General features: G+C 48.1%; 1 protein-coding gene across 1 annotated transcript; it reads right to left on the reverse strand.

The window, feature by feature from the left end:
* Positions 1 to 10554: 10554 nt before the first annotated feature.
* On the reverse strand, positions 10555 to 59416 carry Dclk3 (doublecortin like kinase 3). Its single transcript, XM_075964376.1, has 5 exons — positions 59185 to 59416; positions 33952 to 35795; positions 18522 to 18654; positions 16962 to 17129; positions 10555 to 12824 (listed from the first exon to the last, which is right to left on the reverse strand). Exons 1-5 carry the CDS (start codon positions 59270 to 59272, stop codon positions 12634 to 12636), a joined length of 2424 nt encoding a protein of 807 aa, XP_075820491.1. The 5' UTR covers positions 59273 to 59416; the 3' UTR covers positions 10555 to 12633.
* Between the last annotated feature and the right edge of the window lie 1532 nt (positions 59417 to 60948).

The following is a 60948-nucleotide window of genomic DNA, read 5'->3' on the forward strand; positions in this document are numbered from 1 at the left end:
AAGGGTTGGGATTAAGTTTAGAATTATGATTGGCATTCAAGCTTCCTTAGCTATATAGCAAGTTCAGGCTCAAATAGACAGACAGAGGTAAAGAGAGAAAAAAGTGCAATCACCTAGATTTCTAAGGCTACCTCATCCTTCTCCAGCTGGCCCACAGAGGAGGTAAAGGGAGAGGTACCATCTGTCCCGATCCTCCTGCCACAGGCTGGGCATTCAACCCTCTGGACCCCTAGAAGAAAGCTTTTTTATCTGAGTGTACACATGACCTCAGCAGATTATGGGATGCTCTGTCGTTGTATCTAGTCTCTAGACCACTGAGGAAGAACCACACAGGTGCACACTGGCACCCATTCAGCAGAAGATGAAGAGGTTATGGGACCCACAGTGAACTCTCGTGGCTCCTTCACCTGAGAGCTGCCCTTGGCATTTATTCTTCTGATCCTTTGGGCTGTTTACACGAGCCCTAGTAATCGTATACAGATTTAAAGGACTCTGGGGACAGCAGAGCAGCCACTCTGAGGAAAGGCAGGAGACTGTCCATCGTGGACATGATCACGGAAGACAGGTTCAAAGACGTGGTGCTTCGCAAACCTCGTTTATCTGGGTACCAGAACAGTCATCATTTCAAAGGTAGAGAAATAGAGTCAATGAGGCCAGGAGTATTGGCTTTCAGTCACCCTGAGATTTCTCAGTGTTTAAAAAGAATACTGGAAGTTTAATTTCAGAAACACATTTTTTTCTTTCTTTTTTTAGATGTGTTTCCATGGTTTTGGAAACAGGAAGGAACGTGGGTTTATTACATATTATTTTAGTGTAACCGTATGCACATGTGGTGTGCTGGAGGGGGTAGGTGCATGCTACGGCAAATGCACAGAGGTCAGAGGGCGACTTACAGAAATCGGTTCCCTCCGTCTATCACTGGAGTCCCGGGGATTGAACTCAAGTCACCAGGCTTGGCAGCAATCGCCTCTGCCCACTAAGCCATCTCGCTGGTTGTCAAAGGAGTGTGGTTTGCACTACCTCCTCACCTTGTCTCACAGCAGAAAGGGGTCTGTGAAGGTCCGTAGCTGCAGACCATTTTAAAGACTGCAGAAACACATGGAGAGGGGCTGTTCAAACTAGTGTTTGGTAGTGAACCATTTTTTCTCCCCAGAGGAAATCTTATGGGAAACATGGAGGAGAGACAGAAGTCTCGAACTCCACCATTTGAAAGCTCAGATGGGGCCTCAGTCCTCTCAGACGCTGAACACTCTACAGAACACAGCAGCAAGTCCCTAGTTAAAGAAAGGCCATCAGCTGCCAAGATGCCTGCCCCAGACTGACATCTGTCAGGTTGTCAGACTGAGTGAGCCCTGTCACCTCTCAGAGACCCAGGGGCTCATCTCGACCTGTGGTTCCTATGGCTCTGGAGTTACAGTTTCTCTCACGCACGGGGCAGGTGTTCTCTTTGCCAACTCGCAGCTGCGGACAAAGGCGGCTGATATGCAATCTCGCCTATTGTGGTTCACTCCCCGAGTGCGAGTCCCACCACCTGGGCCCTCACCATGTGTCAAGGGGGCACCACACTCCTGTTGGTGATCTGTTGGCACACTTCATCATGTGCCTCCTCGTCTGTCACAGTAGCTATTAGCTGAACAAGGGGATGAGGCTCAACAAACCTCGTGTCTCTTGTTTGCAATTTCCCTGAACAAACAAAAGAAAAACATGACCAAAAAGACACGATTAGATGCTCAATCTACTGAGCAGAGACCAGAGAATGTCAGCAGCCCCAGAGGTCCAGGGATGCTGGGGAGTATCGGGCAGGAGAACATTTATCAGCTGTCTGAGTCATCAAGAGTGAAACAACCTGACACCTGTGGTGTTTTAAAATTGCTCAGCAGCTGGGGAGATGGTTCAGCAATTAAAGTGCTTACCATACAAGCACTGGGGATCAGAGTTCAGCCTCCCCACCCCCAGAACCTATGTATATATCTAATTCCAGCCTCAGAAGGCAGAGAGTGGGATGGCCGAAAGACAACTAGCAAGACTAGCCGTATCAGTGAGATCTGGGTTTGATTGAAAGGTCTTTCCTTGATGACTAAGGTAGAAGAGGAAGGGAGGATGATTCCAGACACCAACAGGAAGCCTCACATGCTTCACATGTGTGCACACTTGCATACGTGTCTGCATTTACATATGCTCACACGCATGCAAAAACATATATGTTTACACATAGGCACACCAAATGCCACACACACACACAAATAGAAAAGAGAATAAAATAATAAAAATTAAAATCACCCAACAAAACAAAATGTAAGAGGAACAATAAGACAAGAAATGGGAAATGATGCCCACTATCAATCAGCTCTAGGTGGGCACAGGGACGTTTGCTGCTCTATTTGGAGTGTATCTGAAGGCTGTTTGTTGTCAGTTCACATATGTGATGCCCACCTTAGACACTGGGCATATTCTCCCATGTGCACTTTGTATTAAAGCAAAAGACCACAGCAACTGTGTCACTTGCCAAAGGGTGATAGAGAAGTTCTTGTCCGTGACTCTGAGAAAGGCCTGTGGAGAGGAGGGGAGAGAACAGGGTTTCGACTTCTTCTAGGCACCTGGAAGCTCTCCAGGAGTGGGAAGACCAGGTGAAAACAACCCGAGAGAACACCAGGGCAGGACAGATGCTCCGAGGGAGCAGGCTCATGACTCAGACACACACTTTATTATCCAGTTAATACTAACCAATTATCCTGCCTCTTAATCAGCTCTGGGTAAAGCAATAAGGGGCGGATCAATGGGGCTCAGGATCAGGTATTAACCGGAGTGATGAGGTGCATGAGTATCAGGGCTGTGATTCGGGACTTGGTGTCCTCTAGTGACTTGCTCCTCAGAGAGGTCCAAACGTGAGCAGGAGAAGGACAAGGACAGGGCAGGCTGGGCTGGTGACAAACGAGGCAGGAGCTCTGGCTTCCCAGCTCTAGAAGAGCCAGGGTCCTTTCCTTCTCTTGCTCTTAGGTGCTGGGCACAAAGATCGTTGGCTGAACATTTACTGGTGAGCCAGCTGCTGGGCCAGAGGCTGGGGTTCTGAGTTGCCCTAGACTCATAAACACCTCTCAGAGCTCTGAGGAAAATCAGTCACCACAAGAGACGATCAATAATGTGAGTTCAGAAGAAGTCTGCACCAAGCTGGGACATCTTGGAGGAAGCAGAACCTGTATTCAGCTGTGAAGCAAGGGGAAGGCTCAGGCATACTAGGGAGGGCTACCCGGAGAAAGGTGGGCACACATAAGATTTGTCTGTATTGGAGATGGGGTAGCAGGTTTTTTTGGAAGAGAGCATCAAAGAAGGTTCTAGAAGATGGTAAAAGACATTGGCTTCAGATGTGTCAGGCTGACAGTAACACAGAGAGTGACTTTCTGATCAGTGCACAGGGTCTCTGTGCACACTACTGCATGTGGGGAACCAATTTCCTGCACCTCCCCAGTCCATACCCTGCCCCCAGTCTTTGAAGTCTGCCCCCCAGGTGGGCAACAGTAGAGTCTAGTCCTTGCTCTGTAGCTTTGAGGCCAGTAATAAACTTGCTTTGCCCATTGAGAGCTGGGCCTATAGACAAGGCTGGAAATACAGGTTTGCATTGGGGCTTACATGTGTGTAACCCATCACTGCCATGACAGAGGTGGACCTGCACAGGCTGTTGGTCCATGAAAGATGCAGACCCTGCCCAAGAGACCCTCAGTCTTAATGAGAATTTTCGCCAGTCACTGCGGCCAAGGCTGGACAGCACAGCCATGCCCAGCTTTGGCCAGCTCATCTCTAGCCACAACACATTCAATCCGTACATCTAAATGTCCTGCCAATGCATGAGCTCAATAAATCCGCGTGTATGCACATGTTTGTGCACACGGAGGGCATATGTGCGTGTGCACACATACCTGAGGAGGCCGGAGACCAATGTCAGGTGTTAATCAGGTCACATGCTTTAAGGACAAAGTTGACTCAGCTTCTACACGTGCTGTGGCACACATCTGTCTACACAGCCACACGCCCTTCCACATCACACATACACAACAAATACAATTGATAACTTCAAAAAGATTTTTGGAATCCCAGCACTGGGGAGGCAGAGGCAGGCAGATCTCTGTGAGTTCAAGGCCAGCCTGGTCTGCAGAGTGAGTTCCAGGACAGCCAGGACTGTTACACAGAGAAATCCTGCTTCAAAATCAATTTTTTAAAAAAAGTAAGTATTCTAAGTTGCCAAACTGTGACACCTGAGACCACACATAAACACAACCGCCAAATCTAAATGTTTGTATTTTTACATTTTTATTTCTTATTTATTTATTATTTTATATGTATGGGTGCTGACTGCATGTCTCTCTGTGCATCATGTGTGTGCACGGCCTAAGGATGCCAGAAGAGGGTGTCAGATCCCCTAGGATGGAAGATATAGGCAGAGCTGTGAACCACCATGCCTGTGCTAAGAATTGAACCTGGGCCCCCTGGAGGGGACAGTGGCACAGGTCTCATGACTGTCCACAGCTGTGATGGGGACAGGGGTAAAATATGAACATTTCAGTTCCAAGACCTTATCTCTCCTTCACAGCGGCCAGTTCTAGGTTGATTTAATCTGAACTTCCCTGACCAAAGAGTTGGGACTGAGGGTGAGGGAGAGAAAGAGCAGTGGGGAGGAAAAGGGAAGACAGGAAGAGGCAGAAGAGGAAAGGAAAAAGTAAAGAGCAGAGAAAGAGACAGATTCTCCAGGGCTAGTGTTCAAGCCCAACCCTTCTCTTATCTATCTATCTATCATCTATCTATCTATCTATCTATCTATCTATCTATCTATCTATCTATCTCTAGTTCTATCTCACTTTCTGCCTCCCCCCTTTCTCGGGGAGCAAGCACAAATGAACCCTCGGTGTGGCCACAGCTTACAGCTGGCTCCATGACACCTGTTTACCACCCTGACAAAGAATCTCTGCCAAAGATGCAACCCCAACTTTTTCCCTAGTGAAGCAAAAAAAAGTCTTAAGAAGCAATTTGACAAATTCTTCTAACTTTGAGAACACGTCTGTCTTTTTCTGTGTCTATAGCAAAGCAGACATCATCAAAATGCAAATCATATTCTTGTACTTTTCTGTGAAAGTATGTTCCTAAGCCCCTTCCGCAGCCCCACACCGATCATCAGCATCCTTCCAACTGTGAACCTTTTCTCATCACAGCCCCCATCTCTAGAATCCTTCTCTCTGTCCCTGACTCCAGCACAGCCCACGCTGGGCCTTGGTCCACCCCAGCCTCTCTCTCACCCTGCCCTAGGAGAGAATCAGACTACACCAGGGCTGACCAAGGTAAAGGCTTTTTATCGCCACAAGCAAGAACATCTTGTTCTGATGACAGAGTCCTGATCTGTCAGACAGAAATATCCCGGTTTGAGACGTTAAACCTAGCAAGGCAGAAAATGAGAAAGATGCTAAGCCAGATTGCCAGAAAAGCATTTGTCAGAAACCAATATAGCTACAATCCTTGGGGTACAAGGTCAGGAGCATGAACAGCTAGGCATTGTTGTGCACAAGCAAAACTCAGGCCCTCCCTGATCCAAGCAAAGCTACTGCCACAGGCCAGACACGTCACAGCTACTGACCCGGGAAAGGTGGACCGCGAGGCTGCATGTAGCGCCACCTGGTGGTTATTTGGTGATCTGCCGGGTCACCCAGCTTGAAGTCTACAGCAGTCTGAAGCCGTGTATTCCTTCCCGCACCTGCTCTCCCTTGCTCATTTGTCAAGATGTCACTGAGCCTAGATGTGAGAAAAAAAACCTAATTTAATTTCAAATAAAGCAGTGTACTCACTTTCTTTGCCATGTGGAGGTCACAAGACCTCAAGTGAAAATAGGGCAAAAAAGCTAGGGACCTAATAACCCAAAAATGTCAGGGCTTCCGGCTTCTCCAGACCTTGAGGTGCCCTAGGGATAGACAGTGGGTGGGTCTCAGTAGTGACCTGTCCCTCGAGATAGAGAGGCCCACGGGTGAATATAAAATAGAGACCGAAGCCAGAGCCTCGGAAGTAAGGAATTGAAACCAGGCATCCAAGCTTCACTTTGTCCGTCCTTTAGCTGGGTCAGGAGTGACCAGGTGTCTGAATGCTACTGGGGAAACTGAGGTCCCCTTTGGGGGTTCTAAGTCTCATTAATAAAAGAATGTAGAAACAGAATGTGGACTACCCTGTAGTTGGGGTCCTGGATTGAATTAAACGGAGTATGCGGTCTGAGCACCTTGTTCGTCTCTGCTTCCCGACTAAGAACGCAATGGAACCGGCTGCTTCACGATCCTGCCGCTGCTAAGCCAGGAGCCGAAAGAAACCTGTCTTCCTTTAAGCTGATGTCGCCAAGTATTTTATCACAGCGAAGGCGAGGGGCTATTTATTTGCCCCTGCCTCCTGGAATACGTGCATTTTCCTTTTCTGGGACTAGACGATTAGCCGTAACCGGGTATAGTGATCCCTTCACTTCCAATTTTACAATTCCGTTTAATCTCCCCCCCACCCCCGCAAAAAAAAAAAACTGCAGGGTTCTCACCCCAAACCTTGCAGGGCGCTTGTCCTAAACCATGCAGGGCACTTGCCTTAAACCTTGCAGGGCGCTCGTCCTAAACCATGCAAGCAGTCTGTCCTGTAAGTGCATCTCTCTAAGATGCTGCTGCCCTGAGTCCTAAAGCAAAACGCAGTCAAGGTCACACACCCACCACATCTGACCACAGACCTCCTCACCCTCACTCTGGCCCTAGAGCTGCCACCAGCCTCCAACGACAGGGGTAGAATGGCACAAAGCCCTGTCTGCTTGTATTCAGGAGCATTTAAGAATCTCCACCCCCACCCCCCACCCCCGCTAAACCATCAACCAGCGTGCTGGACCTAGAACTACGTTACATTCTAAAAAGAAAAAATACAGGACATAGTCGAGCACCCCAGATCCCTGCCTGAAAAAGTGTGGCTGACCCCGTGACCCCGTAAACAGATTGTGCACACCTATTAGCCCAAGACCGGAGTGGTTGCGGCTGGAGAATCACAAATCTGACACCGACCTGGCTATAGAACAAGACGTTGTCTCAAACAAAACATGAAGTTAACAAATGCATTGCCTCCTGCCCACCGCAATGCGCCACCAGCAAACTGATCCTAGGATCCACCAGAGGACTCTGCGGCGCCGCCGGTGTGATTCCAAATGCTCGGAGCGCCACCTGCTGCTCAGAATGTGGAAAGTCTGGTTTGTCCTTTCTCTTCAGAATAACAAAATCAGGGTCTCTGCAATTTCTAAGTGGTTTGAGCGTGTTTGCTATCACGATAATCCAAACATAAGTTAACACAAATGCATGCCAAGTTATAAGATCAATAATGGGATAGAACTAGGTCCCATTATCAGGTTTATTTTGCATCTCAGGAGAAGCTGGGAGATTCTGCCAGAGGTGAGCTAGCATCTTAAAGGAAGCCCGAGGATTATAGAAAGGGTTGTAAGAACGGAACCAAAGTGTATCATCTATGTCGCACACTTATCTAGTTCAGAAGGACCTGGGACAGAATAGTCAGGGTCATGTTCACCACGCAAAAGACGTTGTAAGAGCACAAACCACCACCCAGTTCATAGAGCTGGCATGGAACATAGATGTGACTTTGTGTGAAGCTAATTTGTGATTTTCTCTTGTCCATGTGATGGCCCATGGGTGACAGGGCTAAGAAATGTGCACCTGATGCCTGGCAGTGGTAGCACACATGCCTTTAATCCAGCACTTGGGAAGCAGAGGCAGATGGATCTCTATGAGTTCAAGGTCAACCTGGTCTACAAAGCGAGTTCCACGACAGCCAGGGTTACTCTGTGAAACCTGGTCTCAAAACACCAAACAACAACAACAAAAAATGCAAGAAAGAAAAGAAATGTGTCTCTGGTATTGCTGCAATATTTAACATTGCAGTTTAATGTTTAACATACATTTACAATGTTCAAGATGGTTTCATTCTTTCTGGTTTGTTTCCCTGTCCCTCTGGCTCTATGCATCTCTCTCTCTCTCTCTCCCCTCCCCCTCACTGTTGTGCAGCCATTTCCTCTGAATTGAAACGATCCGCCTAGGGGCCAGAAATCCTACAACATTCTGTCTCTATGTCTCTGTCTCTCTCCCTCTATTTCTGTGTGTCACTCTCTGTTTCTCTCCCTCTCTCTGTCTCTGTGCATGTCTCTCTCTGTCTCTGTCTTTCTTTGTCTCTCTCTCACACACACACACACTGCTATTTGGTGGGTGCTTGGATGGATGGATGGGTAGATGAATAGATGAGGTCCATATAGAGGAAGTCTTGGTTCTTGTTGCTGTGATTTTAGAAAACAAAATTCCCTGATAAGAGCAATGCAAGGGGAACCCGGGTTATTTTAGCTCCCAGGTTAAGGCACAGGCCATCATGGTGGGAAAGTCAAAGCAGCAGCATCTTAAAGCAGGCGCTCATCCCACACCCACAGTCAGGACAGAGAGGGTCGGGTGCCGCCACTCGGGTCTTCTCCCATTTCACATCCCAGGATCCCAACCAGGGAACTAGTGCTGCCCACAGTGGGTGGATCTCCTCACCTCAACTGATGATCACAATAACCCACCCACAAGAATGCCCAGAGGCCATCTCCAGATGAAACTAGGGTCTGTTAATTGGCAATCAACATTAATCATCCTCAATGGTTTACTAGACTTTCTTTCTCCAAAGGGAGTGCTTACATGACTCACCATTAGTCTTCTGGGGTTGATTATGCTGTGTCTCATGACGAAAAATCCAAATTTCCACGGCTCATAATCACAACCCTCTGTTGCTCTCTTCAGTCATTCGGAAGGTCAGATGAAGCCACTCCATTCCTGTGTCAGGGGTCTGCCTTCTTTAACTGGGAATTCCCAGGGCATTCTCTTTTTGTGGCAGGCAGAAGCAGGACTGGGACCAAGCTGGACAGGCAAATAAACCTGACTTAGGTGCTCGAATCCCATTGGTAAATCAAAGCATATGATTACCTACTTGTGGCAGGAAGAGGTGCTCTCCCCGAAGCTAAAGGAATCTGGAGCAAGGATGTGGCAAGACAGGTAGGATGCAGATAAACCATCGACTCTACCACAGATTAAATTTGGGTGGTAGGGTTGGTTGGGGTTTTTTTGTTTTTTTTATTTTATTTATTTACTATGCATACAATATTCTGTCTGTATGCCTGCAGGCCAGAAGAGGACACCAGACCTCATTACAGATGGTTGTGAGCCACCATGTGGTTGCTGGGAATTGAACTCAGGACCTTTGGAAGAGCAGGCAATGCTCTTAACCTCTGAGCCATCTCTCCAGCCCCTTGGTTGGTTGGTTGGTTGGTTGGTTGGTTGGTTGGTTGGTTGGTTGGTTGAGACTGAGTCACATGGATGTCCCTACGCTGGCAGCTCCAAGCTCCCTGATGCGAAAGAGGCTGACTGGCGTTGGCAGCAGGTCAAGGGGCAGGGACACTTTCCATTGGGGAGTGATATTGGAGGTGTGGTGGGTAGAGAAGATTGGTGTTCCTATTTTCACCCCGTAAGTGTCACCCTGACTTCTGTTCCTCATCTGGGTCACACCCTACCAGCTGCTATTTCAAAGTGACACTCAGGTGAGGGTGTCCTGGATGTGGGCTGTCCTGCAGTGTGTAAGGGGAGGGAGGAATGAGAGTGCCCTCCGAGGCAGGTGACCGCTGGGCTTAGACAGTGGTGATTCCCAGGGAGAAGACCTGGGCATGTGGTCAGACAAGCACTTGAGAAGTGAGCCATGGAGATGTGTGTCCAAGAGGACAGCTGCTGGTCCTGCTCTGTAACCCCAGCACGGGGAGACTGAAATAGCAGGGTCATCACGAGTGGAGGCCAGTCTGGGCTACACAGTGGGTTCCAAGTCAGCCTGGGCTACAGAGTAGACACTTTGTCTCTAAAGGAAAGGAAAAGAGATAGAAACACTGAAAGAAAAGAGGCAAAAGACAAGGAAGGAGACAAGAAAGGGGAGGGAGGAAGAGATGTTAGGAAAAAAAGCAGAAGAGAAAAATAAAGGAAAGAAGGAAGGAGAGGTGGGAAGTAAAGAGGAAAAGGAAAAAGTAAGAAGCCAGAAAGTGTGGTTCACCTTACAGGAGATAAATTGGCCCCTTGCTTGTCAAAGGGACGGTCAAACTGAGAAAAGCCTGGTGTTCAACCCTTGAGCAGCGCTTATGGGGCTGAGAGAGTCGGGCCATGCAGTTCAAAGTGTCCACCTGGCAGGCGCAGAGCCAAAGCCATTTGATCCCAGGCAAATCCACTCTGCTGGCTTTGCTCAGCCTTCTATCATCTCCTAAAGATGAGTTCCCCTTTAGGGGAGCTTTGAAGCCAGGGGCACAGCGAAAGGAATCACTCTCTTGAGGCTGCAGGCTGTAGGAGAATGTTCTTGTACACTGTAAAGATTTGTCACTTGTATTGGTTTTAATAAACCACTGATTGGTCAGTAGCCAGGGCAACCAGACTAGGAGAATTCTGGGAAGAAGAAAGAGGCACAGTTGCCAGCCAGATGCGGAGGAAACAAGACAAGAATGCTTTATTACTGGGAAAAGGTACCAAGCCACATGGGTAAGCACGGAGAAGAATTATGGGTGAATTTAAGTCGTAAGAGCTAATTAATAATAAACCTGAGCTAATAGAACAAAAAGTTTATGATTAATATAAGCCTTTGTGTGTTTATTTGGAACTGAACAGCTGCAGAACCGGGTGGGACAGAAACTTGCGTCTACAGCTGAAGGTTTGACTTCTGGTGTTTGCTGATAGAAACAGATTCACGGGCTCCAAAGCTACAGAGAAACCCTGTCTCAAAAAAAAAAAAGTTTTTGCTTCTTTTCTGAAAGAGTACAAAAGTAAGGACCAGCCAGGGACCACAGCTGGGAAGAGCTGAGCCCCACAGGGGTGCAGAGACCACATGTCTGTGCTGTGTGCCAAAGTCTCTTCTGTTGTGATTTTTCAAGTCTTTTGACCACGCCTCTGTCACCATAGGGTTCAGTGTAATCCAGCAGGTGACCTGAGATGATGACTCAGTCTGTAAGGCCCTTACCTTGCAAGCCTGAGATCCTAACCTCAATGCCTGTGTGAAAGCTGGGAGATGGAGTGTTGTGATCCCACTGCCTGGGGCTCACTGACTAGCCGGCCTACCCTCTTTGGTGATTTCTGGGCCAGTGTCTCGAAACACAGGATGGATGAGAAACAGCACCTAAGGGTGCCCTCGGCCCCCACATACTTGTGCGCCAGCACACACGGGAATACACACCACCTGCTGTGTGACTGAGGTGAGGCCCATTACCTCTACCTGCAATTACCCACGTCACAGACCACAGCCTGGTCATCTTCATGATGCAGGAAACATGTGTTCTAGAACTTCAGGGCCTTCAGGGCCAGCCTGTGCCTCTCAGGTAATGGGGTAGTAATTCCTGGTTTCTCCTCGCCCAGTTCCTCCTCCTCTCCGTCCCTAGAGGGGAATCAATGCTTCAGCTCCTCAGTGAAAGGAATGCAACAAGAGCAGAAGGGAGGGACAAGAGCAGGGTGGGAATCGTCAACAAGAAAAACATACAGCTCTTGCTCCAAAAAGAATAAGAAATTATTTATTCTGAGCCAAACATGATTGATCACGGCCTGGCAACACACATTCATGTTGCCCTAAATGATAAACCATCCTGGAAATTGTTACATGATTTTTTTATTATTATCACCAAATAAAACAAAGTCACAAATCAATGAATTTACCAAATATACTGGTGATAGAATTAGGTAGGTGGCTGATGGCAAGGCAGGGATGTCTTTTTGGTGGGCTCTGGATGCTGTTCCATCTTAGTTTGGGGGTTAGAAGCTCGCAGTCGGCTGAGTTAGTACGTTCTAACAGCTTTATCTGTTAGGTCAGATATACAATTTGGTGACACATAACTATTAAGGGGAATAAAGATAACCCAAGATAATTTTTGGCTCTCAGTCTGTACATTCCAATTCTCCATAATCATGAAATTCTAACCAATCAGCCTGCAGATGCTTCCCCAAAAAGTGCTGGTTTGTTTGTTTGTTTGTTTTTCATGGAATTTCAGCTCATAGAACCACACTTACTGACTGGTCTCTTCTGTTCCGAGACGAAAACAAGATTTTCCCACAACTGTCAAAGGTTAAAACACAGCTGTGTTGAACTCTATTCCCCAGCTCTCTCCCCACCACCACCACCACTACTGAACAGGGCAGTTCTTTCTCTATTCCTCAGAGTACGCTTTATTGAAGTAGAAAAGCCAGGATTTGCCTTATTCGTCATATGGGGGAAGCTCTCACAATGGAAAGCACACTCATGTAGCCTGCTATGAACTTGACTACAAGGAGAAAACAGGACTCATTGTTATTATCAAAATTCTTCATTCATGGCAATTCTTACCCAAAAAGTATTAAAGATTTTAGATATACAAATCTAAAAATATCATAGAGCAATTAACAGTAGGACTTGCTTTTAAACCACTCTTTAAAATATGCCAGGTGTCTCTTCTCTTTCTCTAGTCCTTGGAGAGGGAGCTTGCATGGTCTTCTTGTAGATGCCCAACCTCTTCTGTGTCATCAAGGAGAGAAGGTTGGCTAGGTGCCCCAGACAGGACTATGACACCTGCCCTGCAACCTTCCTGTGTTGGCTCTGGAAGCGACCCTCGCTGCTGGGGGACTCGTCCTTCTGTGGGTTCACTGTGCTGTGTCCAGCCATCTCAATCCAGGGATGCTGAAGGACCTGGTGGGCTGTGTACCGCTTCTTGGGGTCCACCACCAGCAAATGCCTCACCAGATCTTTGGCAGCTGTGTAAAGCAGAGAAATTGGGGAAAGAGTGATAGATACAGGTGGCTTTATGGTATTCTTTCCTTCCAAGCCATGAAGTGGAAGACCACACATCCACATCAGCACCATGGGAATGCTAGCAAGCTTTCCTTGTTTGGAATAGAAGTACAGGAGTTGGAAACATCCCAGACATGTTCCAACCACTCATAACCCCGAGCACTAGAGATGAAGTTAAAGCTAAAGTAGGATGGAGCACTTGAGTCTGAGCTAGCCCTGGCGAGCTAAGTAGTGAGTGCCCAGATAGTCTGGGCTGCAGAGTGAGGTCCTGTCTGATAAAACATAATTTAAATAAAAGAAAAAGGAAAGAAATGAAGTAAAGAACAGGAAAAAGAGAAAGGGGAAGGAAATAAGAGCCAGGGGAGGAAAGAGGAGGAAAAGAAGGAGAAAAGGGAAGGGGGGAGGGGAGGGGAAGAGAGGGGAGGGGAGATAAAAAGCTGCAGACAAAAGGAAAAGTAGGGGAGGAAAGAAAGAGGAAAGGGAAAGGAAGAGGAAATGGGAAAGAAAGAACAGGGGAAGAGAGATCCGGCCAGTGGTGTTGAATAAATGAAACCTTACTTTATTGACCCTGGAATAATTCATTTAGAATTAGCCAAGAGTGAGCAGGGCTAGATAGCACAGCTGTAGCAGACAGCTGCTTGCTTTTTTTAGGCCCACTCCTGACACCCATACACCCAGGTCAAGGAAACAGAGCGGGCACCACATCTACACACTTTAAATTTTTATATCAAACTAACCAAGTTTTAAATAAAACATGTTCCGTTTTCCTAAGCTGATAAATATTTCTGCTTACTGACAAAACTGAAAACCATGCAAAGAAACCTAAGCAGCTGTTAACACTAACTCAACTGAATTTCACTTTCCACTCAAGTCCATGCTGAGCCTAGAGAGATGGGGACTCTGTTGGAAGTCAGACCCCACCTCCTACCCCACCCCTACTCCCTTATCCCCCACCTCCCACCCCACACCCACACCCATACCCATACCCCCACCTCCCACCCCACACCCATGCCCATACCCTTCCACCTCCCACCCAACTCCCATCCCACCTCTTTATCCCCAACACCCCTTACCCCCCCCCCAGGGGCTACAAGGGAAAAGCCTCACAGATCTGGTCCTGCCCCACTGCAATCTCCTGTGGATGATTGACAGTCCACATCCAGCTGCTATAAAGAGACTCCCTGCAGCTGCAACCCTCTGTCCTCACTAAGAGAACCTAGCCCCTACTCCCCTGCCTGGGAATCAGAGGCAACAGGAATGTAGGCACATAGCATAGCTTACATATTAACTAAGCCTGCTTCCATAGGGTCCAGAGCCACTACTATCCCCCACCCCCTCAGAAACCTTTAAATAAAGAGACCTCCTTTGTCTGGTAGAACTTGAAGACTTGCTTCAGCCCTCCACCGGGCCATGCTCATCCGTCTGCGGCTCCCTTGAGGGACACTCAATTTAGCTTCACTCTCAAACCTACCCACTTCTCTCTCCCCTCCAAACCTAACTGGTAGGTGATGTGGGGTGCTGTGAATACCACTGGTTAATAAAGAAACTGGACTGGCCTGATAGTGTAGAACAGAGCTAGGCGGGGAATGAATGCTGGGAGAAAGGAGGTGGAGTCAGGGGAAGCCATGGAGCTAGGTCTGTAATGGTGGCAGCTACTGATATCTCCTAGCAGGGAAAGGAGCCACAGTTGATAGTCCAGCCATTATTCCCTTCTTCTTTCCCTTGACTATAAGTGATCTTGGGAGGTGCTGGAGTATATGAAAAATGGATGCTGACAGCAGAGGTGGCTCCATAATCCACAGGCCATCATCCATGATGGGGTGGAACTATGCAGTGATGCAGCTGTGTTTGGGCCACACTTGTTCCGGGACATCACTCTTCATGCCTACTATGAAAGTAAATGCAACAAACTCACTGGTTCCCCAAGTGGCACTTTTGGGAATTGCAGCTTTGGTCAACGCTTGTTCATGCTTACTGTATAGGCTGCACTATACGCCACATTGTTGAAGACAATGGCTTTCCAGACTTTCCTTGTCTTGAGAGGCTCCATTCTATAAGTAGATTTTGACTCCATGGGAGCAGGGCTGGACACCTGGGTTAACACATGACTGGGACAGTCCATCCATCCTGTGGAGGGGGTGGACGCGTGACTGGGACAGTCCATCCATCCTGAAGAGGGGGGGTGGACACGTGACTGGGACAGTCCATCCATCCTGAAGATGGGGGTGGACACGTGACTGGGACAGTCCATCCATCCTGAAGAGGGGGGTGGACACGTGACTGGGACAGTCCATCCATCCTGAAGATGGGGGTGGACACGTGACTGGGACAGTCCATCCATCCTGAGGATAGGGGTGGACACGTGACTTGGTCAGTCTATCCATCCTGAAGATGGGGGTGGACACGTGACTGGGACAGTCCATCCATCCTGAGGATGGGGGCGGACAAGTGACTTGGTCAATCCATCCATCCTGAAGATGAGGGTGGACACGTGACTGGGACAGTCCATCCATCCTGAAGAGGGGGGTGGACACGTGACTGGGACAGTCCATCCATCCTGAGGATGGGGGTGGACACGTGACTGGGACAGTCCATCCATCCTGAGGATAGAGGGGGCTGAGTACCTGGAGATGACTAGGACTGTCCACCCAGTAGCACTTACAAGGCTCAGCCTATACTGTATTCCCCGAGAGTAGAAAAGTTACCACTTACAAATGTATTGGAGTGGATTAAGGCTGTACGGAAACATGGGCCCCAGGCCCAAGAACTTAAACACACCAGACTAAGAAAAGGGTGCAATACCCTGACTTAAACCGAGAAAGAGGACACCCAGCACTGCACTGGCAAGAATCCCCATCAACCTGTGATACCTGGTATATGAATCAAGGACCAACAGGTGTCCCTGGGGCTTCAGTTCAGCTCCATCTCCACTGCTGATCCAGCCTACCCAACTGTTACAAACCTGTGGTGGCATTTCAATTGTATTTTAATAAAGACTGTCGGAAGATCTGAGAGTAAAACAGACTTACAGACCAGGTTATGGCAACACACACCTTTAATCCCAGTAGCCACACTAATTGCCAAAGAAATCGGGTGGTGCATGCCTTTAATCCCAGTCCTAGAGAGAAATATTAAACAGGAGGAAACAGCTCTCAACACGCAGCCTCCTTCTGAGATTCCAGGAGGCAGGATCGCCGTTTCAGACTGAGGTCGAGGTAAGAGCCAGTGGCTGGCTGTTTTGCTTTTCAGGCCTTCAGGTTGAACCCCAGTTTCTCTCTCTGAGTTTTCATTAACCATGCTTCACAAACCCATCCTCCTGATTTCCTGTCTGGCCCTGACACCCACCTGCTTGCCAGCTCTGGCAACAGACCTAAGCCTGTCCTTTAAACTCTCAGCCAAACTCAACCCTGCCGCTTCACTCTCAAACCCCGTGAGTGACGGCAGCCTGGCTGACAGTGGCAGTGGGTGGCATGGCCTGGCACTGGCAACCTTGCAACTGCCTCTAATGTGGGGTCCTTATCTTATCAGTGTAGAGTCTACTTAATTTCTTTCTGTCCGCCTCTGAAACCTCTTGAAATTCTGCTGCAACCCTTTTCGGCCTTTTGTATCTATTCAATAGTATGTGTGTGCCCGTGTGTGTGTGCACGTGTGTGTGCATGCATGTTTATCCTGTGACATATGATGTAAGAGCTAATAGTAGTAATTAAGACTGGAATAAAAGAACCTATATTAACATTGGTCCAATTATCAATCTGGCAAATTGCTACCATTAACATTATTTATGAATTTATTGTTACTCAATAAGTTCTGCCTTCGTGGAGAGAGACACAGGTGTATGCATTTATCTATGCTGCTGACATAGCCTTCTCGGGACAACATCTTTCCCGGGAAAAGCTAATACAACACACCCAGGAGAATCCACAGACTGGAGGGCCCCATCTCAACTGAGAGCCCTCCCAGTCGCTCATCTATGCGTGAGGACAGTTGATACATGACACGAAGCTTCACCCACACCCTCCAAACTCCTCTCCAGGCCACTCTCTGAAAGAGTAAGAGGCCCACGGCCCTCGGTCCCATCACAGGGAGCCCCCAAGTCTCACCATCAGAGATGCTGTCCCAGTAAGGAGCGAGGAACTCGAACTGGCCCAGTTGGATGATGTGGAAGAGCTCATCCTGGTCCCTCTCGGGACTTCGGAAAGGCGGGAAGCCACACAAGAGGATGTAGAGGATCACACCGGCAGCCCACATGTCTACCTCCAGGCCATAACCTGCAGGAACACAGCGGCAGGAAACCCCAGACAGGAGGGTCAAGGTGACAAACTCTGTCTCTCAGCCTGTGCAGCAACAGCAACAAAAGCAAAAACTCCTGCTCCCTTAAGCTGCCTTTGCCGGATATTTTGTCACAATGAAAAGAAGTAGCAAATATGACCACTGATTGTAATACGACTTATTGGAGATGAGATGATGTGCAAAGTAGCTGTCCTCGTTAGAGTTAACTGTCAACTTTTACATAGCCTAAGTTCCCTGAGAAGTTGAACATAGCCTGTGATCAGTATCTATAGAGAATCATCTTGATTAGTAATTGATGCGGATAAAAGGGCCAAGCCCACTATGGGCAGTACCATCCCTAGGCTTGAGCTGAATAAGAAAGCTAGTAACCCTTGAACCTATGAGCAGGCCATCAAGCATCATTCTGCCTTGGCTTCTATTGCTTTCCTGGTTGCAAGGTCCCTGGATGGAATAGCAAGCAGTCTGCCTTCAGGTTCCTGCCTTGCAAACCCACCCTGATGTCCCTAAGTGATTGAGAGTGACCTGGAAGTGCAAGATGAAAGAATTCTTTTCCTCCCCTAAGTGGCCCCAGGAGCAAAACGGAGCTAGAACAGTGATGCCCGGTCAAGGCTTTTATGTACCTCACTTATCCGCCCACAAACGGGTGTGGACACATTTTCAAGTACTTTCTGTCTATAGGAAATGAACACAACTGGTAGCTTTAAATGGACATTAGAAGTTCATTTCCTAAGTTCAGAGCAAGATTATCAAGATACAAACCAATAAGAGACTAAAGAGAATACAAGTCCTGACGGTCCTTTGGGGGGCAGCTCAATGATGATTGTTAACTCTCGGGGACAGAGTCTTCTGCCTGCCCTTCTCTTACAGCTTTCCCTTGGCTTCTACAACTTATTCTTTCCTAATCCAGTTCCATCTTCCATGTAGCCCAGCCCCTACTGACTGCCTTCTCTCCTACAGGCAGGACTCATGGCTTGTCTGAGTTTAACTGTCCTTGTCCTGGCATCATTGCAGAGCCACCAGCCCACCAGTTCAGCCATCAGACTGAAGAGCCAATACAACACATTTATCCATTTATCCAGAACTTCCCATCCTTGCCAACAGGACAACAGTGTGGGTCTATACTGATATCTTTCTATATACCAATGTCTCTAAAGTAATGTAATCTATACTGATATCTCTATACTTGTTCTCTTTTATCTCATTGTCCTGCCTACACACACACACACACGCATGCAGCACACACAAATAAATTTTTTAGCAAGCATGAGTTTCAACTGAGAATTTTTTAACTGCTCTTTGTTGGAAAACACTAAGAAAAGCATTTGTTGGTTGTCGAGCTTGTGTATCAAAGAGCAGAGAGAAATACTTACCTTTCTCAGAAAGAATTTCAGGAGCTACATATGTGGGCGTCCCACACACAGTAAATATAGGCCTCACCACGTGTTTAGCCAGGCCAAAATCAGCCAGCTTCAAGGTGGTAGTCTTGTCTTCATTTCGCTGAACCTACAAGGAATCAAAACGTCCAAACCATCAAACTGCAGTTGAGACAAAGAGGGATTTTGACACAGGGTGCGTGTGCAACCAGGTCAGAGCAGCAATAACTCATGGAAGCTTATGGGGTATCCCAGGACAGCCACATCTAGCTGAACCTCAATGCAACCGCTCACATTTTCAACCAAAGAACCAGATTTGGGTTCACTGTGCCATGGAGGACAGCATCATCGCGTTATCAGATGAGATGCTCAGATTCATGGATCAAAACCCAGTTTCTCAGCTGCACTGGGCACATGTGTATGTCCAACAGCCTCCTGCAATTGGACACCATGCTGGGCAGTGTAGATGGACACTGTTTCTGTGGGGCAGCACTGCATTTCAAGGATCAGTGATGCTTCGAGATAAATTATAGAAGAACACGAAATGGTCTGGAGGGGCATTGAGATGGCTCAGTGAGTAAAGGTGCTTGCCATCAAAGCTAATGACCTGAGTTCAATTCCCAAGCCCCACATGGTAGAAAGTGAGAGAAATTGACTCCAGCCTACACATATGATGTGGCGCACACTCCCATCCCACTTCAAATAAAGAAGCGCATGTTACACTCCACATGGCACAAACCATGAGTGTGCAAACCTAGTACTACCTTCCCACAGCTTCAAGATGCATGGTAGAAGCTGGTTCCATCTGGACTAAAAATAAGATAACCAGACACAAATTCAAACTCTGGCCTTCTTCAATATTAGTAAGCACATACAAAGATCAACTGTTGTAGAATATTACTTTAATTAGGCAAAGTTGTGTTACATTTGCATTTGCACAATATTGCTTTAACTGTGTTTCTTTGGGACCTGAACACAGATCTCCTGTGCTCCTATTAGCACCTATGGGTGGAGCCCAAGGGAGAATGGTGGGTCTCCCTGTGTCTGAGTCATGGTGGCATCCAGCAGTGTAGGATGGAGCAGTCCTCCCGTCTCTCCTTGCTAGGTAGACAGATAGTTGAGGTTTTGAAGAATGCAACCCTACTCTGTAAAATCTGTTAAACGTGAAACTGAAATGGCAGAATCATGCCTATGGTTCAGAAGAATGGGACTGAGTGGACTCTGGCCCCACAGGTAGAGGCATGACTTTCTGAACCACCCAGAAGATGGTAAAATCATGATATCTAGTCATAAGCTTCCTGACAAAGAATAAGAAAATACTAATGTGGCCTCCCAGAATTCATCCATGGGCCTGCCAATCACCTGGGCAGGAAAACCCTTCACGGAAAGCTGTCTATTCTAGAGAATTTAGAAATAGGGAAAAAGCTGCCTAAGATGTAGGCAATAAAGGTCTGCACAGTGGTCTGTTTGACCATTGTCTACTCTCCCCACTTGGGAGTGTGTCTAACACTGAGTGGCCCTTTGGAGCTCTGGTCTCCTGAAAACATTCCACTTTACTCTAATAAGCACTACCATCTCCACACTGCACTCTGCACAGCCTCAAAATTCTTTCTCTGGAGATTCCAAAGGAGAAGAGAGATCCTGATGACATCCTGATGATGTCATATTTTCCCACATGTGGTTCCGCCAGTGAACTGACATCTCTGCAAGTCATGAGCATCATGTCTTAGTTGCTGAGTCTGGGTCAAGACTGACAGATGAGAGGAAGCAAGGACAGAGGGAAAGGCTGGAAACCCTTGCCAACAAGGCTGCCATCTGGGAAGAAGCATGCCCAGGAAGAGAGCTCTCCATAGGTCCCGAACTGCCCATCACTGAAGCCATGGAGCTTCTGACTCTTATCCAACTCGGGCTCATTTTCATTCTCTACAGATTTTCTTCCTTGGTCAGTGCTGTTTCTGTCCCTGTCATGTGTCCTGGGTCTGGATCCTTGTTCTGAGAACCTGGAAATCCCAGTGGGTGCCCTGCAGACCCCCACCTAGGCTGCTACACCTCATTGTCTCCTAAACTAACCTGGCCAAGAAGAAACCATAGCTGCAAATCCTAGGACAGTTCTGCCACCCTACACAGAGACAGATGCAGCCTGAAAGAAACAAGAAAATAATTTAGGCTAAAAAATTCTAGTTGGGAAGGAAAGGAAAACAAAATATTGTTGGTGCCTGGAATCACCAGATGGACTGTGTACATTCATCATATTTCCTAGGTAATTGTTGAGAAAAATGTTCCCCTCAAAAATATTTGCAAATATTTCCAGTCAAATGATCGGCATTAAAAGTATCTGGCCAATTAAATAACCAAATAAAATGGGTATCAACAAAATAAAATGGATATCAAAACTTAACTGGAAACTCCCAATTCCAAAGCATAGCCCACTGGACCAGAAGAGACCACATGAAATGTTCTGGGAACTTAGACTTTTATTTGAAGTTGCCTGTTCAGTGTCCTGGCCATGTTCTCAGAACATCACATCAGTTTTCAGATGACTGTATGGGTCTGTCTAAAACATAGCACACGGCTGAGCTTTTCCTGCCTGGAACACAAACCAGCGCTGAGAAGGACCAGTGTGGTTAAGACTCCAGCTTCCTCAATAATCCCAGAGCTGTCTATTATTATTTTATTATGTATCTATTTGTGAGGGGTAGTACATGGGCACGTATTGTGTAAATACAAGTATACATGCACACATGAGGACATTGGCTGTCCTCTCTCTCTCTCTCTCTCTCTCTCTCTCTCTCACTCGCTTGCTCTCGCTCTCGCTCTTGCTCTCTCTCCCCCCCACCTTATTTAATGAAACAGGATCTCTGACTGAACCTGAAGCTTCAGCTAGGCTGGTTGTCCAGCAAGTTCCTGGTTCCTACCTGTCTCCATTTTCCTTCACGGTGATTACACAGTCATACTCAGATTTCATGTGGGTGCCAGGGATTTGAACTCAGGTCTTCTTGCTTTCATGGTAAGCACCGTTACCCACTGACCTGTCTCCTCAGACCACTTCAAAGCCGCCATTCACTTCACGATATGAATGGCTTTGTTCCACTCAAGGGTATGCAGCGTGTGAGTGCTTTTGGTTTGGTTTTGTAACAGGTACTTTAATTCTTTGCTTCAGAACACTTCCTGTCTCACCATCTGCTCAGACCTCTACCCAAACAGGAAATCAATCTAATACATTTCCCTGCCAGATACCTGTTCATCTTAGATCCATCTGTGCTGACCCAGAAGTCCATCCCAACCTGCTTTCTCAACGTCCTTCTCTGGAGTGACAGTAAATGAGGACACCTTCCTTCCAAAGATGGGAAGCAAGGAGAAAGACACACACACACGCCGGCTTGCTTTCTGACTTCTCTAAGCTTGACCCCAGGACTCCTCACAAGTCCTTATGGGACTTGGCTTCTGGTGTAGGAGGTGACACAAGGGGTTCTCATTTGACCAAGCAGCCAAAGACCCCATTAAACGTCCACTTCAATACCTCTGCCTCAAGGCCTTTCTGACTTTCCTGGGTGTGGAAGCCAGCCTGCCCTGAATCACTTGTCCATGTCTCAACTAACCCCTAACCCACATCTCCAGGTTTATCTAAACTCAGTCTTCTGGGCCATGTTCTTGCTGAGCTGGTCCAGGCCCTCTGCCTGCTAGGATGCTAAGAGGCGGCTGCACACAGCATGAATGACTGACCGGGTTGTCTGTGTCTATGTCCTCCTTTCCAACCACACCAGAGTGTCCTTCTTTGAACCCAGGTATCTGCACTAGTAATGCAAGCATCAGATGACCACCCTTGTGCCCCCAAAGCCTCACGATCGAAACCTCAAGAGACAAAACATTTAGACAGGGTATCACGTAGACCAAGCTCTGTAGCTCGGGATGACTTTGAACTTCTGGTTTTCCCACTTCCAGACCCCAAGTGCTAGGATTATAGGCATGTACTCCATGACTAATTAATGCAGGGCTGGGGATTGAACCCAGGGCCTCGTGCGGTCAGCACTCTATCAACTGAGCTACATTCCTCTCCTTCGAGAGATATCTTTATTTTTATAATCAATTCGCCTCCACTCTGCATTCCATAAGCACATCAATTTAAACATGGTTATACAATCTGACATAGGCACACACATGTCCTCAATCCCAGCACTCAGGAGGATATGGCGTTCCAGCCAGCTTCCACTATACAGCAAAGAATACCCTAGCAAAAAAAAAAAAAAAAAAAAAAAAAAAAAAAAAAAAAACTTTAATAAATAAAATTAAAACTGCACTTTTAGTCTCTAAACAGAAGAGGGCAGCAGAGTACAGAAAGACACCCTTCTTCACTGCTAGGCTTCTAATAGGTTTGTGTATCTCTGCTAAATTCCTGCTTGAATCTTCATGGTTCTTTGGATCAATTCCCTCCTAGTACATTTTCAACTAATATAGACTGGGACAATCTTAAAAACCACATCATATCAAAATGCCAATGTCACAGTCTAATTTATGCTGGAACATAAAGGTACCACAATCCTTGAACCATCATCTTTACAGCACACTGTTGACAGTAGCCAGGACATGGAACCAGCCTAGACGCCCATCAGCAGAAGGATGAGTAAGGAGATGTGGCACGTGAACATGATGGAACTCCATGCAGTATGGAGAAGAATGGTGTCCTGGCAGGTGCAGACAAGAAAAGACTAGAACTGGACATTATTGCGTTAAGCAAAGCTACCTGGACTCAAAAACAAAGGCCACATGTCTTCTCAAACACAGATCCTGAACTATATTTTTTATATGTGTGTATATAGAGAGACTGAGTATGGGTCATTCTAGAAAAGAGACCCTTGAGAGGAGGAGAAGGGGCTTCACGGGATGGGGAGCAAGGATGGGGGAGATAAACAAAGAGTAATAAAATACCCAAGGGGAAGGGATCAGCAAGAGGTAGGCAGAGTTTCGAGGCCAGGGGAAGGATGATGAGCAAAAACAAAGGGTGTGTGAAAATGTCCTAATGAAACTCACCACTTTGTACCCCAATTTGATTTTTTTTATCATCTTCTAGCCAGAGGAACAAACTCAGCTTTAATCTGAATGTGTTAGGGAGCACAACAGCCTGGAGCACTGCAGCCCAGAGCTCTGCAGCCTGGAGGACAGCAACCCAGAGCTCTGCAGCCCAGAGCTCTGCAGCCTGGACCACTGCAGCCTGGAGCACTGCAGCCTGGAGCACTGCAGCCTGGAGCACTGCAGCCCAGAGCTCTGCAGCCTACAGCATAACAACCCAGAGCTCTGCAGCCTGGAGCACAACAGCCTGGAGCACAACAGCCTGGAGCACTGAAGCCCAGAGCTCTGCAGCCTGGACCACTGCAGCCCAGAGCTCTGCAGCCTGGAGCACTGCAACCCAGAGCTCTGCAGCCTGGAGCACTGCAGCCCAGAGCTCTGCAGCCTGGAGCACTGCAGCCCACAGCATAACAACCAGAGCACTGCAGCCCACAGCATAACAACCCAGAGCACTGCAGCCCAGAGCTCTGCAGCCCACAGCATGCCCAGCATCTGGTTCAGAGGGGCGGCCTATTGAGGGAGGACAGTTAGACATGAGTGTTTCCTGGGCTGGATCTGATAGTTTCGATATTCACTGCACCATATTCATGTCACCACTGTGTTGTTTGAGAGGATGAGAATCAACCCCAGATACGGAACAATAGCTTCTCCCTCACCCTGTTCCTCTCTCAGAGATTAGTTCCCCAGCCAATAGAATGGTTCCATTATCACATATGTCAAATCTCCCAACTTCGAAAACACAGCCCATATCTGCACATTCCTTTAGCTCCTGTTTCTGTTCAACATTGTGATCTCCTTCACACACACACACACACACACACACACACACAGAGAGAGAGAGAGAGAGAGAGAGAGAGAGAGAGAGAGAGAGAGGGAGAGGGAGAGAGAGGGAGGGAGGGAGGGAGGGAGAGAGAGAGAGAGAGAGAGAGAGAGAGAGAGAGAGAGAGAGAGCACATACAGCTTTTTCACCGCCCATGATACCCTGAACTCAGTCACGCTCACATTCCTGTAAGTGCCATGGAGTCTCCTTGAAAAGAAGACCCTCACACTAACTCGCTGCAGATCGGAAACCCCAGAGTCCTCTCTCCTCACCCACCATCCCAACCCACTCACAGGTCAGGGCACCACCCTCAAGGTGACCACCTGTCCTTATTCACTTCTACTGAGCCACCCAAAACCAACCTCAGTGTCCCCTGCTCAAGCCCAACAAGGAGCTAACCACGGCCCTGGCCACAGACTCCTCCCAGGCTTACATAACCACCAACAGACAGGACTTTGAGAAGAAGATGAAACCCATCCTCCTACAAGAGACAGAGCCTAGGGAGAGCTAGATCTTGGAAACTCGTGGAAGAGATTTGCTGAGCTGCTTTCTTCAACTAAAAGAATTTTGAAAAATACAATCTTAGACCCTCAAAGGCCTCACCAGAACACATTCTGCTAGGAAGGTGAGAACAAGATATTGCCAGTATCTGCCCTAAGAAAATGACCTGAACTAAAGGCCTGTTTCATTTCAGTTCCTTCTATTTCCATATTATTAATAATATATAACATTATTATAATATCAGAAATATATAATATTTCATATTATTGTTGAAATCCATGTTTCTTGGATTTAATAAAATTTAGCCTAATGAGATATTCTGCATAGTTATTACCAATTTTTAAAACTGCTAATATTTGGACATTAATAAGAAAACAGGGGTATATGTCTAGCTTCTCGCCAAGGAGAAAAGAGTCAGTGCTGGCAGAAGAAATGCCTTGTGGATCAGGGAGAATTACTACCACAGAGTCCTTGTCTATCACAGCAGAAGTGAGAGGAAAAAAGAATGCAGGGACTTAAGGTCAACAAAATTACAGAAGAGCTCTGCTCTAGAGGAAGAGTAGGCAAGGAACGCCTTAGATCCTTATTATTCTAGACATTCCTTATCACCTCAGGGGCACATTTCAGCGCACAATCCACACCCAGCCATTAGACAGCTAGACAAATCTTCGCCATCCCAAGACCAAGGAGACATCAGAAGAGAACCCGTCTTTGTCTTCACCCAAGCTGTGACCTGACTCCCACCACATAGCCACCATTTTTCCAGCTCTGAGTGCTCAGAGCTGTAGTCCCTGGGCTGGGAAACAGTGATGAGATCCAGAAAAACAACACTCCATACACCAACTGGAGGAACAATTGGTCACAACCATCTCATTCCTCCCAACGCCATTCCAGAGCAACACTGACTCTCCATCCCCTCCCACTGCAACAGATGCTTCCAGAATGACTCTGCTCCAGCCTGGAGTCTCTCCCATCGCTCCCATGCTCGCCCAGCTGTCTTGGCCGACTATATCCACCCTGAGTGAGTTGGTCTAACCACCATCTCTTGTCAGGCTCCTGTGTCTTTCTCCGTCTCTCTCCAGGACTCAGTCAACACTATCCCAACCCCTCCAGGAATCCCATACCGGCAGAAGAAGCCATCAACATGGCTATTTCTGCAAGCTGGAAACTCTCATAATTAAAACTTCGCTTGCAAGATCCCAGGAGTCTAACGCACCCTAAGGGGAGAAGAAGTGTAATATCAGGAAATGAGATCAGTGGGATCCGATGAACCTGGCACTATGGGCCCGAAACGCTACTCCGGGGCCTAATTAGCAGATGTAAATATTTCTGTTGATTAAAACATCATGATAAGCAGCTATGTTCATTAAGAGCTCTTAGTATGCTCAGAAAGTGTCTGCAAAAGCAGCTGCAGTTACAATCCACTGCTCAGTCAGAAGCTGATGCTAAAATAGTCATTTCCCCAGGCTTAGCAAAGACAGGTCTAACAGAGACCCAGCAGCCATCCCTTAAAGAAAGGAAGCATTCACATGACAACATGTTTAGGTAAGCAAAGAACACTAACTGATGGACGGTGATCACCATGGCAACAACGATGAATATTGAATCTTGGAAAACCAAACCAATTTGCAACATAATTATCCTAACAACACGCTTGGAAATGAGACCCAGAAAACCAGCAGTCATCAAATCCGGCATTAGCTTCATCTTTGTCTGAAGAAGAAGAAAAACAGCCTGGCACTGAATAACGTTCAGACTCCTGACATGATATGTCAAACTTTACTTATCTAGAAAAAGGACAAACATGTTTCAGGAATGTGATAGACTTACCTGTTCAATGAGGGCCTACTGACAAACCACCCAGGAAGAGCAGGGCATTATCTCATCCAAAAAGATGGCTCACACATAGCTTTCTGATGTTTTTGAATCCGTACACGTATACATGTGCACATGCACACACACACACACACACAGAGAGAGAGAGAGAGAGAGAGAGAGAGAGAGAGAGAGAGAGAGAGAGAGAGAGAGAGAGATTTATATTTGGATAAAATAAAATAGGCTTTTTAAAAATCATTAGAAGTGCTGAATGTCAACTCAATTGGTAATAATGAACAAATCGTGTCTTTGAGCTGTAAAATTATAGCTATTTACTTGTGCAAGCTTTGTACACACACACACACACACGCACACCAAAGACATGAATATGGCAGGGAGAGAGACTGGGAGACTGGTTGGGAAAAAATGAGTGAGCAGCATCAGGAGAGGTTGGACACTTATGGGAGATGAATCTGCTCATAATATATTCTGCACATGTATGCAAATGTGAACATTTTTAAAAAGAAAACTTACAGCTAAACTGCAGTTTGTCGTCACACACACACACATACACACACACACACACTGCTGACTCGAAGCACTGAACATGTCAGCTCTATTTAATTCCACAAGGAACGGTGCCTGCCTGGACTTACATAGATATGTATCCATGCTGAGCAGATCACCTTTACTGTATCTACTGCCCAGAGCAACTTCACATGCCCAACCAGCCGCAGAGCTCACTCTCCAGTGAGACACTGACAGCAAATCCACCCCCCTTCACACTGTGAGAACAACCTGAGCCCCAGACCGATTCCAGTACACTGTTAGAAAATACAAGGTAAGTCAATTGTCCCCAAGTGGAAACAGTCCTGGGGGACACCTGATCTCACGTATGTAAACTATGGCTGTGTAGAACTGATAGAATGCATCAGTAGACATGTGTAGGAAATGCCCAGCCCACAGGACCTGCCCAGGGCTCTCATAGGAATCTCTCCTGCTTAAAGGAGTCAGTGAAAACAGAAAGAGCAGGGCTCTGGACATCATGCGTAGAAAATGCCTCAGCTCAGACCCGAAAAACAGACAAAAAAAAAATGGGTGAGCGGCAGGGCCTGTAACTCAGTTTGTAGAAGCTTGCCTAGCACACACGAACTCCTGGATTTGTAGGTGGTTGCCTAGCAAACAAACTCCAGCGTTAGATCCCCAGAAGCACTTGGGAGATATAGGCAGGAAGATCAGATGTTCAAGGTCATCTTCAGGCTACACAGCAAACTGAAGGCAAGTCTGGCATCCACAAGTAAACACATTAGCCAAAAAAAACTGATAATAATAATAAAGATCTTTTAAAGCATTAGAGAAGGGACAAGGACAACCGATATAAAAATTCAATTTCTCTGGTGAAGACTAATTCGAACCATGCAGGCAACCAGCCAGATTGTTCTTGCAATTCTCTTAAAGTTGGCAAAAACAAGAGTGCCTGGGTTAATGGTCAACATAAGCCTCATTTCACTGGAAAACGAGCTTGTCTCGTTCTGCCTGCAGCCTGCGCATGGGGGCAGTTCACAGACACAGCTCTGCGGCCCTACACATTAAAGGAAACAGGCTAAATTCCTGACCCTTTTCCCCCGTCCAAAAAACAAGTGGCTTATTGGCATAACTGTCTTCGTGCACTATTGCCTTGTCTCTGAGTGCGCCTTCATGATAAGTGTCTGGGGACCACAGGCTTTAGATGCTGACCTCAATGGGATCCGCAGCCAAAGGGGTGCTTGTTCTTTCCCAGGTAGCATGCAATAACGGCATCCAACTAACGTCTGTTAACTGTCTCTGCCAGATGGCAAAATCGTTCTCAGGTTCATGGTGGAGTCTGAACAAAATTGCGCCTGTCTTTCCAGCAGAGAAGGAAGAAACGAAAGGAGATGTCGAGCCGTGGAGACAACTCTGTTGACTAAACACTTGTGCAAGCCTCATGATGTGAGTTCAATCTCTGGAAACCATGTAAAAAGCCAGATTCAGGGGCGTGTATGTGCAATCCCAGCACTCCTACAAGAAGGTGGGGACAGAGACGGGAGAAGTTCCCAGAAGCTCTGGGGCCAGTAACCTTGGAGGACACAGAAACAGTAACAAGAAAGACTGTGTACTCTTAGCCACTGAGCCATATCTCTAGCCCCCTAATAATTTTCTTAAAATGAGAGCTATGGAAAATATCAGGTGTGATCAGAATCTGTCAGGTGTGATCAGAACCTGTCAAGTGTGGTCAGAACCCATCTGGTGTGATCAGAACCCATCGGGTGTGATCAGAACCTGTCGGGTGTGATCACAGCTGTCAGGAACAGGGAGCTGTGCAGCCCAATCTCAGATCGGGATATGACTACCATCCAAAGGGCAAAGTATCTGTGGAAACAGACTCTCAGTTGGGCAAGTCCCGGTAGTCCACATGACAGCATAGGAATTTTCAAGATTCGTGCAGTGTGCAGGTTCTTTTCTCATATTGGTGATTCTTTGGGTGGATTTTAGTTTCAGTCACATGTGCAATGGCTCTAATTTTCCCTGGAAATTCTGTTCTTTCTTGAATATTTTCCCCTAAGATTCAACAGGGGGTGAACACTTCTCAAGTCTCTTATCTGAACACTAACTATAAATCCCACGCCTGGGAACTTTTCTGACTCAAGAGAGACAGATACATATGAGAAAACAACACTTGGAGCATTAACCGTGCCTCACAGTTCTGGAATGGTGAATAGGGCATGCATACACACAATGGCGGGAACCTCAGGAATACACAAAGGGCCAGCTCTTGAGAGTACGTTCCCTGCACAGCAAGCATAGAATCACTGGTAAGATCTGGTATGCTCCCAGAGGAAAAACTAACTATAGTGCAAAATGTGGGGTGGAGAGATCCATCTTTACCATACACAGGAGCTTACATTGGTGGGAGAAGTCCGGTATAATGGGATCGGGAAAGATGGCTTAGTCAAAGTCTGCCTTTTACAGAGAGACTGTAAAAGGCTACCCTCTTGTAGAAAAGGAAACTCTAAAAATATATCTGCAGACATGAAAAAAATATCTGGGTTTGAAAATGTTGTCCTTAAAGCATTGTTCCCATGTCTATTACTTTTTGACTTTGTAATCGCAAGTAGCTGTCAGCTGACTGTGTGCAGCCAGAGCAAATGTGTCTGGCTCCATATTTAGTTAAGCCTACAAAAATGCTAAACTCTATGTCTAGAATAAAATTGTGCAGGGGGTGGGGTGGGAAGGTGTACCGGGGACACATAAAAGGAACAATGGGGGCTTTCATAGTGATCACTATGTATTCCTTAAATTATGATGTATTTCTTAAAGTCAAAAATAGAAGCCAATAATAAAGCTGTTTATGTAACCCTGGTAAGAAAAACTCTTGATAAGTATGAATGAAGACGGCCTGAGCTATTCGGAGCCACATGAGTGCAACTCACTTGCTGATCAGAAGTTTTCCTTGTGCCGATGCCCCTTCCCTACCTCAGGACCTGAACCCAAGCCAAGGCTAGACCAAGAAAGTGAGACAAAGATTCCAGATGGTGACAGCATGAGATCTGTTGTCCTGACCAAGACTCCTAGGGGCATACTTATAAGACATGTTGGGTTCATTAGTTCACTGCAGTAAGAGAGAACGCACTTGGCTGGGATCCTGGTCTGACTCAGAGAGCACCCAAAACACTCAGAAGGTTGGAACAGGAAAGAAGAGTTCACGAAAACAGGGTTTGACTTTGGGTTGGACAGGGTCTGGATGAGTCCTTCTATGGTGTCTCGCAGTTGAGACAGGGCATTGGCCTGCAGGTGGCGGCACACACCTTTAATCTCAGCTCTCAGAAAGCAGAGACAGGCTTATTTATCATCTGAGTTCATGGCCAGGCTGCTCTACAGAGCGAGCTGGAGGACAGCCAGGGCTACACAGAGAAACCCTGTCTCAAAAATCAAACAACAAAAAGATGATAGGCCAATAAAAAGACCCTGCTAGTCCTTGAAATAACCAAAGGTGACCTTCAAGTCCTGATCCTCCTGCCTCTTCCTCCCAAGTGCTGGGGTCACAGGTGTGAAGCACCACACCTGGCTGTCTATGACTGGGTGTCCTGATTCCCACCCAGGAATGGAAGGATGACGTAACACGTAGCGCACCATGCCTGTCTGTGCTCTATGAGCTACCACACAGTTGGTGAATCAGGCAAGGGGCTGGAGATTAAAACCCACAAATATTCACAGACAGGAAGACACGGGTCATCCTTGATGTCAGAATTTTTGAAACAGGAATGCCCCAAGAATGCCCCCTTTATTGTATCCAGCAGCAGCTTATATAGGGATCCGTAACTGATAGCCATGCCCCAGCCAAACCCACAAGAAACCACTCTCCTAGCCTTGGATAGTAGGACATTTTCCTGGGTAGCGAGCTCATTAACCTGGTTTTAAGGATATGTCTTTAATTTGTTGTTTGTTTGTTTTGTTTTGTTTCACCAAAAGAAAAAGTCCTGTTGTGAAAACATTGGTCAAGAGTAAAAACTTAAGGTCATGCATGTCCGTGAGGAGATATGTAAATTATGATGCTATCCCATGCTGCAGAATCAGGAACTAAGATACAAGCCAGTTGTGGCCACAGGGCTGAGAATATAGCTCAACTGTAGAGTACCAGTACAAAGGGGAGGAAAAGTAGCTGTATTACTTTTCCCTTAAAATGTATGCACACACACACACACCTAATAATAAATTGTTTCTAATACCACATTAATTTTCTGAACATTTTAGAATGTGTGTTTATTGACAGAGTGATAAAATTAGGAGCTGTTGGCTTATACCTAGTTTTTTTTTTTAACAACAAACAGAAAAAGCAATGATTATTTTAAATATACACATATGTACTTCAAAAAAAAAAAAGAAACCACTCTCCTGCCATCAGGAACTCCTGAGGGTCTTGTGCTCAGAGCAGCTTCAGGCTGTCTCAGAGCAGAGGAAAACAAGTTGTTACAAGAAGTTCAGGATCTGGGGGTTTACAGCTCCCAACAGCAACAGTCTCTGATAGGCGTCTCAGGGACATGTAACCACATTCACAGCTTAAACAATGCTTTCCGACATTATGACAAAGGGATTTGTTTTTGTCTTGATCCACCCAAGACGCAGAGTGGCCCTATGGGAAATATGTGTACTGTGACATTTTTGTGTTTAACAGGAGTGCCACAGCCAAGGAATCGTGTGTTGACTCCTTCATGGCAGGGGCTGCTGATTTTCTCGGGTCTGTTCTCACTCAGCCTCCCAAGATACTGCTGTTAGTGTTCTTTTCTTATTAAATTAGGAAACTGGAGCTAAAAAGATGGCCCATTGAGTAAGGATCCTTGACAGACTAACTTTGACACCTTAGTTCCATCCCTGGAAACGAAGTACAGGTAAAAAGTGTGAATTGATTCCATAAAGTTGTTCTCTGACCTCTACACGTGCTGCCATATCATGCATGCCCCATCCCCAGCTCTCCCTCTCTCTCACACACACACATATGTGCACACACATTGATATTAATATTAATCAATAGTTTTAAATGTATTTGGTTACTTAATAATGTATATATGTGAGGGTATTATCTGTGTGTGCATGCATACATGTGTTCAGTTTAAAAGCGGTGTTGGATCCCCTGGAACTGCACTTACAGGCTGTTGTGAGGTGCCAAGCATGGGTGCTTGGTCCTCTAGCAACAAGTGTCCTTAATCACTGAGCCATCTCTCCAGCACCAGTAAAAAGAAAAAAAAATTAAATAAATCAGGAAACTATGTGTTATGCAGCTATTTCCTTCTAATCAAAATCTTCAATCTTAGGTCAAAGAGGAAGACTCTTAAGACTCATGAAGCTTAGAAAGTTACAAGACACAGGAAGTCCATTTTCCCTCCCATTCCTTCCACCCCCACCCCTCTCCAAGGTTTTATGAAAAGTGGCAAACACCTGCTAGAGGAGAAGAGACTCTCTGTGGAGCCGCCCTAGGCTGAGCAGAGCCCCAGGGTGTAGCTAGAGGAGAAGAGAGTCTCTGCAGAGCTGCCCTAGGCTGAGCAGAGCCCCAGGGTGTAGCTTGGGTGAGTCTTCACCATCACCCGTGCTGGGATGAGCTGGGATACAGCTGCCTTTTAATTTCCCACAATCCTCTAGGTAGCTTCTCAGTCACACTCCTCTAGGTAACGCTAACAAAATCATTGGTCCACTAAGCTAAACTTGGTGGGAATCATTTCTTTGCCTGTCACTTGTGCCCTGTCTGGACTGCACAGGCTTTTGTTCATGTCTCCCTAGGAAAAAATCACACAACACTGAGGTCCAGAAAGGATAAGGACTTCATCTAGAGAAAGAAACCAAGAAAACCAGGAAGCAAATTTGGGGGATTTTATGTCAATTTGGCACAAACTAAAGTCATCCGAGAAGAGGGAACCTCAAATAAGAAAGTGTCTCCATTAGATCAGACTGTAGGCGAGCCTGAAAGGCATTTTCTTAATCAGTAATTGATGGGAGAGCATGCAGTCCATAGCAGATGCACCCCTGGGCTGGTGGTCCTGAGTTATATAAGAATGCAGGTTGAGCAAGCCATGAGGAGCAAACCAGTAAGCAGCATCCCTCCATGGGCTCTGCATCAGCGCCTGCCTCCCTCTGGGTTCCTGCCCTATCTGAGTTCCTGTCCTGCCTTCCTGCCGTGTTGAACTGAGATCTAGAAGCAAAAGCCAAATTAAACACTTTCCTCCCCAGTTTGCTTTTGGCAGTGGTGTTTCATCACAGCATAGAAGCCGGGAGCTGCATGCAATGCTCACACAGGTCTCTCCAGCTCTGCAGACTGGAAACTCTTTGGCAAAGCCTTGTCCTCAAAGAGGACTCAAGGAGGTGGTCAGATGGTAGCTGCAAAGCTTGAGGGAGAAGCCACCACCGGCAGACACTCATTGCCTAGGCCAGAGGATGTGCAAATGTTCAAGAAATTAAGTCACATGGTCACCATCTCCTAGGGAAGAGGAAACATTTCCTGACTTATTTAAATCAAAAGGCTTATATTTCCGTAACAATCAAAACAAATTCACTCAGCAATTTAGGAGCTATAACCAAAGTTTTAAGTACTGAAATTAAGCTTACATTAAAGTAGCATAATTCTCTAACATAAAGGTAACACAGGGTAGGCAGCTGCTGTTCCTTCCAGCCTTCATTTTATAACCATCTCCACTAACAGCCAAACTCCCCACTTACCAGAAGGTTTTCCGGTTTCAGATCCCGGTGGACAATCTTCTTGTCGTGCATGTGAACGAGGGCCTTACATAAGTCTGTGATCATGAGTGCAGCATCGTGCTCTGGAAACTTGACACTTTCGATGATGGCATCAAAAAGGTCCCCTCCCTGAACATACTCCATGATCAGGAAGATCTCAGCTTCCGTTTCATAGACCTCGTGCAGTTTCACTATGTTGGGATGAGAGAGACTCTGAATGATTAAGATCTCACTGTCAACTATGTCCTCCTTACCCTTCAACTTGGACTTGTCAATAATCTTCATCGCAAAAGCCTGCTTGGTCTCGCGGTGTTTGCACTCTTTCACGACGGCAAAGTTCCCATCCCCAATGACCCTCCCGACGTCATAGTGCTTCTCCACATCAGCTGAGATGATGCCCAGCGGCCGCAGCTTCCGGCCACTGGGCCGGTCTGGCTTACTCTCTTCCAGCTTCGTCTTTGGCTCCTTTTCTAGCACCGTCCTCCTTCCTCCTGACATACCCGGCTTCTTCCCGTGGTCCGCTTCCTTCTCTTCCCCTCGGGTCCTGGGGAGCTGTGGGGGTTCAGCCTGGTGCTCCATCAGGAGCCAGGCCCCATGTTTGTTCCTGCATGTGTGCCTGGAGTCTTTCTTCGCATCCACCAGCCCGTCCTGTACGGCTGGTGGACCTTCTGTGAGGTCCTTCTGGGTCCTAGCTGCTCCTTGAGGGTGACTTTCCTGAGGTTCCGAGCATCTGTTCTCTTTCTTGTCAGAGTGGTTGCTGGGTCTCCTCAGCTCCTGAGGAGGATTCCTGGGGCTGCTCCGATGGTTCTCGCCCTTCCACCCTTCCTCTCCATCCGTGGAGTTTGCCTCAGAAGCCCTCCTGCAGCTCTTGGTCCTCACCAGCTTCTCGGAATCCCACTTCTGACCCCTCCCCAGGTCCAGCTCACTGATCCCCAGAGGGCATGGCTCCCTCTGCAGGCCCAGCTGCAGCTCTCTTTCTCGCTTACACTTCTCGCACCTGACAATCTCCCCCGAAGTCTTTTCAATCTCCAGCCCCAGATGCTTCTCCCCACCTGCATGAGTCTCCTCCAAAGTGGCTTCCGTGGGTGGTGGCAGGGCACCAGGTTCTGGCTCCTGTTTCCCTCTTACCCACTTCTTCTGGGCCCTTACCTTGTCTTCCAGGGCCAGCTCCGTCGGGGTCTTGCCCTGATGCCTGGTGACTGCCCTGCTTCCCATAACCTCACTGCAGTTTCCCACCTCCCCACAGCGGTGGCCTCCTTTTAGAAGCTTGCTGGGAAGTCTGCTCCTCAGCCTTGGGGAGGGGGCTCTGCTGTGTGGGGCCAGGGCCAGGGCCCGGTTCTTGGGATACAGCTCCTCCATAGCCAACTGGATGCTCTTCAGGGTGAGAGGCTCCTTGCCCATAGCTATGAAAGCATCGCCCTCCCTGAAGAAGTCCGACACGCTCTTGACTTCCCGGCCCTTCAGGGTGAAGAGCTTCCGCACACGGTCATTCTTCCATCGTGGAGAGCCCAGGGCTTCCGAGATGTCTGCTAGGAGCTGCTCAAAGGTCTGCACAGACCGCCTGTTGAGGAGCAGGGTGGCCTTGCGGAGGGGCTGCCCACCCAGCTTCACCACCGTCACCACCCTGGGCTTCAGCGGGCTGTGCTCAGCACGGACTGAGTGAAGGCCACTCTGAGGACTGAACAGGGGCATGATGGCACCGCGGGGCCCCAGGACAGGTTTCTCCAGAGGTCCTCGCCCAGCAGGTAGCCAGGAGCCCTGCAGCTTTCGTTCAGAAATCTTCGAGCTTAAACATTTTAGAGACTGGTCACATGGTCCTCGGTGGCCTGCAACAGGAAAAAGACAAAGGAGGCTAGTCAAAGTGGGCTTAAAGAAATCCTTTGGACTTCATCAAACTTGACTGATGGACCCAGAAGTGTAACTCAGTCACAGAGCAGCTAGCTGACCTGCACATGAGAGGACATGGGCTCTATGTCCCAGCCATAAGTAGGTAGACACACAGACAGACAGACAGACATATCCGTTATATTATATGTAATCTATATTCTACTGTCACTTCTTAAGTATATGAAACGACGGAGCCTTTAAGCATTGTGTCTTAGTTTCCATCTTCTCCATGAGAAAACAGGACCTGGAACTGAATCAGCAGAAGGCTGAGCTGGCTCTTTTGCAGGGACCTCCCCTGAGCCACGCCACACTTGGGACCTTCTAGAGTCAGAATCTGGTCCATTGAACACAAGTTAAAGCCCCAAACTGCCTACCTAGGATGCAAGATGAAGCTAAAACATTCCAGAACTTAAGGGTCTCCGATCTTCCCCATCCTTGGTCCAGCTATATTTTCAACTCCTACAAGAAAGGCGGTAGGAGAAGAGGGCATGCCCAGGATGTCTCTCCTGGAGTGACCCCTATGTTTATAGATGTGGGCAAAGTATTTGTGCTTCCGTTTTCTTCATCTATACAGTAGGAAGGGTGGCATTTTCCTCCCAGTTTTGCAGAGTAAATAGGAAAGTGATGAACAAATACAAATATTAACAAAATACTGACACTTATCAGAACTTACTTTATAGTCTTAGTATTGGCTTTGTGTTATCATTTCATTCAGTTGAGGTACAAGTCTGTAGGCACAGCTCTGCCTGGCATCATAAACAGGGCTGGGCCAATGGGGGGAGGGGCAGGGTTAAAGCTCTAATTGAGAGTTTAGAGAAAATGTTGCTGTAAAGATTTGATTTCAATCCATATAAAGAAACCTCATTCTGTAGAAAGTTTTTCTTCTCTTGTTTAAAGTAAGCTATATCTCAGTGTTACAAAGTGCAATTAACAGGAACAGTGTACAAAGCCCTGGATTATTGTATCCCAGAACCAAAAAGAAAAGGAAAGAAAGGTGGTACAGTACCACAAGCTTGTGACCCGAGCACTGGGGAAGTTGAAGCACGAAAACTGCCATGCGTGAGACTGAGGCTAGAGCCTGAGTTCCAGGCTAGCAGGCTACAAAGTGAGACCTCGTCTCAAATAAACAAGTCGGCACAACAGCACATGCCTTTAATCATAGCACTCATGAGTCAGAGGCAGGTGGATCTCTGTGAGTCTAAGGCCAGCCTGGTCTACACAGTGGGCTCCAGGCCAGATGAGGGATACATAGTGAAATGCTGTCTGAAAAAAAGTGTGCTTAGAGAAACGGCTGAGTGGTTAAGAGTATTGGCTGCCCTTCCAAAAGATTCTAGGTCCTGGATTGCAGGATTCAACATACACACTTCGTTGGCCACCAGGCATACACATGGTGTACATATAACCATGCAGGAAAACACCCACACAATAAAGTAAAATAAAATAAAACAATAATAATATTAGTTTTAAAGGGTTAATAGGGGGGCAGGAGAAATGACCCAGTGATTAAGAGCACAAATGGGGCTTGCAGAGGACCGGAGTTCGGTTTTCAGCACCCCTATCACCCATACCACCCACCTGTGAGTCCAGCTCCAGGGGATCCAGCTCCTTCTTCTGGCCACTCATGTGCCAAACTCACACCCACACACAAAGACTTTGAAATAAAAGAAAAATACTTTTCAAGTAACTATAAAGTTCAAACTTTCAAAGTGATTCCCTGTGAGCGCATTTGAATCCACCACAGCAGAAATCTCACTCGTGCAGAGATGGACAGCTTGGCCCACATGTCCACACAGAATGTGTTTTGTTTTTTTAATTATAACATACAATCTGTTCTGAGACGATTTCTATCCAGGCACATTGTCGATCAGATGACAGAGTAGTAGCTGGCGCTGATCTTCCCACATGCCAGGAATTTATGAGCTTGACAATCACAGTTACAGTTAAGAGATTTATTTATGGACATCTGTTATTCTTCTCGCAGTCACCTGCCTCGGTCGTAGGCAGTGGAACATTGATCTGAACTCCCTGCGTTGCAGACCTGAAGAAGGCTATGAGGAAGGTGACCATGAAATGTATGTGTATGTGTGAAGGGCTGATAAAAATAAGAACATTGTCCTTATTTTTTGTGCTCTTTATGTGGGGTAGAACCTTGATTCAGACTTATCAAATTCTTGGTTGAGAAGTCAAAGTCTAGGAACAAAGAATGCTTATTTCAGCCAATATCCCATAAAGAACTTTCCCAAGTAGGAGTAGAGAAAGGGTAACTCAAAGGATCAAATACTGGCTAGGATCAGAGGCCACCCCCCAGGAAGCCAAGAGGCAGATTGAATACAAATATAAGAAGAGTTTCAAGAATGCTTGAAGGACAGGCATTGACTTGAGTCTTCAGCACTAAATGGGGTGAAGACCCACAGTAGTGGGGCGCAGGACCCTGCCATGGAGTTGCACAGGTTGTCCATGTGGTCCTGAGGTTACTACAAATAAATGCAGAACTCAAGGGGAAGCAGAAAATGCCAGTTATTTGAAGAAATGATCAGTCTCTATATGACAGTGTCTGACCAAGGGACAAGACAAGCCTCCACTGGGGAAGAACAGGATTGGGAGGTGGGAAAATAGGAAGCCCTGAAGCAGCCCTGAGAAGCTACATTCCCAGTCCTGCCTTCAAAATCCATGGGCTTTGCAAGAGAAGAATCCTCTATTCCAGGGAGGAAGAGAAGAAGGGTCCTCAGAGGACAACCAGGCAGACAAAAATCTATAAATACACTGGCGAAGGTGGGCATTCATCATGGAAGGAGGCTTAGAAAGACCCCAGAGAGAGGGCGGTGTGAAGTGGTGCTCATGAAACAGGACCAACACTGGGTGGCCTCTGCACCAGAGAGCAGCTAAGGAGAATGAAGATATGAGCCACAACAGGACCTGCACTCTCAAGAGCACAAACATTGCAAGTGCATAGTATGAGTCCTGATGAGCAGTTTGACCCCAGGTACCCAGGCCTGGGTGGAAGAGAATGGATTGTCAGGATACTTAGACATCTTCAGAAGAGTCCGCCCAAAGCTTTCATGGATCCCGGGAAGTAGAAGAGCGAGCTGATGGGACCAAGAAGACAACCCAGGACACGGTCAAATGGAATATAAAAACAGAACAGTTCGGTTTTTACAACAAAGCATCAATTATGTCCAGTCCACTGCCTAGACACCCAGCTCACTGGAAGCAACATAGTCCGAAGAAAGACAGAGAATTCAGCCCCTCACCTTCCTACTAACACTGGAGCTTACAGAGTTCTGGCTACAGCAAGGAACTAGGGATCCCCAGGGAAAATGCAGTTGTTTTAGTGACTGTATTTGTTGCTTTCCTTGGAGCTCTAATAGGAAACATGACAGAAGTGACTTACAAAATAGAAGGTTTATTTGGGCTCTGGGATACGGTCTGCCATGTGGGGAAAGTCGTGGAAGCAGGATGGGGAGGAAGCTGGTTACATTCCATCCATAGCCAGAAAGGAGAAAGAGATAAAGACTGGTGTCCAATCTTGTAGTGATATTTCATCTGTATTTAATTAAAATGCCTAGAGTTCAGAGAGTAAAATGACTGCACTGATCAACCTTACAGACCAGGCAGTGGTGACACACACCTTTAATCCCAGTAGCCACACTAGTTTGCCATAAAACCAGGCTGTAGTGGTGCACGCCTTTAATCCCAGCGCTAGAGAGGAATATAAAACAGGAGGAGACAGCTCTCACACACAGTCTCATTCTGAGATTCCTGGAAGCAGGATCATCATTTTGGACTGAGGTAAAGGTAAGAGCCAGTAGCTGACTGTTTTGCTTTTCTGACCTTCAGATTGAACCAATTTCTGTCTCTGAGTTTTTATTAATCGTGCTACATAATCTCGTTTTGTCAGCCCAGGACTCCTGCCCACGGCCTGGTGCCACTACAGTTCTTGCGGGTCATCCCACTTCAGTTAGCCTGAGTTGGAGACGTCCTCGAGAACACACCCCTAGATTTGCCTCCCAGGTGACTCTAGACCCGTTCAAGTTGACAAGATCAGCCATTGCACACCTTCTGTCACAAGCAACAGTGTCACTATTTGGAGCAGCAAGCGTTGTCATTGAGCAGACCACCTACTGAATGGGCTGGAGCTGGAGGGAGAAAGACTTTGAGATCAAACACTCACCTTCCACAAGGAAAACCATCAAGGAAAGTGTGTCGAGGACAACTAGGCAACAGTGGTCCATTTGCTCCAAGTTGAGGCAAACTTCATTTTGTGACTGCAGCCTCGAGTGTAGAACAAGAAGACCTCCAATAATACTAAATCCACCCGAGCGAGTCTCATTAGCTGGAGCATGCAGTAACATGCTACAATCCCTTTGGGTTTCAGTTTTTCTGCCTGCCTGCTATTTTGTCATTTTGGAAGAGAAAAGTTCATTGAGAAGATGCCTTCATCAAACTGGCCCATAGGCACATTCGGGTGGCATTTTCTGGATTGTTGACTAATGTAGGAGGGCCCAAGGCCACAGTGAAAGGTGCCAGCCCTGGGCAGATGGGCTTGGGCTGTATAACAAAAACAGCTGAAAGTGAGCCTGGGAGCAAGGTGGTAAGTAGCATTCCCCTGTGGTCCCTTCCTCTGCATTCCCGCTCTGATTTCCTTCAGTGATGGACTATGATCAGGCCATGTAAGCCAAATAAACCCTCTCCTTCCCAAGTTGCTCTTGGTCATGGTATGTATCACAGCAATAGAAAGACACATAGGACAGTCCCAAACAGCCACAATGTCTCATTCACACTGAGGGAACCGGCGTCCTGCTTGGCCCCGATGGGCTCTCCAATGGTGCAGGATTTTCCACATTTGGGGATGCAGAGGTAGACAGATCTCTGTGAGTTCAAGGTCAGCCTGGTCTACCGAGTGAGTTCCAGGACAGCCAGGGCTGTTACACAGAGAAACTCTATCTCTAAAATAAACAAAAAAAGGGGAAATTGGTGTTTTAAAATACCCTGTAATAACAAATACAAAATAAATAAATAAATAAAAATAAAAAGTTACCGCACCTAATAGAGAATTACTAACTCGCTCTCCCTAACAGGGAAATTCCCCTTTATATGTTCCCTGTTATTGGCCTTTCCGTTCCTGGTGATTTCCCCAGATGAATTGCTACAGTCTGCAGATTCAGCACTGAGACTATTCACTGAGGAGGCAGAGATGGGGAGGGGGACTGGAAGAAATTTCCCTTCGCACCGAGTCACTTGCTCTGGGCATTTTCCAGACACTGTTTGGGAACAAACTCACTCTGCTCACTTGTGGGTATGCAATCAGAGAAACATCTGTGAAGTCACAGTTGATAATGCAAACACCCCAAGGAGAGTTTCCTAAAGGAATTTTAAAGCTGGAACATGGCCTCACAGAAAGCTGTGGAAATGCTTCCGTTCTGTACTTCAGGAACCCAGCCATCATCCACAGGCTGCAAACTGGAGTCACTGATGGAGAAAACCAAAGTATTACGGTGCTTTGTATACACTGCCATCCCTGGTGACACACCAGGCTCTCCCACACGGCGTCACCTTTGATCTTTACTGCCCTCGTGACCGTGACTGAGACACTCAAAGGGAGATTAAGTTTGTTTCTCTGCTATTGTCTTGCAAGTGTCTCTACTTTGCATTGGTTTTATCGGCTGACCCACTGGCAACCATGTCCCTAAGTGCCTGCCAGCACGGAGTCCCAGCACCTGACAGGGTCTCTGTGAGTGGCACCTGCCAGTCCTTAGTCTATTCTGCCTGACTGTTTTTTCCTAAACTGTTCACAACAGCCACATGAGAAGGGCTGTGACCCCCAGATTGCCTCCAGTATCTCATGTAGCTCAGACTAGTCTTGAACGCCCTACATAGCTGAAGATGAAGAGGATCTTGATCCTCCTGCCTCTACCTCCCAAGTGCTGGGATTACAGGTGTGTGCCACCACGCCCCACTTCCGGAGCATCTCTGAATGAGCATACCTTCCTTGTTTTAAAGGCCTAACCCTGGCACCTTTCAAGTAAAGCACCCTTCTCCCTAGACCTACTCACTCACTCTCAGCTGGTGCCCGGTTCCCACCCATCGCACATCACAGTGCCACTTCCAACTCTGCCACAGTTACTGCCTGAAACTCCTCCCCCTCCTGCAGCCAGAAAGCAGGCTTCTCTTTCCTGGAGGTCCCAGGACCTCAGGAGACAGCCTAAAGACACCCGAGGACAAAATAAAAAGATACCCTAGGACAAAAAAAATGGAGGTACCCAGGCTCTGAGCTCTCCCCTCCTGTATCTGCTGCCTCCTTGAGTGCCTATGTTAATGATTAAGCCAGCAGCTTGCTGGCTAATTTCCAATTAGCTGTGTCTTGTAGTCCAGACCTTCCTGCATATCAGAGTGCTCAGAAACCACCTGAGACTTGTTAAATGTACACTGGTATCCGACCAGTCTTCTGGGGGTGGGCCCCAGAATTTGCATTTCTCAATAATCAATGTTACTGGTCCTGCCCCACACTCTGAGTAGCAAGGCTAGAGAGTCAAAATCCAGGGTCCTCCTAGGAGTGTTGTTTGTCTGCAAGTGTTTATTTAATAGTGAGGAACTTGTGATATTATCAAAACATGCCATGGAGAACAAGGACAAAGGATGTAACCCATGGTTATCTTCCATAGGGAACAGCCAACAGGCCAGACTTGGGTATACACCTTTATTGGCACCAGTTGTCACAAGAGCAGGAAGGCTAGGAAATATCAGGGAAGGCATTTTTGTGCCCAGGCTCCTGAGTTCCTGGGAGAAGAGCACAGGTTCTGTGTCTGGAGAGGGAACAGAAATTGGAGCATAGGTAGGCTGGTAGGGTACTAGCACTCATGAGGTCCTGCGTTCTCTCCTTGGTACTGCATAATCTGGATGTGGGGTGCACATCTGGAATACGGCACTTGGGAAATGGAGGCAGGAGAATCCAAAGTTTAGTCATCCTCCAGTACATAGCGAGTTTAAGACCCCAACTCAGAGAAAAATAATGGGGGACAACATGGCACTTAACCCTGTTGGTTTAAGAACCTCCGAGCTACAGGGAGAAGCGGGGTAAGGGGTTACATTTTCAAAGCTTGTATGAGCTCTGGGCCCCAGGTGACCAGATACAGGTGAGAAGAGCCACCCCTGCCTGCCGCCCTGCACAGGACCAGCAGAAACCGGGAAGAAATGTGACAGCAATAAGTCAAAAGAGGGAGGGGTCAGAAGTTGCATAGCAACTGGGGGAAGAGGAGGAGCCACAGGAGACTTAAGTGGTTCAATGCTCTGTGGACTGAGGTTGCAGGTAGAGGGCCTGTGTGAGTGGATTGCTGGGACTCAGCACACTGGGCATTGCTATGAACATGGCCCCGTTTGCTCCCGGAGCTGGCAGGAATGATGACCCTTCTCTCCGGCTCCCTTTCCTCCAGATGGGCATTCTGGCCATTGCCTGGCACGATCTCCCCAGCTCCTCTTTGCTCTCACTGGTTCTGAAGTGGCCTAAACTCTACTTGAACAGTCTCTTGGCCAGCGTTCTTGCCAGTCTACCGTGTCCGTCACATTGTCTCTCTCTAGGACACTTGAGGAGGCTGGCCTGCTTTGAGTCCGCAGGGGCCATCTCTGGGGACAGCTGCTCTTTCCTTCCTGTCCTTGGGTTTAGTGTTTCCTGCCAGTTCACCTACAACTACGTCCCTGAGGCTTTGTCACCCACTACATGAAATCCCAAAAGGGTGGAGTTTCCATGCCCTGAGGTTTCTTTCTTTGGCCTGAATTGTTAAACCTAACTCGAGCAGAGATCTTAGTAGCTTGGCTGAGTGCTATGTAAGAAAGGCTATTCGGTAGATCCTTTCGGAAGGACCACCTTGTGCCCGCTTCTCTTCCAGCCATATAGATGCTAGACCACCACTGACTAGGGCCATCTGGTTACTCTAGACTCCCAGGCCACTGGTCAGTGTCTACAGCACTTCAGACACCCCAGGCTGGAGGGAGACTTAGCACACTTCTCCCTGTTAGGGTCTAAAGGTAAGATATAGCCCCCAGATTCCTGTGTTTGAACAACTGGGCCGCCAAAGAGATCCTGTTTGGGAAACTGCAGAACCTTTAGAAGGTGGAGCCCAAGGGAGGAAGCGGCTCCTTGAAAGGCCCGGTCCTCTCTCCTTGTTCTGCTGAGATATGAGCAAGGGCCTGTCGCATGTCCCTGCTGCCGAGAAGCCATCTGTCACCACACCTTGTCACACAGTGGATTCTATCTGCTCAAACTGTGAGCCAAAACAAACTTTGCTTCCCCAGAAGTTACTTTCTGTCAGATGTTTGATGACATAGAAAAGTAAGAAGTACATTCCCTATAGGGCTACAGAAAGCACTAGAAAGGCAAAGTCCCAGGGTTGGACTGGTCAGTGGGTCACTGACTCCACAGTAGGGCACCTGCCCAACATACCTATGGCCATGGAGTTCATCCACAGCACCATTAAAATAAAAAATAAAATAAAAATAAAATTTAAAAAACCTTCAAGATTTCTCTGTGAAGCCCTGGCTGTCCTGGAACTCAGAGATTTGCCTGCCTTTGCCTCTGGGCTTAAAGGCGTGCATCGCCACTGCCCATCTGGTATTTTGTTTTTTAAAGAGCAAACTCACATGTCTTCGTTTCCTCAAGTCTGTTTGGATGAGTTAGACGGATACAAAGACACCTGAACCATCGGTCAGTACCTGCACCTGGGACTTACTTGTCCCTGGGTCATGTGTGTATCTGAACAGAGAGAGTCCCCCTCCCTGTTACTGTACAGAACAGAAGAGCGACGTGGTCACTTTTTTAGAGTGGAATGTGGTGGTGTACACCTGTAATCCCAGCCCTCAGGATATTGGGGCAGGGGGATTGCCATGACTTGGAGGCTAATCTGAACTACATGGTGAGTTCAAACCCTTGCCCCCCAAACCCTCTTTTAAGTGATGTTGACTTCCTAGTAAGACCACATCAGTGAACCACAAATAGCTGAATAGTAAGCAATTAAAATAATTTTAACAAGGGTGTTTCAAAAATATACAGTTTTATGGGGATGGAAAGGTTGGTCAGTGGCTAGGAACACCTGATGTTCTTGGAGAGGAGTAGAGTTCAGATCCGCGCATCCACAGCGGCTGCTCAGGAACACTGTAACTCCAGTCCAGGGGGTCCAGTGCCCTCCTCTGGTCTCTACCTACAGAGACCTGCACGCATGTGCCCATACCACCACACATGCATATAATTTTAAAATAAATATTTTAAATATAGATTTCATTCATATTCATGAGAAATGAATGGTTCATTTGGGAAATAGTGGAGCTGGTTGCAAAATAAATAATAGGTAAATGTTTTGAATGATTTTGTGCCAATTAATAATACAAATGAAATGTATGAATTCCATGGAAGACAGATATTGCCTCGCTACACTGTGTTGTTATCTGAGAGTTGGGTACACCTGATTGGCAAGACACTTCTCATAAATATTCAATAACATGGTGGTTTGTGTAATCCACTTGACTTTCTGGTAAAAATCCCTAAGAAGGCTTGTGTTGAAATAGAAATCCTTTGTCAACAAAAGTAAAGTCACAAATCCAGTCTCAGGAGGACTGTGTAGGGTGCAAAGGCTGTCTGAATACAAATATTTGTATATGAAAGCACCTATCAATAGGCAAGCAGCCCCTGATAAATATACAACCACAGCTGCAGCCAGTGAGCAGACAGCAGTCACCAAGCAGACCATCAGCCGGCACTAAAGCAACTCTTCGTGGAACCTGAGTCGTTTTGAACAAGAGTTCTGGTGCTTATGTTGTCCTTTGTAATCACGAATTAAAACAAACTTTCCTGGTCTGCGGAGATAATGGAACAGGTGGCCGGGTGGTAGTGGTGCCTAACTTAAATCCCAGCAGAGGCAGGCGGATCTCTGTGAGTTCAAAGCCAGCCTTGTCTACAAGAGCTAGTTCCAGGACAGGCTCCAAAGCTACATAGAAATTCTGTCTCGCGGGCTGGAGAGATGGCTCAGAGGTTAAGAGCACTGACTGCTCTACCGGAGGTCCTGAGTTCAATTCCCAGCAACCACATGGTGGCTCACAACCATCTGTAATGAGATCTGGCGCCCTCTTCTGGCCTGCAGGCATGGAGGCTGAACACTGTGTACATAATAAATAAATCTTTAAAAAAAAAAGAAATTCTGTCTCGCAAATAAAAACAAAAAAAAAAGCAGAAAATGGAACAGATACTAGACTCAGCAGTGGGCATCAACGCATCAGCAAAACAGCCAGAGCTCAGCTTTGCCCTAGCTGTAAAGTCAGTCAGCATCCCACAGGGCAAAACACAGTCACATCCTGTTCCCAGAGCTGGTGATAAACAGGTGAGCGTCCTGATGTCCCTGCAGACAGACTGAAAAAAAAACTCTCTAAAGTGAATGAAGAGTCCAAACAAAAGAGATTGTCGGCATAAAGCAGACTAAGAGAAAGCATTTTTTCTACCTCGGGCGGGATTCAGATTAGGTGTGGTTTTTCTCTAACCTGAAGAAGGAAAAGGATGATGGACACTAGACACAGCATCAGGTGTCCACAGAGCACCCACTCAGAGAAGCAGGGGCCGGGAGAGCATCACAGATGCTGACAGGGTCCAGCATCCCCCCTCTGTGGCACACCTGTAAAGGCGGCAGTGAGGTGCCAGCCATAAGCTCTGGTGTGCGCAGCAAACAATCAGCACACTGTGACCACAGTGCCACCAAAGCAGGATGCTTCCCTGCAAGAAGAACAGTTCCACCACAGAGCCCACACCACTCTCTGAGGACATCAAACACAGATGGCCTCAGAACCTCCAGTCACCCCTGGCAGCTCCTGGCTTCCCTAGGGAGTGATGGCTAAGTTTCTTTAGAAAACCTTTCAATACTGTTTCTTGCCATGTGGCGAAAGAAGAAGAAGGAGAAGGTGAAAGGGAAGGGAAAGGAGAAAGAAAAGAAGAGGAGGAGGAGGAGGAGGAGGAGGAGGAGGAGGAGGGGGAGGAAGAAGAAGAAACATGGCTTGCAAGAGTGGAGTCTACTAAATAAATGGATTTGCACACCAAGTTATTGCATAGCATGGACTGAGGTGCATAGCAGTGTACAGGCATTAGATGAGGGAAGCCACAGGTGGTATTAATGAAAACAGCCGGCAGCCTGAGTCTGTAACCTTCAGAATGTGCCAGGCAAGCATGTCAATCACATACATGGGGTTTTCTACCTTTTTGTCCTCTCTCTCTCTCCCTCCTTCCCTCCTTTCTCTTCCTCCTCCTCCTTTTGAGACAGGGTCTCTTTGTGCAGCCCTGGCTACCCTGGATTTTGCTATGTAGACCAGGCTGACCTCAGACTCAGAAAGATCACTGTACCCCAGCCTCCTGACCTCTGGGATTAAAGGTGTGAGCCACCATGCTCAGCTATTCTGACCTACATTTTATCTAAAACTTCTCAGTCAGTTTTCTGCAGATCCAGCATGCCTCTGGCTGGTGAAAAGGCCCCCATCTCCAGGTAGGCACTATCTCTAACCCCTGTTCTTGCTGTATTGGCACTGAGGGCCCCTCTATGCCCATTTTCCCATGCATTACCTTCTGCTGCCTGACTTGCTCCGTTCACCCGTGAGTCCCACACAGATACTCCACACTCACACCCAGCCTGATCAATGATGGTTGACAGAGGCCAGAGAAACACAAGAAAGCTGCCCAAAACGACAACTCCTAGGTGTCACGCATGCCCTGGAGTTCTCCACGGACTCACTGAGAGGTGACCCCACATGTGATGTTCCCCCCTTACATACATGTGCACCTATAAAGATGTGTGTGTGTGAACATGCCAGTGACGGATCTCCCAGAGCTCACTGGAGTGCCTTTCGACCATTTATTTCATAGACCCCTCCTTCGCTCAGGTCCTCCAGAGACCCCACGCCCCACTCTGAGTCATCCGCTAAGGACACATATCGTCCGCCCCAGCACCAACCCTCTGTACAGTCCCAAGGGAGGAACTGAGATGCTCTGACCTCTGCCCTGGCCCCTCCAGCTCTAATACCACAGTTACCATGACGTTGCTGTGTCGACCACACTGGCATGGAGTAGACTCTCAGTAATTATGTGTGAGTGAATGAGTGGCTAGTTCGTGGCAGTTATCAGTGGTTGTCCTGGTAACCTAATTTTAAAGCTATTATCCTAAAAAGAGATATCGTCGAGAAAATGGAAAGAATGAAGAACATGTAAGGAAGAAAGTTACTAAACTAAGAAAGTGTCATGCCTATGACTGGCTGTATGAGAGGAAGGTAGTTAATTGTAGGTTGAAGAAACACAACGCCAATCTCCAGATGGAGACGGCTCATGCGTCAGGAAGGCAGAGTTTCTAACAGTTACTCCAGGCAACATAGGAAATGTAAAACTTTCCTGTTTCCCCATAAAATGAACAGATACTTAGTGCTCTACTCCATCCTGCAAAAAGTCCACCATTCATGATCTCTGTGTGTGTCTGTGTGCACATGTGTGTGTGTTCATGTGTGCACATGTGTGCCTGTGTGTGTAAGAGCGACCCAGTGTCTTCCTAATCACTCTCCACTTTATTTCTTATGTGTAATTATTATGTGCGTTCACTCACACACAATAGTGTACAGTTGTGCGGATGTGTGAGTCTGGAGGTCAGAAAATGTGAAGCTGGCCCTCTCCTTCACCTTCACAGGGATTCTGGGGCTCAAACTCAGGTCACCAGGCTCAAGACAAAAGTGCCTCTACCAGAGGAGCCTTCTCATCTCTCTCTCACTGCAGGGGAACTCACTGCCTGGCTAGACTAGCTGGCCAGCCAGCCTCAGGGATCTCCCTGCCCTCTCCCCAGCAAGGGATTAAAAGCCTATGTCGTCACATCTGACTTTTAACCTGGGTACTGCAGATCTGAACTCAGATCCTCCTGCATGGCAAACACTTGGCCCACTGAGCCTTCTTTAGCCTCCCTAACTGTTGCCACACTCCTAAGAGCTCTTAAGAACCCGCACACTGTGCCTTTGTCCCAGCCAGCATCCTGGAGTCCAGGGAGGAAGCCCACTCTGCTTCTACGCCTACCCCTGCCCCTCCACCAACATGCTTCACCACTTGGTACTGGCCATGAAGAAAATATAAGCAACTAAACAGAGAGAGGCCGGGCAGATGTGCTGGTTTTGCTTTATAACAGACCAAACGGTATAGAAAGCAGGAAGCAACCATCACAGATGGCTGGGACGCGGGACCCTAGACTGTCAGCGGGCTCCCAGAGTCCCTCCTGGTGAGCTTGGTGACTGTCTTCCTCTCACGGTGTCAACATCTTCAAAAAACACCCTCTTTAAGAGCAGAGAAAGCTCTGCAGCTGTCTGCTCTGGGCATAAAACAATCAGGTCATCAAAAGTCTAGCTTAATAAACCAGTGCTCGAGGGAAAGCACCAAGTGACTTCCACAGCCAACCCCAGCAAATTTCCACCCACAAACTGGGACTTTCTCTTAAGTCAGATGCTGGGGCCTCTACAAGCCTCGGGCTGCAGGTGTCCCCAAATCCAAAAATATAAAGGGAGCTGATGCTAATATACTCAACTTCTTTGTTTCCTTTCTATTTTTGAAGTAGAACCTATCGTTTTGGTTTTCTCAACATGTGCACAGGTTAAGAACATGACTTGGGACATGATGTCCTTACACTTGCTTTTATGTTAACCAGTCTGGCCTGCCAGGCCCGTCTTTAGCATCAGTGCAGAGGCGGCTACCTCTGGCACCATCTGCTGTTACCCAGGCTATGTTATTACTGACAAGTGCCAGTTGTCTGCAAGAAGCCTTTGATGTGTGGACTACTGGAGTCTCTGACCAGACACACGTGGGTTTTATACATGTGAGAGAATGTGTCTCAAAGAGAAAATGCACGCTGAACCCAAGCTGTTTGTCTTCACAACGTCTATAACCCGATACTTGGCAGTGAGAGAAGGACGCTGTGGTGCCCAGGTCCACTGTGAGAGCGGGACCCTGTGGTGCCCAGGTCCACTGTGAGAGCGGGACCCTGTGGTGCCCAGGGCCTCTGTGAGAGCGGGACCCTGTGGTGCCCAGGGCCTCTGTGAGAGCGGGACCCTGTGGTCCAGGGCCTCTGTGAGAGCGGGACCCTGTGGTGCCCAGGGCCTCTGTGAGAGCGGGACCCTGTGGTGCCCAGGTCCACTGTGAGAGCGGGACCCTGTGGTGCCCAGGGCCTCTGTGAGAGCGGGACCCTGTGGTCCAGGGCCTCTGTGAGAGCGGGACCCTGTGGTGCCCAGGTCCACTGTGAGAGCGGGATCCTGTGGTGCCCAGGGCCTCTGTGAGAGCGGGACCCTGTAGTCCAGGGCCTCTGTGAGAGCGGGACCCTGTGGTGCCCAGGGCCTCTGTGAGAGCGGGACCCTGTGACGCCCAGGGCCTCTGTGAGAGAGGGGCCCTGTGACGCCCAGGGCCTCTGTGAGAGCAGGACCCTGTGACACCCAGGGCCTCTGTGAGAGCAGGACCCTGTGGTGCCCAGGGCCTCTGTGAGAGCAGGACCCTGTGACACCCAGGGCCTCTGTGAGAGCGGGACCCTGTGACACCCAGGGCCTCTGTGAGAGCAGGACCCTGTGGTGCCCAGGGCCTCTGTGAGAGCAGGACCCTGTGACACCCAGGGCCTCTGTGAGAGCGGGACCCTGTGGTCCAGGGCCTCTGTGAGAGCGGGACCCTGTGGTGCCCAGGGCCTCTGTGAGAGCGGGACCCTGTGACGCCCAGGGCCTCTGTGAGAGAGGGGCCCTGTGACGCCCAGGGCCTCTGTGAGAGCAGGACCCTGTGACACCCAGGGCCTCTGTGAGAGCAGGACCCTGTGGTGCCCAGGGCCTCTGTGAGAGCAGGACCCTGTGACACCCAGGGCCTCTGTGAGAGCGGGACCCTGTGGTCCAGGGCCTCTGTGAGAGCGGGACCCTGTGACACCCAGGGCCTCTGTGAGAGCGGGACCCTGTGGTGCCCAGGGCCTCTGTGAGAGCGGGACCCTGTGACACCCAGGGCCTCTGTGAGAGCGGGACCCTATGACACCCAGGGCCTCTGTGCGAGCGGGACCCTGTGACGCCCAGGGCCTCTGTGAGAGCGGGACCCTGAGGTGCACAGGGCCTCTGTGAGAGCGGGACCCTGTGGTGCCCAGGGCCTCTGTGAGAGCGGGACCCTGTGACGCCCAGGGCCTCTGTGAGAGAGGGGCCCTGTGGTGCCCAGGGCCTCTGTGAGAGCGGGACCCTGTGACACCCAGGGCCTCTGGGAGAGCAGGACCCTGTGGTGCCCAGGGCCTCTGTGAGAGCGGGACCCTGAGGTGCACAGGGCCTCTGTGAGAGCGGGACCCTGTGACACCCAGGGCCTCTGTGAGAGCGGGACCCTGTGACACCCAGGGCCTCTGTGAGAGCAGGACCCTGTGGTGCCCAGGGCCTCTGTGAGAGCAGGACCCTGTGACACCCAGGGCCTCTGTGAGAGCAGGACCCTGTGGTGCCCAGGGCCTCTGTGAGTCTCCTTGCTGGCTCCCTTGCTCCCTCGCTCCCTCTCTCCCTCCCTCCATAAATACACTTCAGCTCTAGGATATGCCTATTAATTATTCTGAGCCACTTTGAAAAGCAAATTGAGCTCATGAAATCATTTTATATGCTTTCTTACTGCAAAATATAAGGTAAAAATACTTAGTGACATATGTTTCTTATACGTTAATTTCAATGTATAATGGAAACTTGATACACATGCCAGCTTCCCTCCAGAAGCTTCAATAAGTTTGTGCGTGTGCGTGTGCATGTGTGTGTGTGTGTTTTAAATCAACTTTTGAAAATGCCAGGGGAGAGCTTTAACTAGAAATGTGTTGATTGGTGTAAGGAGTTTACTATAAAACTGTGAGAAGAGGGTTTGGGGAGAGGGGCTTGCTTGGTAAAGTGCTTTCTGCACGAGTCTAATGCCCTGAGTTCCATCCTCAGCATCCATGCATAAACATAAACAGCTTGGTGCAGTGGAACCTGCTTGAAGCCCCAGCACTGGGGAGACCATAAGGTAGATCCATTGCCGCCAACCGAGCTTAATTGACAAGTTCCAAGCCAAATGAGAAACACTGTCTCAAAAACAAATTGCCGAGCTACTGAGGAACAACACTCAAGGTAGTCCTCTGGTATGAACACACACACACACACACACACACACACACACACACACACACACTGTGAGAGGTGTTGGAAGAGTCATGTGACCCACAGCCAAGGAAGAAGGTAAAACCCTAAGAAGCCAAACCCACTCTAAACAGCAGCCAGCTCCTCCCCATTGTAATCCGCAGGTCTGTCCAAGGCTATGTAAACACTGCATAAGTTCCTGAGAGAACAGGAGGAGCTGAGGGGTAGAGGAGTTAGGCTCAGAGACAGTGGGGTTTCCCAAGCTTTCCCCACCTTCCTGGGGAGTCCCGCAGGAGCCCATGCCTGTGGGATCTGCTTCTCTGCAGAAGCTCCGTGAGTGGGAAACACAGATAAGGGACACATTGCCTGTCCCGAGGGAGTGTACAGTCTCTCGGGAGGTAGGCGTGCATCTGATCAAAGGGCATGCGTGAGAAGGACATGTGTACATGCATGTAGATGTGGAAGCCAGAAGTTGATAGCAGGTGTTTTCCTCCATCATTTTCCACCTTATTTTCTCTTTGAAGCGCTCTCTCACTGAAGCTGGAGGTCAGTTTCAGCTGGCCAAGGAGCCCTGGGGATCTTCTTGTGCCTATCTCCCCAGGGCTAGGATTGCTGGCATGTGCTACCATGCACAGCTTCTTACATGACTGCCAGAGACCCAAACTCAGGTCCGTATACTTGCACAGCAAGTAGTTTAATCTCTCTAGCCCGGTCACAAGAACCCAATGCCAGTGCCGACAGCTCTGATTCTGTAGGGTACAGGCATCTTCAGTGTCTCTCAAGAGTTGACAGATGTTTTGATTTCATAATTATCAATACTGCGAATGCCATTTTGCATAAATACATAGTAAAGAGGTGGCAACAATATGTTTGGGACCATTTTGAAACTGTTAGAAATCCTGTCCTAATCCCAAGTCAAAATTCATTGAATCATTCTTTATGAAACTCAAGCCAGAAATTTAAACAACTATTATTAAAGTCAATCATTCTGAAACATTACAAATATTACTAATTTTATACTTGCATGTTGGTGAATGGCAACATGAAAACATTAAAAACCGTCAGAAGTCTTTTCTAATTGAATCGTTGTGCTTTTATAAGAGCAGGAAACTTTGTATAAACGGGGATGAAAACACTTCAGTTCATAAAATACACTGCTCTTGAATCAGAGCCAAGGTGTTTTACCCAAGATTCCTTGGGGTTAAAGAGGATGGCAGAATGCAAAGGGGAAAGTGCAATGAAATCATGTGAGGAGACACCATGAACACTGGCGGAAACACCTCTGGCTCATTATGTACTTGGCCTTTGAATTAATTTTTGGTTGTGTGTTCAGAAACCTTTCTGTTGCCAAGTGTTTTGTGACCCCCAGCCTCACGTTTGGTTACACAAGCCCATGTGGGTCACAACCCCCTGTTTAAGAATCTGCAGCATGCACTACAGAGATCCGGTCACAAGGGTGCTTTCTCAGAAACTCAAGGAAATAACGAAACTCTAGCCTCCAAATAGCTACCATTGCATGCTATAATTTAATATGGAATCAAAGATGATTGCAAGCCACGCAGGCAAGCTGGAATCATTTTTATTCAATATTGGGACAATGGACTAATGATTTAGAAACAAGGTGAATTTAGGTAAATTTCAAAACTGACATCAAGCTGCCCTTCCAGTGATTAAGGGCGGCACAGAAAGCCATTCGCTTTTACTTTCATCTTAACACCCCCGAAGAGTCGTTTAGAAGCGAGAACCGATCGGATATGGGGGTGTAATTTAGTTGGTAGAGGCTTACCTAATGCTCGCAAAGCCTCCTGTAACTCCAGTGCTCAGGAGGTGGAGGCGAGAGGATCAGAAGTTCAAAGTCACCCTTGGCTTTATAGCTGGTTGGAAGCCAGTCTGATCTATATGAGATCATGTCTCAAAAAGAGTAAATGAATAGATAAAAAGTACAAAATTTTCAAAAGTGAAAGTGTGGGCCAAGAGTTCTCACCGAGAATAGGGAGGTAGAAAGCACAAGGACTTTGGTAGAGGCCCCTTAGAGGGTCCCCCTGATGGCCAGAGGCAGACAAGCAAGTGCTTCCGTTAATAAATGCCCAGAAGCTGAGGGCTCATGGCAGGAGGTTTTGCTCTAATGAATCCCAGTGTGACTACAAGGCTTCCTCTATATCAGCTCCTCCAGCTGAGGAACTCAGTCCCCAGAATCACCAGAGCAACAGAACAGAGTAGAGGAAGGTACCCTGGCTTTCAACTGTCCAGCCTGGGAGATGGCAAACAGGACTCCCACCCACACCGTCGCTAGTCGCTACTCACACAAACCCAAATAAACCCCACAGCGGATCCTCCCCAAAACAGAAGCTGGGAAAGGATTTGAATGGAGTTGGGGCTACCATGCTAAGAATCCCCATCAAGTGTGGACATGGCTGTCCTGCCTGGAGGAGACAGGTGACACAGACACTGAAAACTATCTGTGTCCCTCTGGCAGCTGGGGATGTCTCCAATGCTCAGGAACTGCCCAGTGCTTCAGGACTGCACTAAAGATGGACCAATCAAACCCCTGCTACCAGAGAAAGCCCTCTAACAGGGCCAAGGTGGATTGCAAAGGACAGAGGAGGTGTGATCAGGGACCATGGACAGAGACAACGGCATCAGCTGAGAAGGGGAAACACACTGGCATCTGCCGAGACCAACTGTCTCTGCCACACAGAAACTGAATCTCCAGAGAGCTCTAGCTGCAGACCCGAGAAACCAAAACAACACCCACAAGAAGCTCAACCGACTTCATCTAAGCCATCAGGCAGAGCAGGAGCAGTGCCTAAGGGGTCTACTCCACTGGAGAGGTTCATGCTCAGCCCCCTTGAGGATCCACACTCTCCTGGGAAGGAATGACCATGAACCTTGTATTAAAAGTGTGATCCCCAAACAAGAAACACCTACAAGAGTTTAGGAGCTAGTACAAAAGGCGGCATCTCAGACACGAAGACATTCTGAACCCAAATCTCCATTTTTACCTACATCACCAGATGGCTCAAATGCCCAAAGCTGCTTTAAAGTCTGGTACAGCCAAACAATCTTCTCTGCCTAAACATGTCAGTAATTTCAATTGGTTTTGGTTGTAGTATCTGGTAAGCATTGTACATCACGGTCACAGAACAGTTGGAACATGCCCACCCTACCAATAAAGGAAAGAAGCTCAGAGTAGGTTGGTCACAGGTCTTGTGGCCTTGACGTCTCAGAGCCAGGATTCGCAGGCAGGTCTGAAGGACTTGAGAGCCCTCACTCTGTAACCACACAGACCTGGAACCTTGCCATCTGCAAACTTCTGAGAATACTTAGCCTTGAGGGTGGCACAGGCAGCTCTAGAGAGTTCCCTTCATGCCACCACTGACCCAGCCTTTATCTCTCTTCTCTCTTCCTGCCCACGGGATGATGGCTCCACACAGGCCACTGTCCCTAGGAGACGGCTTCTCATCCCCAAGTAAGTACTTTACAAGCTTGCTCAATAACAGTTTGACGAGTTCATGAAAATCTCTCCCCTTTAATCATAGAAGATGCTGAGGGAAATTGAAGGGCTCTCATTATGGAAAGGAAGGTGAAGACTTTGGATTCCCGGGGAAGTTCAGAGTCTTGCCAGGGATCTCTGGGAAACATAGGATAACTAGGAATGAAACCCAAAGCCCCTCCCCAATTCCCAGGATCGATGTCTTCGTCCTCTTCCTCCACTTTTCTGGATTTCTGACCTACACTACCATGCAGTTCACAGAAACACCCCTTTCAAATGACTCCCCCATAGACACCTCAAAAGGGGCTCTGGCAGCTGGGTGGTGATGGCGCAGGCTTAAATCCCAGCACTCTGGAGACAAGCAGGCGGATCTCTGTGAGTTCAAGGCCAGCCTGGTCCATAAATTGAGTTCAAGACATTTAAGGCTGTTACACAGAGAAAAGCTGTCTTGAAAAAAAAGGGGGGGGTCTACCACCATGCAGGATGAATTTAGACATTGTCAGGCAGCCACCTAAAAATGGGGAGACTTGGGGCATGAACACCCTTGACCCCAAGGAAGGAACATTCATCAATCAAAGGCCTCTAAGGAAGCAGTCCTCTCAGCTGTACCCCCTGGAACACTTGTATGTACTGCCAAAGGCACGCGGATGATGGCCATGGCACTGCGGCTTGCCATGTCTGGGCACCAAGACCCATGGGCCTGGACAGGGCACTTTCTGTGAATTTACCCAAAGGCACCCTAGAGGACCCAGGCTGTCTGCTGCTGCTTGAGCAGAGACCAGGCTGGGAGAAGGCAGCCACTCACCCCAGAGAGGTGCCACTATAACTGAAGCTGTGAGACCCAGGTTCACCCAGTGCTTTCCCTTCCCCTTGCTGCATTTAGAAAGACACGAAGGCCTTTATTTACTCAGCTTGTCCATGGAAAAGCAAAATATTTGCCTGAAACAGTAAGGGAAACATAAGAGAGAAATTTCTCTTGGACTGGGAAATGGGAGAGCTTCACACACACACACACACACACACACACACACACACACACACACACATACATAATACACATGCACACACAAACACGCACATACATGCATACATACATTTTCACAAACATACACACACATACAAACACACACAGAGAGACACAGAGAGAAATGAGAACTTGGGACAGCCCAACAACTCTCCACTTTGTTTTTGTTACTCTGAGCCCCAAGCCCAAGGGCTGTGCCCCCTAGAACACTTGTATGTACTGCCAAAGGCACACTGATGAAGGCCACAGCACTGCAGCTTGCCAGTCCCCATCTGGGTACCAAGACCCATGGGCACTTTCTGTGAATTTATCCAAAGGTATCCTAGAGGACCCAGGCTGTCCACTGCTGTTTAAGCAGATGGGGGAGGAACACATTGCCTGAGAAGGCTGTCAGATATGGAGATACAGATTTGTAATCCCAGCACTCAAGAGGTGGAGGCAAAAGGATCATGAATTCAAGACCAGCCTGGTTTACACGAGATCCTGCCCTCAAAAGTTAACACAGGAAGAAAAAATGGGGAGAAGGAAAAAGGGAAGAGAAAGAAAGAGAAGCAAAGGGAATGTGTGCTGGTTTGATTTTTGTAAAGTTGACTCAAGTCAGGTCACTTGGGAAGAGGGAACCTCAATTGTGAGATGTCTCCATCACACTGGCCTATAGGCAAGTCGATGAGCATTTTCTTGATTAATGATTGATGTGGGAGGGTCCAGCTCACTGTGGGCAGTGTGATCGCTGGGCAAGTCAACCTGGGTTATATCAAAAAGCAAGAGGACCAAGCCATGGGCAGCAAACCAGTACTCTGCATTCTTTCTACTACCTCTGCTTCCATCTCTGCCTCCAGGTTCCTAGCCTGACTTCCCTTCCTGGTGGACTGCAACCAGAAAGCCAAAATAAACCCTTTCCTCCCCAAGATGCTTTTGGTTACAGTGTTCACACCAGCACCAGAAGGCAAACTAGACCAGGAGGGAAATGACTCCCCGTCTTGAGATTGGATTTTTCTGTTTGTTTGTTTTGTTGTTGTTCCTTGGAATCAGATACTGAGGAAGAATTCCTAGGAGAGTGAGTTAGTGTGTTAGCATGCTAGCAGTTGTTCACAGGAAAGAATGGGTGACAAATGAGCCAAGAAACCAGCGCAAGCCAGGCAAAGTCAGCCAAGAGCCTGGCGATCAACCTGATGGAAGGCCACAGGAACTTTGGTAAGCAAAGGGTATCGTGCCTCACTCGCTGTCCTAGTGAAGAGCCTGGGAGCTAGATAATGTTCTCTTGAAGATTCACCAGTTCCTTGTCAAGGGCTGCCCCAGGGGGACATACAATTCCACCCAGTCCTTGCTCTGAGCTTGTACAAGCAAAGCAGTGCAAAGGTCCCTTCCACAGGCAGAGGGCATTGCCCCTGGGAACCAAGTACTCAGGGCACAGACAGGCAAGCATAGCAGGGCTGGCCATAAAAGAACCATGCTCTAAAACCTTTAGCACTAAATGAAAAGTGAGTTGGAGAGTATAACTCAGAAATCACATCTACCTCTCTCTCTCCTGTGGCATCATTAACAATACAATTGCATACCAACAAGCTTTCCTGAAGTTGGGCTGTAGGTAAACCAGTACTCCAGCCCTGCTTACCTCCCTGGGGTTCTGCTTTCTGCTGCCTGCCCTGGGGTTAATGTGTGCCTGCCTATAGCCCTGGGTACCCCATTTCCTTGTGACCCTTAGCACAACACCAACTCAGCAGATTACCCCTGTAATCCACAGACCCCATTCCGCAGCCGCTACCACACTCATCACAGGGTGGATCTCCCCACCGCCGCCACCATGTGTTATAAAAGTTGTTGACAATGGGACCTGGCTTCCACTGGACAGCCACCACCAAGTAGAAGGAAGAGGATGGTCTGGGCTTGGAAGGAGTGAGGTGAAGAAATGACTCACTGTCAGGAGCAAACAACCTAATTCCCTCCACAACTTCTCACCCCCACTCCCAGCAGGCAGATACTCTGGGAAGGTGTCCCCAGACGCCTCTGCCCAGCCCGGGTGCAGCCTTATCCTTTCTCCACCACACCTCGCCCCCAGAACCAGACGTGGAAAGGAGTGAAAAACGTGGCTCTATATTTGAAATGAATTGATGGTTTGGTTTCTCCCGCTCTGATTTATCCTGTTGATGCCCAAATGCTCTGCCTGTAGTGTGTTTTTCCTGGTCCCCCTTTGTTCTTCAGTGTCTGTCTCTCTAGCTAGATCAGCACTCCGGAGAACAGGGTTCTAGAAACTACTCCACCACTCTGGGGGTAATCCTAGGCAAGGAGGTGGCTTCGTCAAAACAGATTCTTTCAAGAAAGTATGGAATGAGGGAGGTCCCTAGGTGACTAGCGCCTGGCCCACGAAGACAATCAATCATTGACAGTTCCCTCTGTGCGTTTTCCTCCTGCAGCCTTGCAGCACCTGCCCAGTGTGTTTTTCCAGGAATGGCGCTCTGGCTACTTAGAAAGGGGAGCAGCTCCAGCCGCTGTCACCGCCTTGCAAGTGAGTTTCCCCGTGGTGTAGAGGGGTTGCACAAGTGCACATATGCACACAACACACGCACGCATGCACCGACGCATGCACAGCGCAGCCCCGTGGGGTCTACCTCTGTTGCCCCTTCGCTCCAGAGTGGGGTTCCAACCGACAGTCGCCAGGGGCACTTACCCGGAGTTGGAGGCGCAGGGCGGGTGGGTGCCGGAGGGGCCGGGGTCGCGGGCGGTGGCGGCGGGCGCAGGGCGGGCGCGGCTGGCATGGCTGGCGGCCTGGCTGCAGGTGGCAGCTCCGGGACGTGGCCCGACGGGGGCCAAGCGGGCACGGGAAGGCTCCGGGACTACAGTCTGTACCAAGAAGCTTGGGTCTCCTGTTCGCTTTTGTAGGCACAGGCGGCAGCCACAGAGCAAAGACAAGTCTCCCGGCGCAAGCTTGACAACTGCGCGCCGCCCCGCCACCCTCCAGCCCCGCCCCGCCCCGCCCCGCCCCACCTCGCCCTAGGCCTCCTGTGGGCGGTGGAGTTGGCGGTGAACTTGGTCAAGCAGGACGCTGGAGGAGTGCTCTCAGGACAGTAAGGATCCCATGAGACCTCCCTCTCCCATCTCCTTCCCTCCTCCCTTCTCTCTCCTCCTTCCTCTCCTTCCTTCCCCCTTTCCCTCCGCAAGGCTGTTCCAGCCAAGGAACTTGGAGACAGGTTTTGACCTGTGTCTCCACAGTGTTCTCAGTTGGTGACACCCAAGTCAAGGAGACTTGCAACCCCAGCAATCCTGCTTCTCCCGGCGGGCAGTAGACAGCAGACTGTAGGAACTCCACCAACGCATCCTTCCTGCACCCAGAATCAAAGTTAGGACACAGTGGTCCAAACTCACAAGTTGAAAGACACACTGTAGAAGGTCTTCCCATCTTGCGGTTACTGATGCCATGGAAGGCCTTTTGTGAAATTGCCCCTTCTCAGCAGCACACACTGAAGGGTTGGAGTTTCAGTAACAGATCGATTTTCTCCTTAGGGGCCGTTCACAGCCACTCTTTCTAGTCCAGTTCTTTATATTTGGGGAAAGAGCGGATACGAGTCAAGCAAACTGAGCTTGAGAGATCAAATGGTGTGCTTTCTGCCTGCCACAGCAACAGTCGAACAACAGCTGATGGCAGGGTGGATAATCATTTACATGTGGCTTTGGCTTTGGTGAATCCACCCAGCAGCAGGGACGAAGCTCCAGCTCAAGACAACACACCACAGAGAAGCGCAGCAATCGCACACCTTGCTGCATGCTGTGGGGAAACTGCTGAACTGCTGTTCCACTTTCCCCCTTTCTGACCTGTCAACAGAATCCCAATTATTAGCTGAATATACGGTAATCTGAAGGAAAAAAAAGTATTTCCCTGTTGTCCCAGTGCCCAAAATAGCTGGGAGAGAAATTTTTGGCCAGTGAAATATAACTGGGAAGCTTTGTGTGTGACTCTCAAAATGATTCTAAGGCTAATAGATATGTTCCATTGCCCCTTCCAACCTCCTGCCTCGTCCCAGCATCCCACAATGATGTCTATAGTAGGTTAGAATTTAGGGTCGATTCTTGGCTCCATCTTCTAACAGAATTAGAAAATCCACCTGTAAGGACAGTCTCTCATTACTGTGATGAAACAGCCAAGCTAACCAATAACCAAATTTAAAGATCTTTTTTATGATTTTAAATGATGTGTCCTAGAGTGTGGGTCTAGAATGTCGGCGGGTGTGTATACATACGTGTAGGTGGTGCCCACAGAGTTCAGCAGAGGCTTGTCCGATCCCCAGCATTTGTGAGCCAAGGCATGTGCTGTTGGGAGTGCAATTCAAGTCTTCTGCAAGAGAAGTAAGCACTCTTAACCACTAAGCCATTTCTCTAGCTCCCTGAGTTAGCCACTTTAAATGGAGGAAATATTAGGTGTGTCTCACAGTCTCAG

The sequence above is a fragment of the Microtus pennsylvanicus genome, chromosome 3 (genome assembly GCF_037038515.1).
Source record: "Microtus pennsylvanicus isolate mMicPen1 chromosome 3, mMicPen1.hap1, whole genome shotgun sequence".
NCBI classification, from domain to species: domain Eukaryota; kingdom Metazoa; phylum Chordata; class Mammalia; order Rodentia; family Cricetidae; genus Microtus; species Microtus pennsylvanicus.

What these genes read in the sequence shown, in the direction of transcription:
- Dclk3 (XM_075964376.1), bottom strand. Translation starts at nt 59,272, where the DNA reads ATGCCAGCCGCGCCCGCCCTGCGCCCGCCGCCACCGCCCGCGACCCCG. An exon ending in CCCTGCGCCTCCAACTCCGG is followed by an intron (nt 35,796 to 59,184) that starts GTAAGTGCCCCT and finishes TTCCTGTTGCAG; the next exon opens with GCCACCGAGGACCATGTGAC. An exon ending in CTGGGACAGCATCTCTGATG is followed by an intron (nt 12,825 to 16,961) that starts GTGAGACTTGGG and finishes TGCTTTACACAG; the next exon opens with CTGCCAAAGATCTGGTGAGG.